The 72,089-nt window shown below is 38.5% G+C and overlaps 1 protein-coding gene and 4 non-coding genes across 5 annotated transcripts; 2 read left to right on the forward strand and 3 right to left on the reverse strand.

Annotated features, from left to right (window-relative positions):
* Nucleotides 1-3,826: 3,826 nt before the first annotated feature.
* On the forward strand, nucleotides 3,827-3,930 carry LOC130977368 (small nucleolar RNA R71). The gene has a single exon (XR_009085061.1). It is a non-coding gene; the product is annotated as a small nucleolar RNA R71 (small nucleolar RNA).
* Nucleotides 3,931-19,288: 15,358 nt separating this feature from the next.
* On the forward strand, nucleotides 19,289-19,392 carry LOC130977369 (small nucleolar RNA R71). Its single transcript, XR_009085062.1, has one exon. It is a non-coding gene; the product is annotated as a small nucleolar RNA R71 (small nucleolar RNA).
* Nucleotides 19,393-33,531: 14,139 nt separating this feature from the next.
* LOC130978173 (small nucleolar RNA R71) lies at nucleotides 33,532-33,639 on the reverse strand. Its single transcript, XR_009085830.1, has one exon. It is a non-coding gene; the product is annotated as a small nucleolar RNA R71 (small nucleolar RNA).
* A 13,245-nt stretch (nucleotides 33,640-46,884) lies between these two features.
* Nucleotides 46,885-46,988, reverse strand: LOC130978702 (small nucleolar RNA R71). The gene has a single exon (XR_009086320.1). It is a non-coding gene; the product is annotated as a small nucleolar RNA R71 (small nucleolar RNA).
* Nucleotides 46,989-54,367: 7,379 nt separating this feature from the next.
* LOC130975328 (uncharacterized) lies at nucleotides 54,368-55,093 on the reverse strand. The gene is made up of 2 exons (XM_057900137.1): nucleotides 54,901-55,093; nucleotides 54,368-54,811 (listed from the first exon to the last, which is right to left on the reverse strand). Exons 1-2 carry the CDS (start codon nucleotides 55,042-55,044, stop codon nucleotides 54,368-54,370), a joined length of 588 nt encoding a protein of 195 aa, XP_057756120.1. The 5' UTR covers nucleotides 55,045-55,093.
* Nucleotides 55,094-72,089: the final 16,996 nt, after the last annotated feature.

Consider the following 72,089-nt stretch of genomic DNA (forward strand, 5'->3'; position numbering starts at 1 on the left):
AAATAATTAATCTGTTATAAAATTCAAAATTCATGCAATTCTTCTCTTTTTCAATTAAGAACATGGTTTGTTTAAGAAAGGTGATGGATTCATAGGACATTCATAACTTTAAGGCATAGACACTAAGACACTAATGATCATCAGACACAAACATAGACAAACATAAGCATGAAAATTTCGAAAAACAAGAAAATAAAGAACAAGGAGATTAAAGAACGGGTCCACCTTAGTGATGGCGGCTTGTTCTTCCTCTTGAAGGTCTTATGGAGTGCTTGAGCTCCTCAATATCTCTTCCTTGTCTTGTTGCTCCTCTCTCATGATTCTTTGATCTTCTTTAATTTCATTGAGGAGGATGGAATGTTCTTGGTGCTCCACCCTTAGTTGTCCCATGTTGGAACTCAATTCTCCTAGGGAGGTGTTAATTTGCTCCCAATAATCTTGTGGAGGAAAGTGCATCCCTTGAGGCATCTCAGGGATCTCATGATGAGAGGGGTCTCTTGTTTGCTCCATCCTTTTCTTAGTGATGGGTTTGTCCTCATCAATGGGGATGTCTCCCTCTATGTCAACTCCAACTGAATAACAGAGGTGACAAATGAGATGAGGGAAGGCTAACCTTGCCAAGGTAGAGGACTTGTCCGCCACCTTATAAAGTTCTTGGGCAATAACCTCATGAACTTCCACTTCTTCTCCAATCATGATGCTATGGATCATGATGGCCCGGTCTAGAGTAACTTCGGACCGGTTGCTAGTGGGAATGATTGAGCGTTGGATAAACTCTAACCATCCTCTAGCCACGGGCTTGAGGTCATGCCTTCTCAATTGAACCGGCTTCCCTCTTGAATCTCTCTTCCATTGGGCGCCCTCTTCACAAATGTCAGTGAGGACTTGGTCCAACCTTTGATCAAAGTTGACCCTTCTTGTGTAAGGATGTTCATCTCCTTGCATCATAGGCAAGTTGAATGCCAACCTTACATTTTCCGGACTAAAATCCAAGTATTTCCCCCGAACCATAGTAAGCCAATTCTTTGGATCCGGGTTCACACTTTGATCATGGCTCTTGGTGATCCATGCATTGGCATAGAACTCTTGAACCATTAAGATTTTGACTTGTTGAATGGGGTTGGTGAGAATTTCCCAACCTCTTCTTCTGTTCTCATGTCGGATCTCCGGATATTCACTCTTTTTGAGTGAAAAAGGGACCTCGGGGATCACCTTCTTCAAGGCCACAACTTCATAGAAGTGGTCTTGATGCACCCTTGAGATGAATCTCTCCATCTCCCATGACTCGGAGGTGGAAGCTTTTGCCTTCCCTTTCCTCTTTCTAGAGGTTTCTCCGGCCTTGGATGCCATAAATGGTTATGGAAAAACAAAAAGCAATGCTTTTACCACATCAAACTTAAAAGGTTTGCTTGTCTTCGAGCAAAAGAAGAAAGAAGAGAGTAGAAGAAGAAGAAAATGGAGGAGATGGAGTAGGCTTATGTTTCGGCCAAAGGGTGGGTTTGGGAGGGAAAGTGGTGTGAATTTGAAGGGTGAGGTAGGTGGGGTTTTATGAAGGATGGATGTGAGTGGTGAAGAGAAAGATGGGATTTGATAGGTGAAGGGTTTTTTGGGGAAGAGGTGTTGAGGTGATTGGTGAATGGGTGAAGAAGATGAGAGAGTGGTGGGGTTGGTTGGGGATCCTGTGGGGCCCACAGATCCTGAGGTGTCAAAGAAAAGTCATCCCTGCACCAAATGGCATGCAAAAACACGTTTTGTGCCAAATCTAGCGTTAAATGCCGGGCTGGTGCCCATTTCTGGCGTTTAACCCCAGGCTCTTGCCCTTTTCTGGCATTTAACGCCAGTCTGGTGCCCCTTTCTGGCGTTAAACGCCCAGAATGGTGCCAGACTGGGCGTTAAACGCCCAACTGCTAGCCTTACTGGCGTTTAAACGCCAGTAGGTTCTTCCTCCAGGGTGTGCTGTTTTTCTTCCTGTCTTTCATTCTATTTTTGCTTTTTCAATTGATTTTGTGACTTCTTATGATCATCAACCTACAAAAAACATAAAATAACAAAAGAAAATAGATAAAATATAACATTGGGTTGCCTCCCAACAAGCGCTTCTTTAATGTCAGTAGCTTGACAGTGGGCTCTCATGGAGCCTCATATTTTCTCAGAGCAATGTTGGTACCTCCCAACACCAAACTTAGAGTTTGAATGTTGGGGTTCAACACCAAACTTAGAGTTTGGTTGTGGCCTCCCAACACCAAACTTAGAGTTTGACTGTGGGGGCTCTGCTTGACTTTAATTTGAGAGAATCTCTTCATGCTTCCTCTCCATGGTGACAGAGGGATATCCTTGAGCCTTAAACACAAAGGATTCTTCATTCACTTGAATGATCAGTTCACCTCTATCAACATCAATCACAGCCTTTGCTGTGGCTAGGAAGGGTCTGCCAAGGATGATGGATTCATCCATGCACTTCCCAGTCTCTAGGACTATGAAATCAGCAGGGATGTAGTGGTCTTCAATCTCCACCAAAACATCCTCTACAAGTCCATAAGCTTGTTTTCTTGAATTGTCTGCCATCTCTAGTGAGATTCTTGCAGCTTGCACCTCAAAGATCCCTAGCTTCTCCATTACAGAGAGAGGCATGAGGTTTACACTTGACCCTAAGTCACACAGAGCCTTCTTGAAGGTCATGGTGCCTATGGTGCAAGGTATTGAGAACTTCCCAGGATCTTGTCTTTTTGAGGTAATTTTGCCTAGACAAGTCATCCAGTTCTTTGGTGAGCAAAGGAGGTTCATTTCCCAAGTCTCATTTCCAAATAACTTGTCATTTAGCTTCATGATTGCTCCAAGGTATTTAGCAACTTGCTCTTCAGTGACATACTCATCCTCTTCAGAGGAAGAATACTCATCAGAGCTCATGAAAGGCAGAAGTAAGTCCAATGGAATCTCTATGGTCTCATTCTGAGCCTCAGATTCCCATGGTTCCTCATTAGGGAACTCATTGGAGGTCAGTGCACGCCCATTGAGGTCTTCCTCAGTGGCGTTCACTGCTTCTCCTTCCTCTCCAAATTCGGCCATGTTGATGGCCTTGCACTCTCCTTTTGGATTTTCTTCCGTATTGCTTGGGAGAGTACTAGGAGGGAGTTCAGTAACTTTCTTGCTCAGCTGTCCCACTCGTGCCTCCAAATTCCTAATGGAGGACCTTGTTTCAGTCATGAAACTTTGAGTGGTTTTGATTAGATCAGAGACCATGGTTGCTAAGTCCGAGGTGTTCTGCTTAGAACTCTCTGTCTGTTGCTGAGAAGATGATGGAAAAGGCTTGCCATTGCTAAACCTGTTTCTTCCACCATTATTGTTGAAACCTTGTTGAGGTCTCTCTTGATTCTTCCATGAGAAATTTGGGTGATTTCTCCATGAAGAATTATAGGTGTTTCCATAGGGTTCTCCTAGGTAATTCACCTCTTCCATTGAAGGATTCTCAGGATCATAAGCTTCTTCCTCAGATGAAGCATCCTTAGTACTGCTTGGTGCATTTTGCATTCCGGACAGACTTTGAGAAATCAAATTGACTTGTTGAGTCAATATCTTGTTCTGAGCCAGTATGGCATTCAGAGTATCAATCTCAAGAACGCCTTTCTTCTGACTTGTCCCATTGTTCACAGGATTCCTTTCAGAAGTGTACATCAATTGGTTATTTGCAACCATTTCAATTAGCTCTTGAGCTTCTGCAGGCGTCTTCTTCAGATGAAGAGATCCTCCAGCAGAGCTATCCAAAGACATCTTGGATAGTTCAGAGAGACCATCATAGAAAATACCTATGATGCTCCATTCAGAAAGCATGTCAGATGGACATTTTCTGATTAATTGTTTGTATCTTTCCCAAGCTTCATAGAGGGATTCTCCATCCTTCTGTCTGAAGGTTTGGACTTCCACTCTAAGCTTACTCAATTTTTGAGGTGGAAAGAACTTTGCCAAGAAGGCATTGACTAGCTTTTCCCATGAGTCCAGGCTTTCTTTAGGTTGTGAGTCCAACCATGTCCTAGCTCTGTCTCTTACAGCAAAAGGGAATAGCATAAGTCTGTAGACCTCAGGGTCAACCCCTTGATAGTGTATTTGCAAGAGCTAAGAAGATGAGGATCTTCCAATGGAAGTCCATGGAAGCAATGCATTAAGAAACTAATTGAGGCTTAAGCTCAAAGTTGTTTGCTCCAATGGCAGGGATAGAGATGCTTCTCCCATAGAAGTCGGGAGTAGGTGCAGTAAAGTCACCCAGCACCTTTCTTGCATTGTTGTTGTTTTCGGCTGCCATGTGTTCTTCTTCTTTGAAGAATTTGGTTAGGTCCTCTACAGTGAGTTGTGCCTTAGCTTCTCTTAGCTTTCGCTTCAAGGTCCTTTCAGGTTCAGGGTCAGCTTCAACAAGAATGCCTTTGTCTTTGCTCCTACTCATGTGAAAGAGAAGAGAACAAGAAAATATGGAATCCTCTATGTCACAGTATAGAGATTCCTTGAGGTGTCAGAAGAAAAGAAAAATAGAACGAAGAAGTAGAGAATTCGAACTTAGTGAGATAGAGTTCGAATTGTGCATTGAGAAGGAGTGGTACTCCGTAAATAGAAGGATGTGGGAAGAGAGGAAGAAATTTTCGAAAATCAGGTGAAATATTTTGAAAACATTTTTTTAAAAAAATTAATTAATTTTCGAAAATCAAGAGTGGGAAAGGAATCAAGTAATTTTTGAAAAAGATTTTTGAAATTAGAAATCAAAAAGATATGATTAAAAACTGTTTTGAAAAAGATGTGATTAAAAAGATATGATAAAAATTATGCTTTTAAAAAGATATGATTGAAAAGATATGATTTGAAAACAATTTTAAAAAGATTTGATTTTAAAAATTAATGACTTGCCTAACAAGAAAAGATATGATTCAAACATTAAACCTTTCTCAACAGAAAAGGCAACATACTTAAAATGTTCAATCAAATCATTAATTGTTAGTAAGTATCTTTGAAAAAGGAAAGAAATTGATTTTGAAAACATTTGATTGAAAAGATATGATTTGAAAAAGATTTGATTTTGAAAAACTTTGAAAACTTGAAAAAATTGATTTGAAAACAAAATCCTCCCCCTTGTGCCATCCTGGCGTTAAACGCCCAGAATGGTGCACATTCTGGCGTTTAACGCCCAATGCACTACCTTTTTGGGCGTTAAACGCCCAACCAGGTACCCTGGCTGGCGTTTAAACGCCAGTCTGTCCTTCTTCACTGGGCGTTTTGAACGCCCAGCTTTTTCTGTGTAATTCCTCTGCTGCATGTTCTGAATCTTCAGTTCCCTGTACTATTGACTTGAAAATAGAACCAAGATCAAATAAACAATGCATGCAAGACACCAAACTTAAAATTAGACACTAGACTCAAACAAGAAACATAAAATATTTTTGGTTTTTTTGATTTTTATAATTTTTTTGTGCTTTTTCGAAAATTATATGAAAATAGAAAATAAAGGTTTCAAAATTCTCAATTTGGATTCCAGGAATCATTGCAATGTTAGTCTAAGACTCCGGTCCAGGAATTAGACATGGCTTCACAGCAAGCCAAGCTTTCAAAGAAAGCTTCGGTCCAAAATACTAGACATGGCCAATGGCTAGCCAAGCCTTAGCAGATCATTGCTCCAATAGCAAGATTGATAGAAATCAACAAGCTCTTGTGATGATAAGTTGAAACCTCGGTCCAATAAGATTAGACATGGCTTCTCAGCCAGCCAGACTTCAACAGATCATCATGAAACACTAGAACTCATTCATAAGAACTCTGAAAAAAAAATACCTAATCTAAGCAACAAGATGAACCGTCAGTTGTCCATACTCAAAACAATCCCCGGCAACGGCGCCAAAAACTTGGTGCGCGAAATTGTGATCACTACACAACTTTGCACAACTAACCAGCAAGTGCACTGGGTCGTCCAAGTAATACCTTACGTGAGTAAGGGTCGATCCCACGGAGATTGTTGGTATGAAGCAAGCTATGGTCACCTTGTAAATCTCAGTCAGGCAGACTCAAATGGGTATAGATAATGAATAAGACATAAAGATAAAGATAGAGATACTTATGTATATCATTGGTGAGAGCTTCAGATAAGCGTATGAAGATGCTTTCCCTTCCGTCTCTCTGCTTTCCTACTGTCTTCATCCAATCCTTCTTACTCCTTTCCATGGCAAGCTTATGCAAGGGTTTCACCGTTGTCAGTGGCTACCTCCCATCCTCTCATTGGAAATGTTTAACGCACCCTGTCACGGCACGGCTATCCATCTGTCGGTTCTCAATCAGGCCGGAATAGAATCCAGTGATTCTTTTGCGTCTATCACTAACGCCCCGCCTTCAGGAGTTTGAAGCACGTCACAGTCATTCAATCATTGAATCCTACTCAGAATACCATAGACAAGGTTAGACCTTCCGGATTCTCTTGAATGCCGCCATCAGTTCTTGCCTATACCACGAAGACTCTGATCTCACGGAATGGCTGGCTCATTTGTCAGGCGAGCACTCAGTTGTCAGGCGATCAACCATGCATCGTGTATCAGGAATCCAAGAGATATTCACTAGAGCCTCGTATGCTTGTAGAACAAGAGTGGTTGTCAGTCACTTTGTTCATGGGTGAGAATGATGATGAGTGTCACGGATCATCACATTCATCAAGTTGAAGAACAAGTGATATCTTGGACAAAGAACAAGCGGAATTGAATAGAAGAACAATAGTAATTGCATTAATACTCGAGGTACAGCAGAGCTCCACACCTTAATCTATGGTGTGTAGAAACTCCACCGTTGAAAATACATAAGAACAAGGTCTAGGCATGGCCGTGAGGGCAGCCCCCAAATGATCTAAGAACTAGATGTCCAAAGATGATCTAGAGATCTAAAGTGATCAAAAGATTCCAAAGATCAGAAGATAAAAATACAATAGTAAAAGGTCCTATTTATAGGGAACTAGTAGCTTAAGAGTTACAAAGATGAGTAAATGACATAAAAAATCCACTTCCGGGCCCACTTGGTATGTGCTTGGGCTGAGCAATGAAGCATTTTCATGTAGAGACTCTTCTTGGAGTTAAACGCCAGCTTTTATGCCAGTTTGGGCTTTTAACTCCCATTTTGGTGCCAGTTCCGGCGTTTAACGCTGGGAATTCTGAGGGTGACTTTGAACGCCGGTTTGGGCCATCAAATCTTGGGCAAAGTATGGAGTATCATATATTGCTGGAAAGCCCAGGATGTCTACTTTCCAACGCCGTTGAGAGCGCGCCAATTGGGCTTCTGTAGCTCCAGAAAATCCACTTCGAGTGCAGGAAGGTCAGAATCCAACAGCATCTGCAGTCCTTTTCAGTCTCTGAATCAGATTTTTGCTCAGGTCCCTCAATTTCAGCCAGAAAATACCTGAAATCACAGAAAAACACACAAACTCATAGTAAAGTCCAGAAAAGTGAATTTTAACTAAAAACTAATAAAAATATACTAAAAACTAACTAGATCATACTAAAAACAATGCCAAAAAGCGTACAAATTATCCGCTCATCACAACACCAAACTTAAATTGTTGCTTGTCCTCAAGCAACTGAAAATCAAATAAGATAAAGAGAAGAGAATATGCAATGAACTCCAAAAACATCTATGAAGATCAGTATCAATTAGATGAGCGGGGCTTTTAACTTTTTGCCTCTGAATAGTTTTGGCATCTCACTCTATCCTTTGAAATTCAGAATGATTGGCTTCTTTAGGAACTCCGAATCCAGATAGTGTTATTGATTCTCCTAGTTAAGTATGATGATTCTTGAACACAGCTACTTATTGAGTCTTGGCCGTGGCCCAAAGCACTCTGTCTTCCAGTATTACCACCGGATACATACATGCCACATACACATAATTGGGTGAACCTTTTCAGATTGTGACTCAGCTTTGCTAAAGTCCCCAATTAGAGGTGTCCAGGGTTCTTAAGCACACTCTTTTTGCCTTGGATCACAACTTTATTTCTTTCTTTTTCTTTCTTTTTCTTTTTTTTTTTTCGTTTTTCTCCTTCCCCTTTTTTTTTCGCTTTTTCTCTCTTTTTTTTTGTATTCACTGCTTTTTCTTGCTTCAAGAATCATTTTTTTTTTTATGATTTTTCAGATCTTCAGTAACATGTCTCCTTTTTCATCATTCTTTCAAGAGCCAACATTCATGAACCACAAATTCAAAAGACATATGCACTGTTTAAGCATACATTCAGAAAACAAAGGTGTTGCCACCACATCAAAATAATTAATCTGTTATAAAATTCAAAATTCATGCAATTCTTCTCTTTTTCAATTAAGAACATGGTTTATTTAAGAAAGGTGATGGATTCATAGGACATTCATAACTTTAAGGCATAGACACTAAGACACTAATGATCATAAGACACAAACATAGACAAACATAAGCATGAAAATTTCGAAAAACAAGAAAATAAAGAACAAGGAGATTAAAGAACGGGTCCACCTTAGTGATGGCGGCTTGTTCTTCCTCTTGAAGGTCTTATGGAGTGCTTGAGCTCCTCAATATCTCTTCCTTGTCTTTGTTGCTCCTCTCTCATGATTCTTTGATCTTCTTTAATTTCATGGAGGAGGATGGAATGTTCTTGGTGCTCCACCCTTAGTTGTCCCATGTTGGAACTCAATTCTCCTAGGGAGGTGTTAATTTGCTCCCAATAATCTTGTGGAGGAAAGTGCATCCCTTGAGGCATCTCAGGGATCTCATGATGAGAGGGGTCTCTTGTTTGCTCCATCCTTTTCTTAGTGATGGGTTTGTCCTCATCAATGGGGATGTCTCCCTCTATGTCAACTCCAACTGAATAACAGAGGTGACAAATGAGATGAGGGAAGGCTAACCTTGCCAAGGTAGAGGACTTGTGATGACAAGTCATCATATACCTATTTTTCTATGCTTTTCATACAATAAATTGATGATTTGTGCTTAAATATTGAATGCTTTTGTACTTAAATGATAGATTTCCTTGATATTTTAATTTTATAAATCTTGTAGGAAATAAGAAGAAAAAGAAGCAAAGAAGCACAAAAAAAGGAGAAAAAAAGAGCTTTGGGACACACTTTGAAGTTGGGGTACACTTTGGAGCCTTAGGCCACCCTTTTAAAAGCGTGGCCCATGACCAAATTAATGAAGATAAGCAATCAGCGCACATTGCCCTGCCCTTGCCAAGGGCAGGGCAGAATCGTGATGCAAAATTGAGATTGGAAGCAAGAATTTGGCTAAGTTAAAATCTGGGCGCTCACAGCATGACCATGCCTACTTCAAAGGGCTATAACTTGAGCTACAGACGTCCGATTGATGTGCTTCCAGTTGCATTGAAAAGCTGACATCTAGAGCTTTCCAACGATATATAGCAATCCATATTTGGCGTACAATTGGGGCAGGAACGAGAGGCATCTTTAAGGGCAAAAAATAAGCGAAAATAAACTAAAGTGCCTCCACCAAGGCTCGAAGCTGGAACCTCACTCCAACACAATGTGGCGCTCAATTTTCTGCCCTGCCCTCTTGGAGAGCAGGGCAATGTCGTGCTCTTCATGGAAAATCAAGAAAAAAATTGATCCTCAAGTGCTTTCACCAAGTTTCGAACCAAGCACCTAAGGGGAGTGAGGAGAGCATCATGGCACGGTCAAGGAAGTGGTGTGCGCACAAGACACACCAAGGCAACATTGCCCTGCCCTCCACAAGGGCAGGGCAGCATCCTCACACACCAAGCTCTCACGCACAAGCACCTTGCGCACCAAGAAGCAAACTCCACGCACCAATGCCGCACCAATTGCTAGCGCCAAGCATCAATTTTCTGCCCTGCCCTCCACAAGGGCAGGGCAGCCTCCTGGGAGCAACATATGGGCCAAAATTCAATTTAATTCAATTCTTCACCAAATTAAATCAAGGCCATCTAAGACCCATTCTCCCTCAAATACAAAGCAAGCAAAGCCCACTCAACAGGACTCAAAGGCACAAGAACAAGCTAGAATTAGGATTTTCATTTTGTTTTAATTTCATTTTCATTTTTCATTTTGTAAAGCCTATATAAGGCATCATTTCCATCTTTGTAAGGAGGCCGGCTCCATTAGGAATAGATAGCTCTTTTCTTTATTTTTCTTCTGTCTTAAATTTGGGATTGAGAGTGAAGGAATTCTGTTTCATTCTTGATCTAAGATTACTCTTTGTTATTTTTCTGCATAATTCAGTGAATTGAGTTTTGGATCCAAGTTTTTCTCTACGGCTTTCATCTTCCTTTCTTCTTCAATTTGTCTTCTACTTTGATCAAGGAAGGGTTTGAGATCTAGACTTGTTTTCTAGTCTCATTGATTCCCTGAGATCAATTTTATTTTGAAATTAAGTTGAGTTCTTGGCTGCTCTTCTATTTTTACTGTTCCATTGGCTTTCAATTTACTTTCAAGCAATTTAATTCTTCTGCACTTGTTCTTCATTTTAGATTTCTGTTCATGATCCCAATCTCCTTTCCTGCATTCTGCACTTTCACATCTTTGTTCACATTGAGCTTGATTTAATTTCCTGCACATCTACATTTTCTGCAATTTAAATTTCTAGTTGCTTAATCTATTGCTCTCTTTAATTTCCTGCACCCAATCCCCTTTACATTTGATGCAATTTACAATTCTTGCAATTTAAGTTTCAGCTCTTTTACTTTCTTGTTCTTTAAGTTTCCTGCGATTTTATTTTCTGCATCTTTTAAATTCCTTGCAATTTACTTTTTGTTGGTCAACTTCACACAATTCACTCAATGTTAGCTTGACTAAACTAATCACCCACTAAAATTGCTTGATCCATCAATCCCTGTGGGATCAACCTCACTCTAAGTGAGTTATTACTACTTGATGCGACCCGGTACACTTGCCGGTTGGATTTGTGTGTTGGAAATTTGTTTTTCCACAAAAATACCATCAAGTTTTTGGCACCGTTGCCGGGGATTGATTAGATCAACAATGATTAAGTGGGTGAGAAGTCTAGATCAAGCATTTTCTTTTTTTTGTTCTCTGTTTTAAAGTGAGACCAAGGTGTTTGAGTTTTTGCCTCACTAAGAAATTCTCATCTCTGATATGAGTAATTTCAATTTCCCTTGGTGTTGTGTTTTCCAAAATTTAAATGGAGTTCAACTCATCTTATGATCAAACAAATTTTATGGGATATTACCCACCATCACCAATCTCTAATGGTAGCTGGGAATATCACCAAGAAAATACAAATTCTAAGCACTCCAATCCATGGAGAATTGCTTCAGAGACACAAGATGAGCAAGAGAATCATATGGGACACTTCCCAGAGACACAATATGATCCAAATTTTGATGAGTCTAACAACTACTCATATTGTGACTGGGAAAGTCAAAATCAAAGAAATCTTAGCAATCCATACTGTGATGAGTTCAACAATTCCTCAAATTGTGATTCAGAGGATCTCCTCCAAAAGTCCAGAGGATTTTTTGAAAGACAAGAACAATCCTGGAAATGGCAAGAAGCTCTCTTCAAAAAATTAAATGGAGATTTAGAGAACATAGAGAAACGCTCAGAACCACTAAGTAAGAAGAATGAAGACCACTTGGTGGATGTGAAGGAGAAAGTGGAAGAGCAAGACGAGGATGCTATTGTTTCAAGTGAAACTCCAATGGAGAACAAGGTGGTTGAAAATGAAATTGCACTTGAGATGACAAGGGAACATGAAGACTCACAACTCTCACAAACTTTCTTGACCCAACAACTCTCAACACTTGAATCCATGATTGAAAGGTATGAAGAGGAGATGAAGAAAGCTTGGGAAGATCAACAAACCTCCTCCATGAAAGAGCTATTAAAGCAAATGTTGAGTGTAAAAGAGGAAGTGGAAGAACAAGCTAGTGAGGAGGATAATCAAGAACGTCCAAACTCAAGGGAAACAGAGAGGCACATGAAGGACAAGCTCATTGAACCACCAATTCAAAAGGCTCTGGATGAAGATCAAACTCCAAAAATCACACAGCAACCAATTCATGAATCCAAAGAAGTGAAGGCAACTAGCAAGAACACCAATTCTGTCCCTAATCCAGCAAGCAAAATCAATCAAGACATTTGCAAAAGAAAGCTTGCTGAGGAAAGGCCAAGACAAGGGACATTAGCTGAAACTTCTCCCCCCTTGAAGTCATTCCTCTTAACCAACTAGAAGAAGAGGAAGAAAGTGAGGAACAACATGTCAAGCTAATGACACTAAAAGAGCACTTGTTGGGAGGTAACCCAACCGTAGGTAACATTTCTTCTCTGCTTTGTTTTCGTTCCTTACTTTGTTTAAATTCAATAAATGGGCATATGGTTACATTCTAAGCTTGGTGTTGCCTTGCAACAAATTGTTTTCAATCTTTTTGGATGATTGCATCAAATCAAAAATGAAAGTGACACACCAAGATTCTAAGTTTGGTGTGCCACTTATTTTCTATGCAATTCATTCAAGCAACACTACTTGTTTGCATAATCATAATGCTTCTGCAATTTTATTTTCCTCTTTCGGTTTAATATTTCAGTTTCCTTTTTGTTTTATTCATTTACTTGTTTTTAATGTTTTCTTTCATTAACTGTTTTTGTTAATACATCACCAAAACATCCTTATTCATGACAGACTCTTCATTTGGTGATTGTATTCAACAAATAACAGTTTCTTTTGTTTAGTTTTATTTTAAATAAAATTGACATATGATTGCATTCTAAGTTTGGTGTTGCTATGCAACAAAATTTGGTTCCAATATCTATTAGATACTTGCATCAATTCCAAGTGAAAGTGTCACACTAAGTTTGGTGTGCCACTTATTCTTTATGCAAAGTATTGTGCACACCTTCTTATGCTTGCAATCAAATGTCGCTGTCTCTTGTGCCTTGATTGTTATTTTTCATTTTTGCTTGCTTAAAACACATGTGCTACTAACATTTCACTGTGTAAGACATTCATGATCCATCTTAGCCCCATAGCCATTGTTCTAATTGTTGCTTGAGGATAAGCAAGCATTCTGAGTTGGTATGGGAAGGAGAAGAATGGGAGGAAAATGACAACAATAGAGAAGATGAATTGCAAGGTTGTAAAGTTCCTTTTCTTCTCATTTATTTCCAGCACTTTAAATTGCATGATTGTCTTTATATTCTCTGTAAGCATGTGTGGTATGAATAAGCATAGCTTGAATGTTGATTTGTAACATGTTGCCATGCCATTATGACTACCAACTTGAGCTTTGTAAGTTCAAAAGCAATAAAGTATCATGATCATAAACAAACATGGCATTAAAGAAGAATTTAGCATGTGCATACAAGTATTGGAAAGCTAGTATGATTGATTGTTGCTCAATTGCATTGGATTTTATTTAATTGAAGTTTTTCATCTAGTACATTTTGTGAAATCTTTTGAAATCAGGAAAACCTTGAAGAAGCAAATACAATTAAAGCAAGAAAAGAAAAAGGGAAAGAATGAGAAAGTTGAAGGCTCTGAGTACCAATGGCAATTTGTTTGCTAAGTGCTTGTGGTGTTTATGTATCAAGCCAAATGCTTGAAAACAAAACACTTAGAAGTCAAGGCTAGGCTCAAGTGCAAAAGCACTCCCTCAAAGCTCAAGGTTCTGAGCATCAATGATTAGAGAGTCAAAGAAAAGAAAAAAAATGTGCTTAATGAAGTCCTCTAATTAAATGCTTGTGGTGCTTATGTATCAAGTGGTAATACTTGAAAACAAAGCATTTAGAAGTCGTAGCTTTGTTATTAACTCATGGGGCAAGGCACCCAAAAGGAGAAGCTAATAAAAAAAAAAAAATCAAATGCTTGTTTTAAGGTTAAATTATAAGGAAAAGATTTCATAAATTGAGCTAGATAGAAGCATCAATCATTTACATTTCTTTTGTGATTGTAGCATGCTTAGAAAACTAGCTTACCATGAACATTGAGTTGGTACTCTTCTTACCTTGGATTGTCAATTTCTATTGCATGATTCTTTTCTTGCTTGGGGACAAGCAAGGTTTAAGTTTGGTGTTGTGATGACAAGTCATCATATACCTATTTTTCTATGCTTTTCATACAATAAATTGATGATTTGTGCTTAAATATTGAATGCTTTTGTACTTAAATGATAGATTTCCTTGATATTTTAATTTTATAAATCTTGTAGGAAATAAGAAGAAAAAGAAGCAAAAAAGCACAAAAAAAAGGAGAAAAAAAGAGCTTTGGGACACACTTTGAAGTTGGGGTACACTTTGGAGCCTTAGGCCACGCTTTTAAAAGCGTGGCCCATGACCAAATTAATGAAGATAAGCAATCAGCACACATTGCCCTGCCCTTGCCAAGGGCAGGGCAGAATCGTGATGCAAAATTGAGATTGGAAGCAAGAATTTGGCTAAGTTAAAATCTGGGCGCTCACAGCATGACCATGCCTACTTCAAAGGGCTATAACTTGAGCTACAGACGTCCGATTGATGTGCTTCCAGTTGCGTTGGAAAGCTGACATCTAGAGCTTTCCAACGATATATAGCAATCCATATTTGGCGTACAATTGGGGCAGGAACGAGAGGCATCTTTAAGGGAAAAAAATAAGCGAAAATAAACTAAAGTGCCTCCACCAAGGCTCGAAGCTGGAACCTCACTCCAACACAATGTGGCGCTCAATTTTCTGCCCTGCCCTCTTGGAGAGCAGGGAAATGTCGTGCTCTTCATGGAAAATCAAGAAAAAAATTGATCCTCAAGTGCTTTCACCAAGTTTCGAACCAAGCACCTAAGGGGAGTGAGGAGAGCATCATGGCACGGTCAAGGAAGTGGTGTGCGCACAAGACACACCAAGGCAACATTGCCCTGCCCTCCACAAGGGCAGGGCAGCATCCTCACACACCAAGCTCTCACGCACAAGCACCTTGCGCACCAAGAAGCAAACTCCACGCACCAATGCCGCACCAATTGCTAGCACCAAGCATCAATTTTCTGCCCTGCCCTCCACAAGGGCAGGGCAGCCTCCTGGGAGCAACATATGGGCCAAAATTCAATTTAATTCAATTCTTCACCAAATTAAATCAAGGCCATCTAAGACCCATTCTCCCTCAAATACAAAGCAAGCAAAGCCCACTCAACAGGACTCAAAGGCACAAGAACAAGCTAGAATTAGGATTTTCATTTTGTTTTAATTTCATTTTCATTTTTCATTTTGTAAAGCCTATATAAGGCATCATTTCCATCTTTGTAAGGAGGCCGGCTCCATTAGGAATAGATAGCTCTTTTCTTTATTTTTCTTCTGTCTTAAATTTGGGATTGAGAGTGAAGGAATTCTGTTTCATTCTTGATCTAAGATTACTCTTTGTTATTTTTCTGCATAATTCAGTGAATTGAGTTTTGGATCCAAGTTTTTCTCTACGGCTTTCATCTTCCTTTCTTCTTCAATTTGTCTTCTACTTGATCAAGGAAGGGTTTGAGATCTAGACTTGTTTTCTAGTCTCATTGATTCCCTGAGATCAATTTTATTTTGAAATTAAGTTGAGTTCTTGGCTGCTCTTCTATTTTTACTGTTCCATTGGCTTTCAATTTACTTTCAAGCAATTTAATTCTTCTGCACTTGTTCTTCATTTTAGATTTCTGTTCATGATCCCAATCTCCTTTCCTGCATTCTGCACTTTCACATCTTTGTTCACATTGAGCTTGATTTAATTTCCTGCACATCTACATTTTCTGCAATTTAAATTTCTAGTTGCTTAATATATTGCTCTCTTTAATTTCCTGCACCCAATCCCCTTTACATTTGATGCAGTTTACAATTCTTGCAATTTAAGTTTCAGCTCTTTTACTTTCTTGTTCTTTAAGTTTCCTGCGATTTTATTTTCTGCATCTTTTAAATTCCTTGCAATTTACTTTTTGTTGATCAACTTCACACAATTCACTCAATGTTAGCTTGACTAAACTAATCACCCACTAAAATTGCTTGATCCATCAATCCCTGTGGGATCGACCTCACTCTAAGTGAGTTATTACTACTTGATGCGACCCGGTACACTTGCCGGTTGAATTTGTGTGTTGGAAATTTGTTTTTCCACAAAAACACCATCAACTTGTCCGCCACCTTATAAAGTTCTTGGGCTATAACCTCATGAACTTCCACTTCTTCTCCAATCATGATGCTATGGATCATGATGGCCCGGTCTAGAGTAACTTCGGACCGGTTGCTAGTGGGAATGATTGAGCGTTGGATAAACTCTAACCATCCTCTAGCCACGGGCTTGAGGTCATGCCTTCTCAGTTGAACCGACTTCCCTCTTGAATCTCTCTTCCATTGGGCGCCCTCTTCACAAATGTCAGTGAGGACTTGGTCCAACCTTTGATCAAAGTTGACCCTTCTTGTGTAAGGATGTTCATCTCCTTGCATCATAGGCAAGTTGAATGCCAACCTTACATTTTCCGGACTAAAATCCAAGTATTTCCCCCGAACCATAGTAAGCCAATTCTTTGGATCCGGGTTCACACTTTGGTCATGGCTCTTGGTGATCCATGCATTGGCATAGAACTCTTGAACCATTATGATTCCGACTTGTTGAATGGGGTTGGTGAGAATTTCCCAACCTCTTCTTCTGTTCTCATGTCGGATCTCCGGATATTCACTCTTTTTGAGTGAAAAAGGGACCTCGGGATCACCTTCTTCAAGGCCACAACTTCATAGAAGTGGTCTTGATGCACCCTTGAGATGAATCTCTCCATCTCCCATGACTCGGAGGTGGAAGCTTTTGCCTTCCCTTTCCTCTTTCTAGAGGTTTCTCTGGCCTTGGATGCCATAAATGGTTATGGAAAAACAAAAAGCAATGCTTTTACCATACCAAACTTAAAAGGTTTGCTCGTCCTCGAGCAAAAGAAGAAAGAAGAGAGTAGAAGAAGAAGAAAATGGAGGAGATGGAGTAGGCTTATGTTTCGGCCAAAGGGTGGGTTTGGGAGGGAAAGTGGTTTGAATTTGAAGGGTGAGGTAGGTGGGGTTTTATGAAGGATGGATGTGAGTGGTGAAGAGAAAGATGGGATTTGATAGGTGAAGGGTTTTTTGGGGAAGAGGTGTTGAGGTGATTGGTGAATGGGTGAAGAAGATGAGAGAGTGGTGGGGTTGGTTGGGGATCCTGTGGGGCCCACAAATCCTGAGGTGTCAAGGAAAAGTCATCCCTGCACCAAATGGTATGCAAAAACACGTTTTGTGCCAAATCTGGCGTTAAACGCCGGGCTGGTGCCCATTTCTGGCGTTTAACGCCAGGCTCTTGCCCTTTTCGGGCGTTTAACGCCAATCTGGTGCCCCTTTCTGGCGTTAAACGCCCAGAATGGTGCCAGACTGGGCGTTAAACGCCCAACTGCTAGCCTTACTGGCGTTTAAACGCCAGTAGGTTCTTCCTCCAGGGTGTGCTGTTTTTCTTCCTGTTTTTCATTCTGTTTTTGCTTTTTCAATTGATTTTGTGACTTCTTATGATCATCAACCTACAAAAAACATAAAATAACAAAAGAAAATAGATAAAATATAACATTGGGTTGCCTCCCAACAAGCGCTTCTTTAATGTCAGTAGCTTGACAGTGGGCTCTCATGGAGCCTCATATTTTCTCAGAGCAATGTTGGAACCTCCCAACACCAAACTTAGAGTTTGAATGTGGGGGTTCAACACCAAACTTAGAGTTTGGTTGTGGCCTCCCAACACCAAACTTAGAGTTTGACTGTGGGGGCTTTGCTTGACTCTAATTTGAGAGAATCTCTTCATGCTTCCTCTCCATGGTGACAGAGGGATATCCTTGAGCCTTAAACACAAAGGATTCTTCATTCACTTGAATGATCAGTTCACCTCTATCAACATCAATCACAGCCTTTGCTGTGGCTAGGAAGGGTCTGCCAAGGATGATGGATTCATCCATGCACTTCCCAGTCTCTAGGACTATGAAATTAGCAGGGATGTAGTGGTCTTCAATCTTCACCAAAACATCCTCTACAAGTCCATAAGCTTGTTTTCTTGAATTGTCTGCTATCTCTAGTGAGATTCTTGCAGCTTGCACCTCAAAGATCCCTAGCTTCTCCATTACAGAGAGAGGCATGAGGTTTACACTTGACCCTAAGTCACACAGAGCCTTCTTGAAGGTCATGGTGCCTATGGTGCAAGGTATTGAGAACTTCCCAGGATCTTGTCTCTTTTGAGGTAATTTCTGCCTAGACAAGTCATCCAGTTCTTTGGTGAGCAAAGGAGGTTCATTCTCCCAAGTCTCATTTCCAAATAACTTGTCATTTAGCTTCATGATTGCTCCAAGGTATTTAGCAACTTGCTCTTCAGTGACATACTCATCCTCTTCAGAGGAAGAATACTCATCAGAGCTCATGAAAGGCAGAAGTAAGTCCTATGGAATCTCTATGGTCTCATTTTAAGCCTCAGATTCCCATGGTTCCTCATTAGGGAACTCATTGGAGGTCAGTGCACGCCCATTGAGGTCTTCCTCAGTGGCGTTCTCTGCTTCTCCTTCCTCTCCAAATTCGGCCATGTTGATGGCCTTGCACTCTCCTTTTGGATTTTCTTCCGTATTGCTTGGGAGAGTACTAGGAGGGAGTTCAGTAACTTTCTTGCTCAGCTGTCCCACTCGTGCCTCCAAATTCCTAATGGAGGACCTTGTTTCAGTCATGAAACTTTGAGTGGTTTTGATTAGATCAGAGACCATGGTTGCTAAGTCCGAGGTGTTCTGCTTAGAACTCTCTGTCTGTTGCTGAGAAGATGATGGAAAAGGCTTGCCATTGCTAAACCTGTTTCTTCCACCATTATTGTTGAAACCTTGTTGAGGTCTCTCTTGATTCTTCCATGAGAAATTTGGGTGATTTCTCCATGAAGAATTATAGGTGTTTCCATAGGGTTCTCCTAGGTAATTCACCTCTTCCATTGAAGGATTCTCAGGATCATAAGCTTCTTCCTCAGATAAAGCATCCTTAGTACTGCTTGGTGCATTTTGCATTCCAAACAGACTTTGAGAAATCAAATTGACTTGTTGAGTCAATATCTTGTTCTGAGCCAGTATGGCATTCAGAGTATCAATCTCAAGAACGCCTTTCTTCTGACTTGTCCCATTGTTCACAGGATTCCTTTCAGAAGTGTACATCAATTGGTTATTTGCAACCATTTCAATTAGCTCTTGAGCTTCTGCAGGCGTCTTCTTCAGATGAAGAGATCCTCCAGCAGAGCTATCCAAAGACATCTTGGATAGTTCAGAGAGACCATCATAGAAAATACCTATGATGCTCCATTCAGAAAGCATGTCAGATGGACATTTTCTGATTAATTGTTTGTATCTTTCCCAAGCTTCATAGAGGGATTCTCCATCCTTCTGTCTGAAGGTTTGGACTTCCACTCTAAGCTTACTCAATTTTTGAGGTGGAAAGAACTTTGCCAAGAAGGCATTGACTAGCTTTTGCCATGAGTCCAGGCTTTCTTTAGGTTGTGAGTCCAACCATGTCCTAGCTCTGTTTCTTACAGCAAAAGGGAATAGCATAAGTCTGTAGACCTCAGGGTCAACCCCATTAGTCTTGATAGTGTCACAGATTTGCAAGAATTCAGCTAAGAACTGATGAGGATCTTCCAATGGAAGTCCATGGAACTTGCAATTCTGTTGCATTAGAGAAACTAATTGAGGCTTAAGCTCAAAGTTGTTTGCTCCAATGGCAGGGATAGAGATGCTTCTCCCATAGAAGTCGGGAGTAGGTGCAGTAAAGTCACCCAGCACCTTTCTTGCATTGTTGTTGTTTTCGGCTGCCATGTGTTCTTCTTCTTTGAAGAATTCGGTTAGGTCCTCTACAGAGAGTTGTGCCTTAGCTTCTCTTAGCTTTCGCTTCAAGGTCCTTTCAGGTTCAGGGTCAGCTTCAACAAGAATGCCTTTGTCTTTGCTCCTACTCATATGAAAGAGAAGAGAACAAGAAAATATGGAATCCTCTATGTCACAGTATAGAGATTCCTTGAGGTGTCAGAAGAAAAGAATAATAGAACGAAGAAGTAGAGAATTCGAACTTAGTGAGATAGAGTTCGAATTGTGCATTGAGAAGGAGTGGTACTCCGTAAATAGAAGGATGTGGGAAGAGAGGAAGAAATTTTCGAAAATCAGGTGAAATATTTTGAAAACATTTTTTAAAAAAAATTAATTAATTTTTGAAAATCAAGAGTGGGAAAGGAATCAAGTAATTTTTGAAAAAGATTTTTGAAATTAGAAATCAAAAAGATATGATTAAAAACTGTTTTGAAAAAGATGTGATTAAAAAGATATGATAAAAATTATGCTTTTAAAAAGATATGATTGAAAAGATATGATTTGAAAACAATTTTAAAAAGATTTGATTTTAAAAATTAATGACTTGCCTAACAAGAAAAGATATGATTCAAATATTAAACCTTTCTCAACAGAAAAGGCAACATACTTAAAATGTTCAATCAAATCATTAATTGTTAGTAAGTATCTTTGAAAAAGGAAAGAAATTGATTTTGAAAACATTTGATTGAAAAGATATGATTTGAAAAAGATTTGATTTTGAAAAACTTTGAAAACTTGAAAAAAATTGATTTTGAAAACAAAATCCTCCCCCTTGTGCCATCCTGGCGTTAAACGCCCAGAATGGTGCACATTCTGGCGTTTAACGCCCAATGCACTACCTTTTTGGGCGTTAAACGCCCAACCAGGTACCCTGGCTGGCGTTTAAACACCAGTCTGTCCTTCTTCACTGGGCGTTTTGAACGCCCAGCTTTTTCTGTGTAATTCCTCTGCTGCATGTTCTGAATCTTCAGTTCCCTGTACTATTGACTTGAAAATAGAACCAAGATCAAATAAACAATGCATGCAAGACACCAAACTTAAAATTAGACACTAGACTCAAACAAGAAACATAAAATATTTTTGGTTTTTTTTTTATTTTTATAATTTTTTTGTGCTTTTTCGAAAATTATATGAAAATAGAAAATAAAGGTTTCAAAATTCTCAATTTGGATTCCAGGAATCATTGCAATGTTAGTCTAAGACTCCGGTCCAGGAATTAGACATGGCTTCACAGCCAGCCAAGCTTTCAAAGAAAGCTTCGGTCCAAAACACTAGACATGGCCAATGGCCAGCCAAGCCTTAGCAGATCATTGCTCCAATAGCAAGATTGATAGAAATCAACAAGCTCTTGTGATGATAAGTTGAAACCTCGGTCCAATAAGATTAGACATGGCTTCTCAGCCAGCTAAACTTCAACAGATCATCATGAAACACTAGAACTCATTCTTAAGAACTCTGAAAAAAAAAATACCTAATCTAAGCAACAAGATGAACCGTCAGTTGTCCATACTCAAAACAATCCCCGGCAATGGCGCCAAAAACTTGGTGCGCGAAATTGTGATCACTACACAACTTTGCACAACTAACCAGCAAGTGCACTGGGTCGTCCAAGTAATACCTTACGTGAGTAAGGGTCGATCCCACGGAGATTGTTGGTATGAAGCAAGCTATGGTCACCTTGTAAATCTCAGTCAGGCAGACTCAAATGGGTATAGATGATGAATAAGACATAAAGATAAAGATAGAGATACTTATGTATATCATTGGTGAGAGCTTCAGATAAGCGTATGAAGATGCTTTCCCTTCCGTCTCTCTGCTTTCCTACTGTCTTCATCCAATCCTTCTTACTCCTTTCCATGGCAAGCTTATGCAAGGGTTTCACCGTTGTCAGTGGCTACCTCCCATCCTCTCATTGGAAATGTTCAACGCACCCTGTCACGGCACGGCTATCCATCTGTCGGTTCTCAATCAGGCCGGAATAGAATCCAGTGATTCTTTTGCGTTTGTCACTAACGCCCCGCCTTCAGGAGTTTGAAGCACGTCACAGTCATTCAATCATTGAATCCTACTCAGAATACCACAGACAAGGTTAGACCTTCCGGATTCTCTTGAATGCCGCCATCAGTTCTTGCCTATACCACGAAGACTCTGATCTCACGGAATGGCTGGCTCGTTTGTCAGGCGAGCACTCGGTTGTCAGGCGATCAACCATGCATCGTGTATCAGGAATCCAAGAGATATTCACTAGAGCCTCGTATGCTTGTAGAACAAGAGTGGTTGTCAGTCACTTTGTTCATGGGTGAGAATGATGATGAGTGTCACGGATCATCACATTCATCAAGTTGAAGAATAAGTGATATCTTGGACAAAGAACAAGCGGAATTGAATAGAAGAACAATAGTAATTGCATTAATACTCGAGGTACAGCAGAGCTCCACACCTTAATCTATGGTGTGTAGAAACTCCACCGTTGAAAATACATAAGAACAAGGTCTAGGCATGGCCGTGAGGCCAGCCCCCAAATGATCTAAGAACTAGATGTCCAAAGATGATCTAGAGATCTAAAGTGATCAAAAGATTCCAAAGATCAGAAGATAAAAATACAATAGTAAAAGGTCCTATTTATAGGGAACTAGTAGCTTAAGAGTTACAAAGATGAGTAAATGACATAAAAAATCCACTTCCGGGCCCACTTGGTGTGTGCTTGGGCTGAGCAATGAAGCATTTTCGTGTAGAGACTCTTCTTGGAGTTAAACGCCAGCTTTTATGCCAGTTTGGGCGTTTAACTCCCATTTTGGTGCCAGTTCCGGCGTTTAACGCTGGGAATTCTGAGGGTGACTTTGAACGCCGGTTTGGGCCATCAAATCTTTGGCAAAGTATAGACTATCATATATTGCTGGAAAGCCCAGGATGTCTACTTTCCAACACCGTTGTGAGCGCGCCAATTGGGCTTCTGTAGCTCCAGAAAATCCACTTCGAGTGCAGGGAGGTCAGAATCCAACAGCATCTGCAGTCCTTTTCATTAATCCTCCATGACCATTTGAATTCGCCTGACTGAGATTTACAAGGTGACCATAGCTTGCTTCATACCAACAATCTCTGTGGGATCGACCCTTACTCGCGTAAGGTTTATTACTTAGACGACCCAGTGCACTTGCTGGTTAGTTGTGCGAAGTTGTGATAAAGAGTTGAGATTGCAATTGAGCGTACCATGTTGATGGCGCCATTGATGATCACAATTTCGTGCACCACTTACTCGGGGTACAACCAAATCCCCATGTACCCACCAGATCAAGAAAAGACCTCGTTCTTAACACGAAAAGCAAACTACTGCTACATTGTGATGCCTTTCGGTCTCAAGAACGCAGGAGCTACTTATCAAAGACTAATGAATAAAGTCTTCTCGGATCACATCGGAAAGGTCATGGAAGTCTACGTGGATGACATGCTAATAAAAACACAAAGCGAAGAGACACTATTGTTCGATCTGGCCCAAGTGTTCGACACCATAAAAAAGCATGACCTGCGACTCAATCCTGTGAAATGCACCTTTGCATTAGAGGAGGGCAAATTCTTAGGTTTCATGCTCACACAAAGAGGAATTGAAGCAAATCCAGACAAGTGTCAGGCCATACTCAACATGAAGAGCCCAACCTGTGTCAAAGAAGTACAGCAACTCAATGGGAGATTGGCCGCCCTATCCCGATTCCTAGCAGGAGCGGCGATAAGATCTCTCCCCTTCTATGCTACTTTAAGAAAGGGAAAATAGTTCGAATGGACAACAGAATGTGAACAAGCCTTCCAAGACTTTAAAAAGTTCTTAGGACGGCCACCTATCCTATCTCGACCACGAGAAGGAGAACCACTCATATTATATCTCGCAGTAGGAAGCCGGGCAACAGCCTCAACACTAGTCAGAGAAGAGGAGAATGGACAACAGCCCGTATACTTCATCAGCAAAGCACTACAGGGATCCGAGCTGAACTACCAGAAAATAGAAAAATTTGCCTATACTCTCATTCTAACATCCCGACGACTCCGTCCTTACTTCCAGGCTCACACCATTAAGGTTCGAACTAACCAGCCCCTAAAAGGAATATTGCAGAAAACAGATTTACCAGGAAGAATTTTACAATGGGCAGTTGAGCTGTCAGAATTTGACCTCCAATATGAAGCTCGGACGGCCATCAAATCACAGTATTTGGCTGACTTTATCGTAGAATTCATAGATGTCCAGGAAACCCTCACAGAATGGAATCTCTATGTGGACAGTTCTTCAAATAAAACTGGAAGCGGCGCATGCATAATAATAGAAAGCAACCAAGGAACCCAAGTCGAGCTCTCCCTCAAGTTCGGGTTCCCGGCCTCAAATAACCAAGAGGAATACGAAGCATTGTTAGCTGGGTTGAAGCTAGCTGAAGAGGTGGGAGCTCAAAAACTCAACATTTACAGCAATTCACTAGTAGTCACATCACAAATAACAGGGAGCTACCAAGCTAAAGATCCCATCATGAAAAAGTATTTGGATAAGACCAAGGAACAGCTCGGACAAATCGGGGAATATAAGATCTGGCACATCTCCCGCGAACAAAATGCCCGAGCTGACGCACTCTCGAAACTAGCCAGCACCAAACCAGGCGGCAACAATAGAAGCCACATCCTGGAAATATTACAGAACCCGTCAATCTCGGAAGAAGAAAAAGTCCTGGCCATAGAAAACCAGGATCAAGGATGGATGACCCCCATAATCAACTACCTCGAAACAGGAACACTCCCCACAGAAGAAAAGGAGGCAAAGAGGTTGAAAAGGGAGGCACAGTACTACACCATCATAAACAACATCCTATACAAAAGAGGGATCTCAGCACCATTATTAAAATGCGTCCGACCTCCCACACAAAGGAAGTGTTAGAAGAAGTTCACGGCGGCATTTGTGGCAATCATATCGGAGCGCGGGCCCTCACCAAAAAAGTACTCCGGGCAGGGTTCTATTGGCCAACATTACAAAAAGAAGCCACAGAATTTGTAAAGACATGTCCACCATGTCAGAAACATGCCAATTTCCACATCGCCCCGCCAGAAGAACTCATCAGCATAACTTCGCCCTGGCCATTTTCAAAATGGAGACTCGATCTTCTCGGCCCCTTTCCCCAGGGATCAGGACAAGTTAAATTTCTAATAGTAGGGGTAGATTACTTTACAAAGTGGATCGAGGCAGAACCCCTAGCCAACGCTACCGCCCAAAGAAGTCGGAAGTTCCTATATAGGAACATCGTTACAAGGTTCGGGGTCCCATACTCCATCACCACAGATAATGGCACCCAATTCACAGATGCAGACTTCAGAAAACTAGTGGTCAACTTGAATATAAAACACCAGTTCACCTCCATCAAACATCCCCAAACCAATGGACAAGCCGAAGCGGCCAACAAAGTCATACTGGCCGGACTGAAACGGAGACTGCAAGAAGCAAAGGGGGTTTGGGCCGAAGAACTTCCACAAGTCCTATGGGCGTATCGAACAACCCTCCATTCTACTACGAACGAATCACCATTTCGATTAGCATACGGAGTGGAGGCAATGATTCCAATAGAAGTCGAGGAAGGGTCTCCCCGAGTAGTCCACTACAATGAACAAACTAATTCTCAACTTCAAAGAGAAGAGCTCGACCTACTTCCAGAAATCCAAGAAAGAGCTCGGATCAGAGAAGAAGCTCTAAAGCGCCGAATGGCTTCCAGATATAATCAAAGGGTAGTACCAAGAAATTTTGCAGAGAACGATCTTGCCCTAATCCGAAATGATATTGGAACAACTCAACCAGGAGAAGGAAAGCTGGCAGCAAACTGGAAAGGACCTTACCGAGTTATAGAAATACTTGGGAAGGGCTACTACAGACTGACCGAACTCGATGGACGAGAGCTTCCCAGATCATGGCACGCCTGCAACCTAAGAAGGTACTACAGTTAGAAAAGGTAAAGGAACTCATTATTGGATGCACTCTTTTTCCTGAAAAGGTTTTTTAATGAGGCACCAGGTTGAGACCTAGACACTATCCGACTTGAAAGGGATGAAAAAATTCCCACATATATATATTTCACACTTTTCTTTCAATAAAACTTATTTAGATATTCTACAAGATTTCAAGACGCATTAATCTGAAGTATTCATCGTCCGATTATAAAGCAACAGATCGGCAGAAAGTGAAAAGCAATTTCACTGCACGATCACGATAAAGATAACCGTCCGATAAAGGTGAAAACGCGATTCACCCCAAAGACGATCTAAAGATGCCAACCACTTTCTACAAATCGGCAAAGATGAACACAGAATAATGTAAGAAGTTATCAAAAGCAATCCAAAAAAGAACCTGACGAGGTCTTACGGATAGCTAAAATAATAACTTAAAGACTGGCTGACGTACAGAAGTCGGACCAAGTCAACCCAAGTTATAAGTAAACCTTGGAAAGAGGTCTGGCCAACCCTATTAAAGAGGATTGCTTTAACTTAAGAAGAGATCGACCTAACGAAGTCGATTTCCTACAAAACGAAGTTATAAAAGTAATCCCTAAAAGAGACCTGAAAAAGGTCCAAAAAAGAGGATTACAAAAATAACTTAAGAAGAGATCGACCTAACGAAGTCGATTTCCTACAAAACGAAGTTATAAAAGTAATCCCTGAAAGAGACCTGACAAAGGTCCAAGAAAGAGGATTACAAAAATAACTTAAGAAGAGATCGACGTAACGAAGTCGATTTCCTACAAAATGAAGTTATAAAAGTAATCCCTGAAAGAGACCTGACAAAGGTCCAAGAAAGAGGATTACAAAAATAACTTAAGAAGAGATCGACGTAACGAAGTCGATTTCCTACAAAATGAAATTATAAAAGTAATCCCTGAAAGAGACCTGACAAAGGTCCAAGAAAGAGGATTACAAAAATAACTTAGAAGGGGACCAACACAAAAGAATCGGTTACGGAGCGCCAAAAGTACGTACGAAAGCGAGAAAACTGAGAAATATGTCGGACCCACATAGACACAAACTCAAAGGATCCAAGCCATGAACAAAGCAATCCCAAGAAGTCGAGCTACAAGGTTCCAGCATTCTCAGAAAGCAGAAGAGAAAACAAGTCAAAAACCTTCATATAATCCGCAAAGTTATCAAAGCCTCGGCGGCCGTCAACACCTGCTAAAGATAGCGAGCTACTTTTTGTTTTTCAAAATAAAGTTGCTAAAACAAGCAACTAGAAACCGTCAACAAAACAAACAAAGTTTTAAAGAGCCCACAAGCCGGGCCAAATACATAAATATATAGAAAGAGATCAACAAGCATCAAGAGCCTTCTTGGCATCATCAGGACAAGGAGAAGGAGGACGAGTCTGAATAGGCACGGCATCTATAGTTTCATCCTCCCGGTTCAGAACCTGGCAATCCGAATCAGGTGCAACCGGAGGAGCAGAAGAAGTCGACACTTTAGCAGAGGACACAGGAGGAGGATCAGCATCATCATCACCATCGTCATCCCGAACTTGCTCCTTCAAGTTCTTGTAAGCAGCAGTCACGCTGCCAACAAGATGACCTTGGAGCTCAGAATAATCCTCCCGGGCATTGTTCAACTCCTCCCTCAGACGCATCACCTCTCGATAAGTCGTAACGTAACTCTCCTTATGCATCAAGGCTGTGTCCTCGGCCAACCTCAAAGAAGCCGCCAGTAAAAGGGAACTTGCCTTCTTATTCTCTAGATCCTTCTCCAACTTGGTCACCTTTAATTCAAGCTCCTCCTTCAGCCCCTTCATCCGGTCAAACTCCTGCTTTGCCTCCTCCATAAATGCCTTGGTAGCATGGAGAGGAAGATTTTGAGCAGTCCGGTATATAGCAGCCGCCATACACGCCATCTGTACGTGATTTCGAGCCATAAATTCCAAGTGATGAAGGATGGACACATCGTCCATTGAGAGGGTACCATAGGGACCGATTTGCTGATCCACAAATTCAATGGCATTAAAATCGGGAGCGTTGAGGTCAAAAGGCTCAACTGTTTTTTGTTTCTTATTGGGAGGAGCAACAGAAGGAGCAGCAGAAGTAGAGTGAGGATCCACCAGACGAACTCAGGGAGTGGGGATCACCTTCTTCACCCCAGGGGAACTCGGCACAGACGGCTTCATGTCCACTTGGGAGGATCCTTCCCCAGCCGCCTTGGCCGAGATGTTTCTAGCAGCAGTCGCCCTCTGCGCCCTATTAAAAGCTTTCATGGCTTCATTATTCTTCATTGCCTCTGCAAATAAAACAGAAATTAAGCCACAAGTCGGAAAGGACAGTCACAAGCAATATAAACAGATAAAAAAGGAAACACAAAATACCCAGCTCAGTTTGAAAAAGAGATGGATTGGTTAGAAATTTCTTTGTATCGAGATGGGGAGGTTGCCCCCAGTGTTCTTCCAAGACAGTCACAAAGGCTCGCTTCGCCTCATCCAACATTTTCCACGTATATCGGGACACCCTCACATCCTTTTGCCATTTCAAGGGAAAAGTAGGCTCGTCATTTTCATCCAGAAAGAAGCGCCGAGCTCCTTCAACAGCTCGTACCTTGAAAAAGTAGTTTTTAAAATCATAGAATGACTCGTCAAACATGGAAAAGACCTTCTTTCCCTGGGTAGAGCAAAAGGAGACCCAAGCTGCCTTCTTTTTTACCACTCCGGGCTTAGTCAAGACAAACAGATAGAAAAAGAGAGATTGGGAAGCAGGGATACCAAAACCATTGCACAACAATTGAAAAATCTTTATGAAACCCCAGGAATTAGGGTGAAGTTGAGAGGGGGCAACATTGCAGGACCATAACAAGTCGGCCTCAAATTTAGTAAAAGGAAGGGTAATACCCAGCGGACCAAAGAAAAAGTCATAAACATAGAAGAAAGGGCGATCGTCAACAACCCGAGTAGAGAAGCAAACTCTCTCTTCGGAGGAGGGAGGGACAAGTTCATAGTTCTTCTCATCACCTGGATTACTACAGACCCTATGAAACTGCCTAAGCTGCGCGCAAAACTCAGAATCAACCAAGGAGACACACATAAGGACCATTGAGTCCACCCAATCAGCCATGCCCTCAGGAACCCGGGAAGGCATATCTACAACGTTATTGCGAGAAGACATGAGGCCAACTAAATCCTACAATAAGAAAAGAAGAGTGGATTTCTAAAAAAGCATCTCGGACAAGGGGCAAAAACAACTCGACGGGTGAACAAAAAAGGAAAGCCCCAAGATTCAAACCAAAATCCTGGGGCATCCTTTGGAGGCAGTAACAACGCAAGGATTCAAGAAATTTCTATAGCTTACGCCCCAGCACTCATCAGAAAGAAAATAAAGTCCCAAAGGAAACAAAGGAAGTAAAAAAAAAAACACAAAGTCACCACCTTTCTACAGTCTATCAGCATTGTCAAACATCAAAAATGCCAAGCAAAAAATCACCAAAGATGCAAACTTTTTCAGAATCAAGCAAAAATCATCATCAAAGATGCAATCAGAAGCGGCGACAACATGCAAAAGCCCTAAGAAAAGATTCAAGCAACGAGAAAAGCAAAAGACTCGCACCAAAAAAACAAAGAAATTCCAGAACACGCAAACAATCAGACATGGTAAAAACAGAAAGATCCCAACTTTCTTTGAGCAAAATTCAAACTTTCTACCGACATATAAAAGGAACAAAGGAAGAAAAATCGAACCTGGAGAAATAGAAGAAAAACCTCGAAAGAAAGCCGAAGAGCAGAAGCAACAAAGCCACCCCTCGAAGCAAAAAGCCGCAAAGATAGAAGGAGAAAATCTGGAAATCACCCCTCTTCCACAGAAGAGCAATGACAGAACAGACGTTGCAGGAAGAACTTACGAAAGAAATAGAAAATGAGAGAGTAAAGGGAGAAGTTATGAAGAAGAGCGAAGAAGAGAAATCGTTTTTGATTAAGAAAATTCAAAATAAAAGCCAGGAGAAAACATGGCAATTAATACCAATTAATGAAGGTATTTGATGAGCGGATAATTTGTACGCTTTTTGGCATTGTTTTTAGTATGTTTTTGGTAGTTTTAGTTGAGTTTTTATTATATTTTTATTAGTTTTTATTTAAAATTCACTTTTCTGGACTTTACTATGAGTTTGTGTGTTTTTCTATGATTTCAGGTATTTTCTGGCTGAAATTGAGGGATCTGAGCAAAAATCTGATTCAGAGACTGAAAAGGACTGCAGATGCTGTTGGATTCTGACCTCCCTGCACTCGAAGTGGATTTTCTGGAGCTACAGAAGCCCAATTGGCGCGCTCTCAACGGCGTTGGAAAGTAGACATCCTGGGCTTTCCAGCAATATATGATAGTCCATACTTTGCCCAAGATTTGATGGCCCAAACCGGCGTTCAAAGTCACCTACAGAAATCCCAGCGTTAAACGCCGGAACTGGCACCTAAATGGGAGTTAAACGCCCAAACTGGCACCAAAATGGGAGTTAAACGCCAAGAAGAGTCTCTATACGAAAATTACTTCATTGCTCAGCCCAAGCACACACCAAGTGGGCCCGGAAGTGGATTTTTATGTCATTTACTCATCTTTGTACACCCTAGGCTACTAGTTTTCTATAAGTAGGACCTTTTACTATTGTATTTAGATATCTTGGTAGCTATCTTCTAATTTTATGCTATCTTAGATCATTTGGGAGGCTGGCCATTCGGCCATGCCTAGACCTTGTTCTTATGTATTTTCAACGGTGGAGTTTCTACACACCATAGATTAAGGTGTGGAGCTCTGCTGTACCTCGAGTATTAATGCAATTACTATTGTTCTTCCATTCAACTCCGCTTGTTCTTGTTCCAAGATATCACTTGTTCTTCAAACTTGATGAAGGTGATGATTGACACTCATCATCATTCTCACTTATGAACAAGGTGACTGACAACCACTCTTGTTCTACAAGCATATGAGGCTTAGTGAATATCTCTTGGATTCTTTAATCGGAATCTTCGTGGTATAGGCAGGACCTGATGGCGGCATTCAAGAGAATCCGGAAGGTCTAAACCTTGTCTGTGGTATTCTGAGTAGGATTCAATGATTGAATGACTGTGACGTGCTTCAAACCTGTAACCTACTGGGCGTTAGTGACAGACGCAAAAGAGGGATTCTATTCCGGTAAGGGAGGGAACCAAACCGGTGATTGGCAGTACTGTGACAGAGTGCGTGCATTAGCTTTCACTGCGAGGATGGGAGGTAGCCATTGACAAGGGTGAAACCCTACACGAGCTTGCCATGGAAAGGAGTAAGAAGGATTGGATGAAGACAGTAGGAAAGCACAGAGACGGAAGGGAAGGCATCTTCATATGCTTGTCTGAAGCTCTTACACCAATGATATACATAAGTATCTCTATCTTTATCTTTATGTTATTTTCGTTCATCATCTATACCCATTTGAGTCTGCCTGACTGAGATTTACAAGATGACCATAGCTTGCTTCATACCAACAATCTCCGTGGGATCGACCCTTACTCGCGTAAGGTATTACTTGGACGACCCAGTGCACTTGCTGGTTAGTTGTGCGAAGTTGTAGTGATCACAATTTCGCGCACCAAGTTTTTGGCGCCGTTGCCGGGGATTGTTTGTGTATGGACAACTGACGGTTCATCTTGTTGCTTAGATTAGGTATTTTTCTTCAGAGTTCTTAAGAATGAATTCTAGTGTTTCAAGGTGATGTTCTTATCATCACCAAGGCTGATTGATTCTCATCAATTTAGCTCTTGAATGCAGTGTCCTGCTGAAGCTTGGTCGGCCATGTCTAATTTCTTTAGACTAAAGCTTTAGACTAACATTGCATGATTCCTGGAATTCTCATTAAGAATTTTGATACCTTTATTTTCCTTTTCACTTAATTTTCGAAAAAGCACAAAAAAAAAATTACAAAATCATAAAATCCAAAAATATGTCTTGTTTGAGTCTAGAGTCTCATCTTAAGTTTAGTGTCAATTGCATGTTTCTGTTCTTATTGCATTCATGCATGTGTCTTCACTAATCTTCAAGTTGTTCTTGATGATTTCCTTGTTTTGATCTTTGAATTCTATTGACTTGAGTGTTTTGTTGTTTCTCATATGCATTCTCATTTTGTTAGTATCAGTAGTATACAAACTGCTAAGTTTGGTGTCTTGCATGCATTATCATTTGATTTTATTTGCATTTTGATTATTCCTTATTATTAAAAATCCAAAAATATTTTTAATTTGTGTCTTTTCAAGTCAATAATATAGAGAATTGAAGATTCACAACATACTGCAGAGGAATCACACAGAAAAAGCTGGGCATTCAAAAATGCCCAGTGAAGAAGACAGACTGGCGTTTAAACGCCAGCCAGGGTGCCTGGCTGGGCGTTTAACGCCCAAAAAGGTATAGGTTTGGGCGTTAAACGCCAGAATGTGCACCATTCTGGGCGTTTAACGCCAGGATGGCTAAGGGGGAAGATTTTGTTTTCAAAATCAATTTTTTTTTTCAAGTTTTCAAAGTTTTTCAAAATCAAATCTTTTTCAAATCATATCTTTTCAATCAAATGTTTTCAAAATCAATTTCTTTCCTTTTTCAAAGATACTTACTAACAATTAATGATTTGATTGAACATTTTTTGCCTTTTCTGTTGAGGAAGGTTTTATGTTTGAATCATATCTTTTCTTGTTAGGCAAGTCATTAATTTTTAAAATCATATCTTTTCAAATTGTTTTCAAATCATATCTTTTAAAATTGTTTTCAAATCATATTTTCTCAATCACATTTTTTTTAACCAATCATATCTTCTTAATCACATCTTTTTCAAAATAGTTTTCAATCAAATCTTTTTAATTTCTAATTTCAAAATCTTTTTCAAAAATCACTTGATTTCTTTTTCACTTTTGATTTTCGAAAATTAATTAGTATTTTTCAAAATGTTTTTAAAATCTTTTACTTAAATTTTCGAAAATTACTTCCCTTCTTCTTACATCCTTCTATTTATGGACTAACACTATTCCTTAATGCAAAATTCGAACTCCATTTTCTTTGATAAGTTCGAATTTTCTATCTCTGTCTTCCATTTTTCTTCCTCTGACACCTTAAGGAATCTCTATACTGTAACATAGAGGATTCCATATTTTCTTGTTCTCTTCTCTTTCATATGAGCAGGAACAAAGACAAAGGCATTGTTGTTGAAGCTGACCCTGAACCTGAAAGGACCTTGAAGCGGAAGCTAAGAAAAGCTAAGGCACAACTCTCTATTGAGGACCTGACCGAATTCTTCAAAGAAGAAGACATGGCAGCCGAGAACAACAACAATGCCAACAATGCAAGGAAGGTGCTGGGTGACTTTACTGCACCTACTCCCGACTTCTATGGGAGAAGCATCTCTATCCCTGCCATTGGAGCAAACAACTTTGAGCTTAAGCCTCAATTAGTTTCTCTAATACAACAGAATTGCAAGTTCCATGGACTTCCAATGGAAGATCCTCATCAGTTCTTAGCTGAATTCTTGCAAATCTGTGACACAGTCAAGACTAATGGGGTAGACCCTGAGGTCTATAGACTGATGCTATTCCCTTTTGCTGTAAGAGACAGAGCTAGAATATGGTTGGATTCTCAACCTAAAGAAAGCCTGGACTCTTGGGAAAAGCTAGTCAATGCCTTCTTGGCAAAGTTCTTTCCACCACAAAGATGGAGTAAGCTTAGAGTGGAAGTCCAAACCTTCAGACAGAAGGATGGAGAATCCCTCTATGAAGCTTGGGAAAGATACAAACAATTAATCAGAAGATGTCCCTCAGACATGCTTTCTGAATGGAGCATCATAGGTATTTTCTATGATGGTCTCTCTGAACTATCTAAGATGTCCCTGGATAGCTCTGCTGGAGGATCTCTTCATCTGAAGAAGACACCTGCAGAAGCTCAAGAATTGATTGAAATGGTTGCAAATAACCAATTCATGTACACTTCTGAAAGAAATCCTGTGAACAATGGGACTAGTCAGAAGAAAGGAGTTCTTGAGATTGACACTCTGAATGCCATATTGGCTCAGAACAAGATATTGACTCAACAAGTCAATTTGATTTCTCAAAGTCTGTCTGGAATGCAAAATGCACCAAACAGTACTAAGGAGGCTTCATCTGAGGAAGAAGCTTATGATCCTGAGAACCCTTCCATGGAAGATGTGAATTACCTAGGAGAACCCTATGGAAACACCTATAATTCTTCATGGAGAAATCACCCAAATTTCTCATGGAAGAATCAAGAGAGACCTCAACAAGGGTTCAATAACAATAATGGTGGAAGAAACAGGTTTAGCAATGGCAAGCCTTTTCCATCATCTTCTCAGCAACAGACAGAGAGTTCTAAGCAGAATACTTCTGACTTAGCAACAATGGTCTCTGATCTAATAAAGACCACTCAAAGTTTCATGAATGAAACAAGGTCCTCCATCAGAAATTTGGAAGGACAAGTGGGACAGCTGAGCAAGAAAATTACTGAACTCCCTCCTAGTACTTTCCCAAGTAATACAGAAGAAAATCCAAAAGGAGAGTGCAAAGCCATAGACATGGCCGAATATGGAGAGGAAAGAGAGGAGGAGGACACCACTGAGGAAGACCTCAGTGGGCGTGTACCAATCTCCTCTGAGTCCCTCAATGAGGAACAATGGGAATCTGAGGCTCAAAATGAGACCATAGAGATTCCATTGGACTTACTTCTGCCTTTCATGAGCTCTGATGAGTATTCTTCCTCTGAAGAGGATGAGTATGTCACTGAAGAGCAAGTTGCTAAATACCTTGGAGCAATCATGAAGCTAAATGACAAGTTATTTGGAAATGAGACTTGGGAAGATGAACTTCCCTTGCTCACTAAAGAACTGGATGACTTGTCTAGGCAGAAACTGCCTCAAAAGAGGCAAGATCCTGGGAAGTTTTCTATACCTTGTACCATAGGCACCATGACCTTCAAAAAGGCCTTGTGTGACTTAGGGTCAAGTGTAAACCTCATGCCCCTCTCTGTAATGGAGAAATTAGGGATCCTTGAGGTGCAAGCTGCAAGAATCTCATTAGAGATGGCAGACAATTCAAGAAAACAAGCTCATGGACTTGTAGAGAATGTTTTGGTGAAGATTGAAGACCATTACATCCCTACTGATTTCATAGTCCTAGAGACTGGGAAGTGCATGGATGAATCCATCATCCTTGGCAGACCCTTCCTAGCCACAGCAAAGGCTGTGATTGATGTTGATAGAGGAGAGTTGATCATTCAAGTGAATGAAGAATCCTTGGTGTTTAAGGCCCAAGGACATCCCTCTATCATCATGGAGAGGAAGCATGAAGAGCTTCTCTCAAAACAGAGCCATGCAGAGCCCCCAAAGTCAAACTCTAAGTTTGGTGTTGGGAGGCCACAACCAAACTCTAAGTTTGGTGTTGAACCCCCACATTCAAACTCTAAGTTTGGTGTTGGGAGGTTCCAACACGGTTCTGAGTATTTCTGAGGCTCCATGAGAGTCCTCTGTCAAGCTAATGACATTAAAGAAGCGCTTGTTGGGAGGCAACCCAATGTTTTATGGTTAACTATTTTCTTTTGTTATTTTATCTTTTTTGTAGGTTGATGATCATAAGAAGTCACAAAAACAATGAAAAAAGCAAAAACAGAATGAAAAACAGGAAGAAAAACAGCACACCCTGGAGGAAGAAGCTGCTGGCGTTTAAACGCCAGTAAGCCTAGCAGTTGGGCGTTTAACGCCCAGTCTGGCACCATTCTGGGCGTTTAACGCCAGAAAGGGGCACCAGACTGGCGTTAAACGCCAGAAAAGGGCAACAACCTGGCGTTAAACGCCAGGAATGGGCACCAGCCCGGCGTTTAACGCCAGAAATGGCTCAAAACGTGATTTTGAGCAACTTTTGGTGCAGGGATGACTTTTCCTTGACACCACAGGATCTGTGGACCCCACAGGACCCCACCATCACTCTCTCTCTTCTTCCCCCATTCACCAATCACCTCAATACCTCTTCCCCAAAAAACCCTTCACCTATCAAATCCCATCTTTCTCTTCACCACTTTCCCTCCCAAACCCACCCTTTTGGCCGAACCACAAAGCCATCTCCCTCTCCTCCATTTCTTCTTCTTCTACTCTTCTTTCTTCTTTTGCTCGAGGACGAGCAAACCTTCTAAGTTTGGTGTGGTAAAAGCATTGCTTTTTGTTTTTCCATAACCATTTATGGCATCCAAAGCCGGTTCAACTGAGAAGGCATGACCTCAAGCCCATCACTAAGAAAAAGATGGAGCAAACAAGAGACCCCTCTCATCATGAGATCCCTGAGATACCTCAAGGGATGCACTTTCCTCCACAAGACTATTTGGGAGCAACTAAACACCTCCCTAGGAGAGTTGAGTTCCAACATGGGACAACTAAGGGTGGAGCACCAAGAACATGCCATCCTCCTCCATGAAATTAGAGAAGATTAAAGAATCATGAGAGAGGAGCAACAAAGACAAGGAAGAGACATTGAGGAGCTCAAGCACTCCATAGGACCTTCAAGAGGAAGGAAGAGCCGCCATCACTAAGGTGGACCCGTTCCTTGATTTCCTTGTTCTTTATTCTTCTGTTTTTCAAATTTTTATGCTTATGTTTATCCATGTTTGTGTCTTATGATCATTAGTGTCTTAGTGTCTATGCCTTAAAGCTGTGAATATGAATCCATCACCTTTCTTAAATGAAAACTATTTTTATCACAAAAGAACAAGAAGTACAGGATTTCAAATTCATCTTTAAAACTAGCTTAATTAGTTTGATGTGGTGACAATACTTGTTGTTTTCTGAATGTATGCTTAAACAGTGCATATGTCTTTTGAATTTGTGGTTCATGAATGTTAAAATTGTTGGCTCTTGAAAGAATGATGAAAAAGGAGACATGTTACTGAGGATCTGAAAAATCATAAAAATGATTCTTGAAGCAAGAAAAAGCAGTGAATACAAAAAAAAAAAGAGAAAAAGAAGGAGAAAAACGAAAAAAAAGGGAGAAAGAAAAAGAAAAGAAAAAGAAAGAAATAAAGTTGTGATCCAAGGCAAAAAGAGTGTGCTTAAGAACCCTGGACACCTCTAATTGGGGACTTTAGCAAAGCTGAGTCACAATCTGAAAAGGTTCACCCAATTATGTGTCTGTGGCATGTATGTATCCGGTGGTAATACTGGAAGACAGAGTGCTTTGGGCCACAGCCAAGACTCAATAAGTAGCTGTGTTCAAGAATCATCATACTTAACTAGGAGAATCAATAACACTATCTGGATTCTAAGTTCCTAAAGAAGCCAATCATTCTGAACCTCAGAGGATAAAGTGAGATGCCAAAACTGTTTGGAGGCAAAAAGCTACTAGTCCCGCTCATCTAATTTGGAGCTATGTTTCATTGATAATTTGGAGTCTATAGTATATTCTCTTCTTTTTATCTTATTTGATTTTCAGTTGCTTGAGGACAAGCAACAATTTAAGTTTGGTGTTGTGATGAGCGGATAATTTGTACGCTTTTTGGCATTGTTTTTGGTATGTTTTTGGTAGTTTTAGTTGAGTTTTTATTATATTTTTATTAGTTTTTATTTAAAATTCACTTTTCTGGACTTTACTATGAGTTTGTGTGTTTTTCTGTGATTTCAGGTATTTTCTGGCTGAAATTGAGGGATCTGAGCAAAAATCTGATTCAGAGACTGAAAAGGACTGCAGATGCTGTTGGATTCTGACCTCCCTGCACTCGAAGTGGATTTTCTGGAGCTACAGAAGCCCAATTGGCGCGCTCTCAACGGCGTTGGAAAGTAGACATCCTGGGCTTTCCAGCAATATATGATAGTCCATACTTTGCCCAAGATTTGATGGCCCAAACCGGCGTTCAAAGTCACCTACAGAAATCCCAGCGTTAAACGCCGGAACTGGCACCTAAATGGGAGTTAAACGCCCAAACTGGCACCAAAATGGGAGTTAAACGCCAAGAAGAGTCTCTACACGAAAATTACTTCATTGCTCAGCCCAAGCACACACCAAGTGGGCCCGGAAGTGGATTTTTATGTCATTTACTCATCTTTGTACACCCTAGGCTACTAGTTTTCTATAAGTAGGACCTTTTACTATTGTATTTAGATATCTTGGTAGCTATCTTCTAATTTTATGCTATCTTAGATCATTTGGGAGGCTGACCATTCGGCCATGCCTAGACCTTGTTCTTATGTATTTTCAACGGTGGAGTTTCAACACACCATAGATTAAGGTGTGGAGCTCTGCTGTACCTCGAGTATTAATGCAATTACTATTGTTCTTCCATTCAACTCCGCTTGTTCTTGTTCCAAGATATCACTTGTTCTTCAAAATTGATGAAGGTGATGATTGACACTCATCATCATTCTCACCTATGAACAAGGTGACTGACAACCACTCTTGTTCTACAAGCATATGAGGCTTAGTGAATATCTCTTGGATTCTTTAATCGGAATCTTCGTGGTATAGGCAGGACCTGATGGCGGCATTCAAGAGAATCCGGAAGGTCTAAACCTTGTCTGTGGTATTCTGAGTAGGATTCAATGATTGAATGACTGTGACGTGCTTCAAACCTGTAACCTACTGGGCGTTAGTGACAGACGCAAAAGAGGGATTCTATTCCGGTAGGGGAGGGAACCAAACCGGTGATTGGCAGTACTGTGACAGAGTGCGTGCATTAGCTTTCACTGCGAGGATGGGAGGTAGCCATTGACAACGGTGAAACCCTACACGAGCTTGCCATGGAAAGGAGTAAGAAGGATTGGATGAAGACAGTAGGAAAGCAGAGAGACGGAAGGGAAGGCATCTTCATATGCTTGTCTGAAGCTCTTACACCAATGATATACATAAGTATCTCTATCTTTATCTTTATGTTATTTTCGTTCATCATCTATACCCATTTGAGTCTGCCTGACTGAGATTTACAAGATGACCATAGCTTGCTTCATACCAACAATCTCCGTGGGATCGACCCTTACTCGCGTAAGGTATTACTTGGACGACCCAGTGCACTTGCTGGTTAGTTGTGCGAAGTTGTAGTGATCACAATTTCGCGCACCAATATTAAACCCTTTCACGTTCCCAAAAGCAAAGCGCTGATATAAAAGCGCGCACCTTTAGAGGAAAACGTTCTACATTTCAAAAGATTTTACAAAAAGAAGAAATCGACAAAATGCTTGAGTTCGGCTTCGTCATGAAAGGACCGAAGTCAAAAACTCGACCTCAACAGAAAGACCGAGCTCAAGCAGGGGCATTGTTCATACCCTAGGTCGAGCTGTCCGACCCGGGATGTTCAACAGACAAAGCGACTGACCTCTTCAGGTCAGGACAACCCGACCTCTTTTCAAAGAGCTCGGCTACGCCACCAGGAAAGCCCAAAGAAGGGCCCAAATAGAAGAACACGCCCCAAATCCTAAGGCGGCCCAAGTCTACAGAGAGAAGGGCGGTTCCCTTGAAGATAAGATGACCTCACTTGAAGATAAGATAAGATAAGATAACTAACTTATCTTATCCACAGAAGGTCACATCTCACCATTATAAATACACTGGAGCACCCAGGTATAACTCATACTCTGATTCTACTCAATACCTGCTTAATACCCTTGCTAACTTAAGCATCGGAGTCCTTTGCAGGTACCCCTTACCCTCCGGGGACGAAGGATCAGCACCATCACCAAGTCCAACAAGTCGGACACAACAACTCCGACCAGCACAGAAGATCTCGCCCGAGATCCACCTACAGTTTCAGGTAACCCTCGGAACAGTTACCATACTGAGAACCTCTGGTTCTCATTCCAGACTTTGTTGTTATTTTTCAGATGCTGGTCATAACCCACCTTGATTGAGTTGCATGAGAGCGGAGGATCTTGATTATCCTTTGGAGTCTTTTATATATTTTGTTTAGTACTCTCCCTTTTGTATTCTATTTTGCCTTAGAGGCTAACTTTGAGAAGAATATTGTATATGCTATTTTAGTTTTTAAAACTCTGTATTTCTGTATAACACTAGTCGGCCTAAACTCTGCAGGCTGAGACTAATTCCTTATGATTATTATATCCTCTTATATACTTATATTTTTGTTATCTTATATCCTTATCTTGTGCCTTAAGTTTGCAGCTTCATATGAATATTTTGCGCTTTTGTAATTCCGTATTTGAGTTTATTTATTTATTGAGCTTCTAAAATTATTATTCCTTTATATATATATATATATATATATATATATATATATATATATATATATATATATATATATATAAGCCTTAGGATTGTCGTGACCTCTGATTAACCTTTGTTTTACAGTATGAAATAAGACTTAAGGTAATTAGCACGTCACAAACAGCAGAAGAGAGGCGAGGATATTGAGTTGTAATGAACGTGGGTAAGGATCTCATTCTTACAACTTAGGAAACAATATAAGCCGATCAAGTATCTTGGCATCCTGCCATTTAAGCTGCAAAGATTTTAAGTCAAGAAGCAGGAAGAATTTTTAGCTTACCAATTGAGTAATTTAAAATCAATTTCAGAAGCTAATATAGTCTTTCAACACTTCACTACAACATAAATATAAAATTGAAAAACTAAAAGTACATGACACACTAAAATATCAATAAAATACACAGGCATACTTGAAAGGCTTCCAGAATTTTATACCATATATATTCCTTTTAGTATGTGAATTTTCACTGTGTGTAGTACTATGAAACTTATTCTCGGTTCTTGCTTAAAATTATATATCACTTTAAATACTTTAATATGATAAAGTCCTTTCTTTTAAATTTTAAACTACTAATCTATATAACTTACCTTCTATATGTTTACCTTCGTTTATCCCGCTGAGCCACTTAATGGTTGTTTTATGTGTTGAGAAGAAACAATGATGATTCCTTATTTTTTAGCTTTTGAGATATATATATATATATATATATATATATATATATATATATATATATATTAAATTCTCTGCGTGTGTTATATTAAATCCTATTATGTTTGGATTTTAATTATCTATTAAGCATGTGAATTTTAATTGTGTTATGTCATTATATTGGATTATGTTATTTTTTTATGTTAATTTTTTTCAAGGGTAATAACCATGGATATTTGAGGGTATCTACCTTTTCTATCAAAATAATTAAATGGAGATCCATGATAGTTATGAGGTGGAAATAGAGTTTTTTGTTTAAAAGGTGATGGATATAGGAAGAGATACTTATCTCCCGAATATTCATTATTATCCTTGAAAAATTCAGACATATTGATTTGATTATTTTTCTACCTACCTACACTTTATCCTCATTACAATTTCAATAAAATCTTCTTAATTTTTGCATATACAAGATGTATGATTTAGAAGAAGTCCAATTTCAAGCTTATGATAATGCATTTCACATGAGATGATATGAGAGTAAAATCATAAACACTTTGTGAGACTCAAGTGCAAAATACAATTTTGGTAAGAATTTCATACTTGATCCATGCATTTCAGTCAATCTCATATGAGTATGTTAGAAATGATTATCAAATCTCATGTATCATGTCATGAATAATTGGTTATATTTGCTTATGTCACTTGTGTCATTATAACTTTTGAGTTTTAAATTATTGAATGTTGAATAAAATGAGTTGTGTTCTTACGTTTATTACGCAAAATTTAGTTTTGTATGCGAACATGCAAAATTTAGTTTTGTGTGGGGAGAATAATTATCAAGCCTAAGGATTTGGTTTTACGTTATAGTTAATTTAAGGTAAAAACTTAGGTGAAGTCGACTTCACGTGAAGTTGATATCTGAGAGTCGTTAAATAAAAATTTAGTCAAATTAATCAAATAATCTAACAGCTCTTAAATATCAACTTCACACAAAATCGACTGCACATGAATTTTTACTTTAATTTAAATATCCCTAAAAATTCTAGTTCAATCATTCACAATAAAACCCACTAAGTTTATTTTCTTACACTTAGATTTTTGCATGTCCTCGTACAAAACCAAACCCTATAGATAAAGTTAACAATTCATCTCATTTTATTCAACATACAATAATTTAAAACTCAACCAATGACACAAGAGAAGAAAGCAAATATGACCAATTATTCACGACACGATAAATGAGTTCGATAATCATTTTTAACATATTCATACGAAATTCAATTATGAAATAAAAGGATCAAATATATGAAATGCGTACCAGAATTGTTGTGTTTATTGTTTCACTCTCATATAATCTCATGTAAGATGATTATTATAAGCTTACCTATTGGTCTCACTTCTTCTAAATCATACATCGTATACATGAAAAAACAAGAGGACTTTATTCAAGTTATAATGGAGTCAAGACGTAGGTAGATAGAAAAATATTGGTTAAATCACACCGTTGCTCTCTATAATCTTCCTGAAATTGTAAATTGGTCTTTATACTTTAAAAGTTTGTAATTAGATTCCTGTACAAAATATACTTTTGTAATTAGGTCCTCGATGACGTTTACCGTAAAAAAAAAATGCACATTTACTATAATGTCCTCTTCCTCCTCTTCTCCCTTTTCTTCCTCCTACTCTTTTCAACGTTTCTATTCTTTTTCTTCCATTACCACACTGAGAAGCCACCACCACCAAAGCCCGCCTCCGTTCCGTTCTTTCATTATCCCTTTTCTTTCCCTCTTCTCCTCCCTTTTTCTATTTGTTCCACAAATCAACATAAAAATAGTAGCCTAATTTACCATAATCATATAAAAACAGTAACAAATCAACATATTATAATTCAATAACCGAATAGCTAAAAAAAGAAAATTAAATTTTTTTTCTAATAATGTAAAAGCAGAACAAAGGAGGAGGAGAGGGACTCGTGAGCATAGATACGGTAGATCTGGCACGGCGATGGTGAACCGAGTTGAGAGACAGAGAACATTGAGGTGGGGTGCTGTTTTGGAAAGTAAACCGGACAACTTGGATAAGACCCATCCCCAATACAACCATCACAACCCAGTTCATCGTCTTCGTCGCACCTCTTCTGCTATGTGCCATGGTTGCCGCTTGTGAGGCGCCGTATTCTTCAGATTGCAGAGCAATTCGTTGATGGTTTCTTAGATGGATTAAATCCATTAGAGAATTTGACGAATGAGATGATAAAGACGAAGAAGGATAGTGGACGTTCTCTCAAGGAATAAAAGAAGGTTTTCATGGCCAAGAACGCCGTTAACTATTACAACTACGATGCAGTTTTCCAGCCCCTCCACAGTAGCATCTCCGATCGTGTCTCTCTGTCTTCCATTGTCACTAATTTCTGTTTCTGACTAAATACAAAAATTCCTAACGTCATATGTTTTCCAGAAGAGTTCTTGTTCTATGGCGAGCCCTGCTGATGAGCGGATAATTTATACGCTTTTTGGCATTGTTTTTAGGTAGTTTTTAGTATGATCTAGTTACTTTTAGGGATGTTTTCATTAGTTTTTATGCTAAATTCACATTTCTGGACTTTACTATGTGTTTGTGTATTTTTCTGTGATTTCAGGTATTTTCTGGCTGAAATTGAAGGACCTGAGCAAAACTCTGATAGGAGGCTGACAAAGGACTCCTGATGCTGCTGGAATCTGACCTCCCTGCACTCAAAATATATTTTCTGGAGTTACAGAACTCTAAATGGCGCGCTCTTAACAGCGTTGGAAAGTAGACATCCAGAGCTTTCCAGAAATATATAATAGTCCATACTTTATTCGGGAATTGACGATGTAAACTGGCGCTCAACGCCAGTTCCATGCTGCATTCTGGAGTCAAATGCCAGAAACAGGTCACGAACCGGAGTTGAATGCCCAAAACACGTTACAACTTGGCGTTCAACTCCAAAAGAAGCCTCAGCTCGTGGATAGATCAAGCTCAGCCCAAACATACACCAAGTGGGCCCTGGAAGTGGATTTATGCATCAATTACTTAGATCTTGGGACGATTAGTTCTTAGATCTTGGGGGCTGGCCATTCGGCCATGCCTGGACCTATCACTTATGTATTTTCAACGGTGGAGTTTCTACACACCATAGATTAAGGGTGTGGAGCTCTGCTGTACCTCAAGTTTTAATGCAATTACTATTATTTTCCTTCCAATTCGATTTATTCCTGTTCTAAGATATTCGTTGCACTTCGACTTGATAAATGTGATGATCCGTGATACTCATCATCATTCTCACCTATGAACGCGCGTGATTGACAACCACTTCTGTTCTACCTTAGGCCGGGCGCATATCTCTTGGATTCCTTAATCATAATCTTCGTGGTATAAGCTAGAATTGATGGCGGCATTCATGGGAGTCCGAAAAGTCTAACCTTGTCTGTGGTATTCCGAGTAGGATTCCGGGATTGAATGACTGTGACAAGCTTCAAACTCCTGAAGGCTGGGCGTTAGTGACAGACGCAAAAGAATCACTGGATTCTACTCCAACCTGATTGAGAACCGACAGATGATTAGTCGTGTTGTGACAGAGCATTTGGACCTTTTTCACTGAGAGGATGGGATGTAGCCATTGACAACGGTGATACACTACATACAGCTTGCCATGGAAGGAGTAAGAAGGCTTGGATGAATGTAATAAGAAAGTAGAGATTCGGAAGGAACACAGCACCTCCATGCACCTATCTGAAATTCCCACCATTGGATTACATGAGTAACTTTATCTTTATTTCCAGGTTATTTTATTTATCTTTTAATTATCTAATCCAATCACATTTGAATCCGCCTGACTGAGATTTACAAGGTGACCATAGCTTGCTTCATACCAACAATCTTTGTGGGATCGACCCTTACTCACATAAGGTTTATTACTTGGACGACCCAGTACACTTGCTAGTTAGTTGTGCGGAGTTGTGACAAAGTGTGATTCACGTTTGAGAGCACCAAACCTTTGGAGCCATTAATGATGATCACAATTTCGTCCACCAAGCTTTTGGCGCCGTTGCTGGGGATTGTTCGAGTATGGACAACTAACGGTTCGTCCTGTTACTCAGATTAGGTAATTTTCTTTTCAAAAAGTTTTCAAAAAAAATTCAAAAAAAAATTCTTTATTTTCATTTTTCTAAAGAATATTTTCGAAAAAAATAATAAAAATACAAAAAAATCATAAAATCATAAAAATCAAAAATATTTTGTGTTTCTTGTTTGAGTCTTGAGTCAACTTTTAAGTTTGGTGTCAATTGCATGCTTTAAAAATTTTTCTTGCATTTTTCGAAAATTCATGCATTCATGGTGTTCTTCATGATCTTTGAGTTGTTCTTGACAAGTCTTCTTGTTTGATCTTGATGTTTTCTTGTTTTGTGTTGTTTGTTGTTTTTCATATGCATTTTTTGTTTGTTAGAGTCCATGCATTAAAGATTTCTAAGTTTGGTGTCTTGCATGTTTTCTTTGCATAAAAAATTTTTCAAAATTATGTTCTTGATGTTCATCATGATCTTCAAAGTGTTCTTGGTGTTCATCTTGACATTCATAGTGTTCTTGCATGCATCATGAGTTTTGATTCATAATTTTCATGTTGTGAGTCATTTTTATGTTTTTCTCTCTCATCATCAAAAATTCAAAAATCAAAAAAATATCTTTTCCTTATTTCTCTCCAAATTTTCAAAATTTTGGGTTGACTTGGTCAAAAAATTTTAAAAATTAGTTGTTTCTTACAAGTCAAGTCAAATTTTCAATTTTAAAAATCTTATCTTTTCAAAACTTTTTCAAATCAAATCTTTTTCATTTTTATCTTATTAATTTCAAAAATTTCAAAATACTTTTTCAAAAATCTTTTTCTTAATTTTATTTCAAATTTTCGAAATTACACTAACAATTAATGTGATTGATTCAAAAATTTGAAGTTTGTTACTTTCTTGTTAAGAAAGGTTCAATCTTTAAATTCTAGAATCATATCTTTTAGTTTCTTGTTAGTTAAATAATTAATTTTTAATTTTAAAAATTAAAATCTTTTTCAACCATATCTTTTTATCATATCTTTTTATCTTATCTTTTATCATATCTTTTTCAAAAAAAAATTTGATTTCAAAATATCTTACCTAACTTCTTATCTTCTTATCTTTTCAAATTTGACTTTAATATCTTTTTCAACTAACTATTTGACTTTTTGTTTGTTTCTTATCTTTTTCAAAACCACCTAACTACTTCTCTTTCTCTAATTTTCGAAAATATCTCATCCTTTTTCAAAAAAATTTTTTAATTAATTAATTGTTTTAAATTTTAATTTTAATTATATCTTATCTTTAATTTTCGAAAATCACTAACTACTTTTTCAAAATTATTTTCGAAATTCTCTATCTCTCCTCTTCTTCTATTTATTTATTTATTTACTAACACTTCTCTTCACCTCTCTTCATCTCCAATCACTGCCTCTATCCTCACTCTTGTGATTGGATTCTCCACTTTTATTCCTTTCTTCTTCTACTAAGAATAAGGATCCTCTTTATCCAGATATAGAAGATTCCTCTTCCTTTTTTTTTTCTCTTCTCTTTCATATGAGCAGGAACAAGGAAAAAGACACTCTTGTTGAAGCTGATCCAGAACCTGAAAGGACTCTGAAGAGGAAACTAAGAGAAGCCAAATTACAACAATCCAGAGACAACCTTTCTGAAATTTTCGAACAAGAGAAGGAGATGGCAGCCGAACCCAACAAAAATAATGCAAGGAGGATGCTTGGTGATTTCACTAAACCAACGTCCAAATTTGATGGAAGAAACATCTCCATTCCTGCCATTGGAGCAAATAATTTTGAGCTGAAACCTCAATAGTTGCTTTGATGCAGCAGAACTGCAAGTTTCATGGACTTCCATCTGAAGATCCTTATCAGTTTTTAACTGAGTTCTTGCAAATTTGTGAGACTGTTAAGACAAATAGAGTAGATCCTGAAGTCTACAGGCTCATGCTTTTCCCTTTTGCTGTAAGAGACAGAGCTAGAACATGGTTGGACTCACAACCTAAAGATAGCCTGGACTCCTGGGATAAGCTAGTCACGACCTTCTTGGATAAATTCTTTCCTCCTCAAAAGTTGAGCAAGCTCAGAGTGGATGTTCAGACCTTCAAGCAAAAAGATGGTGAATCCCTCTATGAAGCTTGGGAAAGATACAAGCAGATGACCAAAAAGTGTCCTTCTGACATGTTTTCAAAATGAACCATATTAGATGTATTCTATTATGGTCTATCTGAGTTTTCCAGGATGTCATTGGACCATTCTGCAGGTGGATCCATTCACCTAAAAAAAATGCTTGCAGAAGCTCAAGAACTTATTGACATGGTTGCAAATAACCAATTCATGTACACTTCTGAGAGGAATTCCGTGAATAGTGGGACGCCTCAGAGGAAGGGAGTTCTTGAAATTGATGTTGTGAATGCCATATTGGCTCAGAACAAAGTGTTGACTCAGCAAGCCAACATGATCTCTCAAAGTCTAAATGGATGGCAAAATGCATCCAACAGTACTAAAGAGGCAGCTTCTGAAGAAGCTTATGATCCTGAAAACCCTGCAATGGCAGAGGTAAATTACATGGGTGAACCTTATGGGAACACCTATAATTCATCATGGAGAAATCATCCAAATTTCTCATGGAAGGATCAACAAAAGCCTCAATAAGGCTTTAATAATGGTGGAAGAAACAGGCTAAGCAATAACAAGCCTTTTCCATCATCTTCTCAGTAACAGACAGAGAATTCTGAACAGAACTCCTCTAACTTATCAAACATAGTCTCTGATCTGTCTAAGACCACTTTAAGTTTCATGAGTGAAACAAAATCCTCCATTAGAAATTTGGAGGCACAAGTGGGCCAGCTGAGTAAGAAAATTATTGAAACTCCTCCCAATATTCTCCCAAGCAATACAGAAGAGAATCCAAAAGGAGAGTGCAAGTCCATTGATGTAATCAATATGGCCGAATGCACAAGGGAGGAGAAAGATGAAAATCCTAGTGAGGAAGACCTCCTGGGACGTCTCTCAAGCAAGAAGGAGTTCCCTATTGAGGACCTAAAGGAATCTGAGGCTCATATAGAGACCATAGAGATTCCACTAAATCTCCTTCTGCCATTCATGAGCTCTGAAGACTATTCTTCCTCAGAAGAGGATAAAGATATGACTGGAGAGCAAATTGCTCAATATCTAGGAGCCATCATGAAGCTGAATGCCAAGTTGTTTGGTAATGAGACTTGGGAAGGTGAATCTCCCTTGCTCATTAGTGAACTAGATACATGGGTTCAGAAAATCTTACCTCAAAAGAGACAAGATCCTGGCAAATTCTCAATACCCTGTACCATAGGCACCATGACCTTTAACAAGGCTCTGTGTGACCTGGGGTCAGGCATAAATCTTATGCCACTCTCTGTAATGGAGAAATTAGGGATAATTGAGGTACAACCTGTCTTATTCTCATTACAATTAGCAGACTAGTCAGTAAGACAAGCTTATGGATTAGTAGAGGACATGTTAGTAAAGGTTGAAGGCCTTTACATCCCTGCTGATTTCATAATCTTAGACACTAGGAAGGAAGAGGATGAACATCATCCTTGTAAGACCTTTCTTAGCCACAGCAGGTGCTGTAATAGATGTTAACAGAGGAGAATTAGTCCTTCAATTGAATGGGGACTACCTTGTGTTTAAGGCACACGGCCATCCCTCTGTAACAAAAGAGAGTAAGCATGCAGAGCTTCTCTCAGTACAGAGTCAAAAAGAGCCCCCACAATCAAACTCTAAGTTTGGTGTTGGGAGGCCACAACCAAACTCTAAGTTTGGTGTTGAGAAGACCCCACATTCAAACTCTAAGTTTGGTGTTGGGAAACTTTCATCATGCTCTGAACTTCTCTAAGGCTCCATGAGAGCCCACTGTCAAGCTAGTGACATTAAAGGAGCGCTTCTTGGGAGGCAACCCAATTTTTATTTATCTAATTTTATTCTATTGTTCTTTTATGTTTTATTAGGTACATGATCATGTGGAGTCACGAAAAAAATATTAAAATTAAAAACAGAATAAAAAATAGCGGAAAAAAAATCACACCCTGGAGGAAGGACTTACTGGCGTTCAAACGTCAGTAAGGTGCATCTGGCTGGCGTTCAACGCCAGAACAGAGCATGGATCTGGCGCTAAATGCCAGAAACAAGCAACATCCTGGCGTTTAGATGCCAGGAATATGCCCTGAGGAAAGCTGGCGCTGAATGCCAGTAACAAGCATGGAACTGGCGTTCAACGCAAGAAACATGCTGCACATGGGCGTTGAACGCCCAGAACGTGCATCACTTCGGCGTTTAAATGCCAGAATGGTATGCTAAGGCATTTTACATGCCTAATTGGTGCAAGGATGTAAATCCTTGACACCTCAGGATCTGTGGACCCCACAGGATCATTTCAAGATCTGTGGACCCCACAGGATCTCCACCTAACATATTCCCACCTTCCCTCCTAATAATCCTATAACACACTTTTCCCAAAAACCCTTCACCAATCACCTCAATCTCTCTTCCCAATTACCCCTTCACCACTCACATCCATCCACTCTTCCCCATAAACCCCACCTACCTTCAAAATTCAAATATCTTTCCCACCCAAACCCACCCTAAATGGCTGAACCTACCCTCTCTTCTTTCCTTATATAAACCCCTCCATTCTACTTTATTTTCACACAACACAATCCCCTCTTCTATACCTTGGCCGAATACACCTACCCCTCACTCTCCTGCATTTTTCTCTTCTTCTTCTTCTTCTCTTCTTTCTTCTCATGCTCGAGGGCGAGCAATATTTTAAGTTTGGTGTGGTAAAAGCATAAGCTTTTTATTTTTCCATTACCATTAATGGCACCTAAGGCCGAAGAATCCTCTAGAAAAGGGAAAGGGAAGACAAAAGCTTCCACCTCTGAGTCATGGGAGATGGAAAGATTCATCTCCAAAGCCCATCAAGACCACTTCTATGATGTTGTGGCAAAGAAGAAGGTGATCCCTGAGGTCCCTTTCAAGCTCAAGAAAAATGAGTATCCGGAGATGCACGCCCCTACACTAGAAGGGTCAACTTTAATCAAAGGTTGGACCAAGTCCTTATGGACATATGTGTGGAAGGAGCTCAATGGAAAAGAGACTCCAAAAGCAAGCCGGTTCAACTAAGAAGACTGGACCTCAAGCCTGTGGCTAGAGGATGGTTAGAGTTCATTCAACGCTCCATCATCCCCACTAGCAACCGATCTAAATTTACTGTGGATCGGGCCATCATGATTCATAGCATCATGATTGGAGAGGAAGTAGAAGTTCATGAAGTCATCTCCCATGAATTCTACAAAATAGCCGATAAGTCCTCTACTTTGCCAAGGCTAGCTTTTTCTCATCTTATTTGCCATCTATGTTACTCAGTTGGAGTTATCATAGAAGGAGACATCCTAATTGAGGAGGACAAGCCCATCACTAAGAAAAGGATGGAGCAAACAAGAGAGCCCACTCATGGAACCCAAGAAACGCATGAGGAAGCTCATCACCAAGAAATCCCGGAGATGCCTCAAGGGATGCACTTTCCTCCCAACAACTATTGGGAACAACTCAACACTTCCTTAGACGATTTGAGTTACAATGTGGAACAATTAAGGGTGGAACATCAAGAGCACTCCATCATTCTCCATGAAATAAGAGAAGATTAAAGAGCAATGAGGGAGGAGCAACAAAGGCAAGGAAGGGACATAGAAGAGCTTAAGGACATCATTGGTCCTTCAAGAAGAAGACGCCACTAAGGTGGATTCATTCCTTGTTCTTATTTTTTCTGCTTTTTGGTTTTTATGTTATATGTTCATCTATGTTTGGTGTCTCTACTTCATGATCATTAGTAGTTAGTAACTATGTCTTAAAGTTATGAATAATTCCATTAATCCTTCACCTCTCTTAAATGAAAAATGTTTTAATTCAAAAGAACAAGAAGTACATGAATTTCGAGTTTATCCTTGAATTTAGTTTAATTATATTGATGTGGTGACAATACTTTTTGTTTTCTGAATGAATGATTGAACAGTGCATATTTTTGATCTTGTTGTTTATGAATGTTAAAATTGTTGGCTCTTGAAAGAATGATGAACAAAGAGAAATGTTATTGACAATCTGAAAAATCATGAAATTGATTCTTGAAGCAAGAAAAAGCAGTGAATAGCGAAAAAAATAGAAAGAAAGAAAGAAAAAGCAAGCAGAAAAAGTCAATAGCCCTTAAAACCAAAAGGCAATGGTAAAAAGGATCCAAGGCTTTGAGCATCAATGGATAGGAGGGCCCAAGGAAATAAAATTCCAGGCCTAAGCAGCTAAATCAAGCTGTCCCTAACCATGTGCTTGTGGCATGAAGGTCTAAGTGAAAAGCTTGAGACTGAGTGGTTAAAGTCGTGATCCAAAGCAAAAATAGTGTGCTTAAGAGCTCTGGACACCTCTAACTGGGGACTCTAGCAAAGCTGAGTCACAATCTGAAAAGGTTCACCCAGTCATGTGTCTGTGGCATTTATGTATCCGGTGGTAATACTGGAAAACAAAATGCTTAGGGCCATGGCCAAGACTCATAAAAGTAGCTGTGTTCAAGAATCAACATACTTAACTAGGAGAATCAATAACACTATCCGAAATTCTAAGTTCCTAGAGAAGCCAATCATTCTAAACTTCAAAGGAAAAAGTGAGATGCCAAAACTGTTCAGAAGCAAAAAGCTACAAGTCCCGCTCATCTAATTAGAATTAATATTCATTATTATTTTGGAATTTATAGTATATTCTCTTCTTTTTATCCTAATTGATTTTCAGTTGCTTGGGGACAAGCAACAATTTAAGTTTGGTGTTGTGATGAGCGGATAATTTATACGCTTTTTGGCATTGTTTTTAGGTAGTTTTTAGTATGATCTAGTTACTTTTAGGGATGTTTTCATTAGTTTTTATGCTAAATTCACATTTCTGGACTTTACTATGAGTTTGTGTATTTTTCTGTGATTTCAGGTATTTTCTGGCTGAAATTGAGGGACCTGAGCAAAACACTGATAGGAGGCTGACAAAGGACTGCTGATGCTGTTGGAATCTGACCTCCCTGGACTCAAAATAGATTTTCTGGAGCTACAGAACTCCAAATGGCGCGCTCTCAACAGCGTTGGAAAGTAGACATCCAGAGCTTTCCGGCAATATATAATAGTTCATACTTTATTCGGGAATTGATGACGTAAACTGGCACTCAACGCCAGTTCCATGCTGCATTCTGGAGTCAAACGCTAGAAATACGTCACGAACCGGAGTTGAACGCCCAAAACACGTTACAACTTGGCGTTCAACTCCAAAAGAAGCCTCAGCTCGTGGATAGATCAAGCTCAGCCCAAACATACACCAAGTGGGCCTTGGAAGTGGATTTATGCATCAATTACTTACTTCTGTAAACCCTAGTAGCTAGTCTAGTATAAATAGGATAGTTTACTATTGTATTAGACATCTTTGGAGGATTAGTTCTTAGATCTTGGGGGTTGGCCATTCGGCCATGCCTGGACCTATCACTTATGTATTTTCAACGGTGGAGTTTCTACACACCATAGATTAAGGGTGTGGAGCTCTGCTGTACCTCAAGTTTTAATGCAATTACTATTATTTTCCTTCCAATTCGATTTATTCCTGTTCTAATATATTCGTTGCACTTCGACTTGATGAATGTGATGATCCGTGACACTCATCATCATTATCACTTATGAACGCGCGTGATTGACAACCACTTCCGTTCTACCTTAGGCCGGGCGCATATCTCTTGGATTCCTTAATCAGAATCTTCGTGGTATAAGCTAGAATTGATGGCGGCATTCATGGGAATCCGGAAAGTCTAACATTGTCTGTGGTATTCTGAGTAGGATTTTGGGATTGAATGACTGTGACAAGCTTCAAACTCCTGAAGGCTGGCGTTAGTGACAGACGCAAAAGAATCACTGGATTCTACTCCAACCTGATTGAGAATTGACAGATGATTAGCCGTGCTGTGACAGAGCATTTGGACCTTTTTCACTGAGAGGATGGGATGTAGCCATTGACAACGGTGATACCCTATATACAGCTTGCCATGGAAAGAAGTAAGAAGGCTTGGATAAATGTAATAAGAAAGTAGAGATTCGGAAGGAACACAGCACCTCCATGCACCTATCTGAAATTCCCACCATTGGATTACATGAGTAACTTTATCTTTATTTCCAGTTTATTTTATTTATCTTTTAATTATCTAATCCAATCACATTTGAATTCGCCTGACTGAGATTTACAAGGTGACCATAGCTTGCTTCATACCAACAATCTTTGTGGGATCGACCCTTACTCACGTAAGGTTTATTACTTGGACGACCCAGTACACTTGCTGGTTAGTTGTGCGGAGTTATGACAAAGTGTGATTCACGTTTGAGAGCACCAAGCCTTTGGAGCCATTATTGATGATCACAATTTCGCCTACCACCTGCGTAGTCGCAAATATCTTTTGACGAAGCCATCTGCAGCCGTTCGAGCTGCGAGGAGGAGGAGCATGTCAACCAGCAGATCAATGAAGAGGAGGAGGAGGAACTTGAGGTGATGGCAGGTGGACGGTGAAGGGGTGGAGGGTTGAGTTCGGTGATAATGTAAAGGCAGAACGCAGGACAGTGGATGGTGGGGGTGGGGTGGAGGGTGGGGTGATGTTTTGAAAAGTGAAAAAGTGAGAGTGAAAAAGTTGGGGAGGGGTGGGGTGGGTTTAGATAGCCTAGAGAGTTTTTGGTTATTTTTAAATGGTTAAATTATACAGTTGATTTCTATACTTTTACTAAAATTACAAATTAGTCCTTACTCTCAAACACGTACAACTCACATGTTTAAAATAACAAATATGCTGACGAATATTTTATTAAATTAAACGTTATTTGAATAGTGGGGACTAAATTACAAAATTTAATTTTCTTTAGAGACTTAATTACAAATTTTTAAAATGTCAGGATCAATTTATAATTTTAATGAAAATATAGAGACGAACTATGTAATTTAACCTTTCTTGATTATATGATTCTAAATGTACAATTCCAAAAGTACATATATATATATATATATATAGAGCAATGCTTGGGGGCCAGCAATATTTGTGATTGGTAGCCATCAACTAGCCATCAATGATGATTTGATGGTGTGAGATTGGTGTGAGATTTCATCCAATGGCTCACATTTTTCTGCTAGTTACATGCTGGCCAAAATACAATAAAATTGCTGGCCCCCTAGACTTTTCCATATATATATATATATATATATATATATATATATATATATATATATATATATATATATATATATATATATATATATATATATATATTATGTAAAGAACTTCATCAGCATCACATAGTAACTCTGTTACTCTGGGTTTGGTGATTATAGTTGTATCACTGAAATCAGCTATTGTTGATGCCAAATCAAAGCCGTGTGATTTTATCAGTCCCAAGTTGTAAGCCCTCACTTGGGTTTATTGCATCACACACAATGCATCAATGGTATTTTCTCACAGTAAAATTGAACTTCAGTTATTTTGCTCATTGTTAGTCTTTGTCGTTCTCCCAGTCTCCAATGACATGTTTTGTTCGTAGATGAACTGAGAAGTTAAAGCCACAAGAATAGAAAAAAGAACTGCAACCTTTCTCCAATCAGTGGAGGATGAAGCAGCAATAGCCTTGACTATTCCGATGCTCAACAAGCCAATGAAGAAAAGGTAAACATATCGCCTGGCTTTGCCACCAGCTTTTTCTCTGGTTAAATCTTTGATCTTTTGTGCTTCCGCCATGGCTTGTGCAACATCAACAGGGGCCTTCTTTCTAAGGTTCTTGAAGAACAAGCCTTCGTTTCTGTTGTCCTCCATTTGAACTTCAAACTCCTCGAGCTCATTTTCACGGTTTGAAATCTCTTGTCTGTTAAGTTCTGTAGATTCTTCGAATTCTAGCATTTGGCGCTCTATGTTTGCTGTTATCTGATAACCACAAAAGAACAGTGTAAGCGGATAGTTACTAAAGTTCTTTTCTAATGGCATGATTTATGTGGTTTAACTAAATATCATACTCTGGCATCAGCTTCATCTAATCCTTTGAGGGCCTCTTCTCCAATTTTCTCAAACTCAACTATGGCTTCTTTGCTAAATTGGGTCAAATATGCGGACCTCTCGTCCACATAATCCATTAGGCGGATCTTTTGAGCTTCAAGCATGGCAATTTGTGCTAGCAACTCTTGTTGGCGAGTATCACCAGGTTGGGAATCAGACTCGTTAGACTTGCAGCGGCCGAAGATGGAACTTCTTTTGTTTTGGAGGATCCCTGTGCAGTGGATATCATTCTTGCTATTGGTAGGACTCAAAGAAGGATGAATGGCTTTGAGTGCAATCATCCTTTCGTTACCGTGAAGGTATGTATTCTTAACTCATAAGGTTGAAATAGAGAAATGGGGGTGCAAAGTATTTTGAACCTCTTGTTCTCTGTACATTATCCATTGAAATAATGATGGTGATGTTTTTGTACAATATAAAAAGGATAAGGATACTTTGTTTTATGCTCTAAGCCTCTAACACTATGTTTGGTTTGATGGAAAATGAAGGAAAAAAAAATGGATGGAAAGAAAATGAATAGAAAATAATATTTTCTTTTGTTTGGTTATCAAAGAAAATAAGAAGGGAAGAAAATTTTTGTGTGGATCTTACTAAAAAAATTTTCTTTCCATCACAAGCAAGAAAACAAGAAGAAAAGTGTTATGATTTTGTATTTCCAATACTACCTTTAGTTATAATAAATAAAAATATTTATACTTTATTTTATAATAAGGGTATTAATATAATTTTATACTATTATGATTTTCTTTCTTCTCACTTTTCTTTCCATCCAAACAAAAGAAATTTTTTTTTTCTATTTTCTTTCCATTTATTTTCTATTCATCCAAACAACATATAAATAACTCAACTTTTCCTTTCATTTTTCTTTCTCTTATTTTCTTTCCTTTTATTTTCTTTCTTCCTATTTTTTTTGCAACATCCAAACAAAGTGTAAATGCCTTTTAGTTTGGTACGATCTTGGAAAATTCTAATTTGGTCGAGGAAATTTCATTTTGGTTGTGCATGGGGATTTTAATTTCTAACTGTTCCGAGGGTAACCTGAAACTGTAGATCGATCTCGGACGAGATCTTCTGTACTGGTCGGAGCTGTTGTGTCCGACTTGTTGATGGTGGTCGGAGCCGCCGCGTCCGACTTGTAGATGGTGGCCAGAGCTGCCGCGTCCGACTTGTTGGACTGGTTGCACTGCTGATCCTTCGTCACCGGAGGGTGGGGGGTACCTGCAAAAGACTCCGATGCTTAAGTTAGCATGGGTATTAAACAGGTTTTATGTAGAATCAGAGTATGAGTTATACCTGGGTGCTCCAGTGTATTTATAATGGTGAGAAGTGACCTTCTTAGATAAGATAAGTTAGTTATCTTATCTTATCTTATCTTATCTTTGGGTGAGGTCAGCTTATCTTCAACGGAACCGCCTTTATCTTTCGGCTGCCTTTGGATTGGGCTGTGTTCCTTCGTTTGGGCCTTCTTGGGCCTCTGTGGCGTTTTGGCCAAGCTCTTTGAGAAGAGGTCGGATATTGGCCGAGCTCTTTGAGAAGAGGTCGGATATTTGGCCGAGCTCTTTAAGAAGAGGTCGGATATTGGCCGAGCTCTTTAAGAAGAGGTCGGATAGCCTGACCTGAAGAGGTCGGTTGGCTTGTTGCTAAACATCCCAGGTCGGACATCTTGACCCAGGGTATGAACACTAACCTAGTCCTAGATTATTATTTTTATTTTCTTTAATGTTTGTATTTCTAGTATAATAAGTTAAAAATTTTTAAAAAAAATTTGTGTTTCATTTTTTTTTTAAATACAATCAAGCACAAACTTGACCTATTCCTAGCGTTTTTTAGTTTTTAACTAACATCTGTTAACTGATAAACAAGTTAATCATTTAATGATCTTGCAGTAACATTTTTACCAAGATAACAAAGAAGCCGGCACCACTTTCATAGTTACAAAGTAACGGCACTTTGCTAAGTTATTGGTTTGACATGTCGGATATATTTTAGATATAATAGTTATTCGATATTTGTTTAACCTAAAAATATTATCATATGTTAGCGAATCTAATTTTACTTTTAAGATTTGTTCTTAAAATGAGTTTTGAAATAATATATATTATTATTTATTTAAATTTTTGTTTAAATATTTTATATAACTAAAAAATATTAAACATAATTAAAAGATTAAGGGTAAAGTACTAAATTGGTCCCCTAGGTTTGGGCGTAATTCTGTTTTGGTCCTTGAGGTTTAAAGTGTTCTATTTGAATCCAAAAAAGTTTCATTTAGCATCAATTTAGTCCCACAGTGAGATCAAAATTAAATAATTAATAAAATGTCCTACATAACAACAGTACAAGAACAAAATCGATAATTTGGAGAACAAGTACAAGCACTAGAGGCATAAAATCAACCATTGATACATCAATACATTTATTTATTATTTTTTTATAATATAAATAAAATATTTTCTATAAAACTAAAGAAAATGATAAATAAATGTATTGATGCATCAATGGTTGATTTTGTGCCTCTGGAGCTTGTACTTGTTCTCCAGATTATCGATTTTGTTCTTGAATTTTTGTTATGTAGGATATTTTGTTAATTATTTCATTTTGACCTCACTGTGGGACTAAATTGATGCTAAATGAAACTTTTTTGGATTCAAATAGAACACTTTAAACCTTAAGGAAACAGAATTACGCCCAAACCTAGGGGACCAATTTAGTACTTTACCCAAAGATTAATTTATATTTTAGTTATTGTTTTGAAAATCAAATTAGATTGACCGGTTCAATCAGTTAATCGAGAATCGAACACTTGGACGCTTCAATTAGGCTAAAAAACGGTTTGGCAAAAATTGGTCAAAAAATTAGTCAAACAGATAGTTAACCAATGAACTGACAGAACCTATCAATTTTTTAGTGTTCCGTCGGTTTGAGAACCCCCTTTAAAACGGCGCCGTTTTGGCCTTAAAAAAAACCTAAATTTTCTACCCGAAGCCCAGCCCCAATCCCACTCATCTCCTCTCCTTTCTCAAAAAATCAAAATTAAAACTTAAAAGAACAAACAAAAGAGGAAACGAAGAACCCTAGCGGACTAGCCCCCAGACCCGTAGCACGCCGCCGCCGCACCCACCGCAACACCCGCACCCATCGTAACCCCCGCAGCCTCACAGCCATGCGGAACCCATAGCCACTGCATCTCGTCTCCTCTGCTCGAGCACGCTCTCTCTCTGTTTGTCAATGTTGCGCCGTCTCCTCTATCGTCGCCGTCACTTGTCTTCCTCTTCATTGCCTGTAAACACTGTGATAGTAGTTAATTAGTTATGCTATGTTGTTTGCTGAGTTAATTCATCTTCTCTGTGTCTGGTGTTTCCTTTCTTTGAATTATTTTTTATATTTTTGCTAATTTAGTTTTATTGTGGAGTTTACTAAGTTTGCTTATTTAGTTATGCTATGGAGTTTCCTAATATTTCTATATCAGTATAATTTGTTAACAGAAAATGAGACAAAAATATAGAAAAGCAGAAGCAAGAGCTAAGAAAGTATGATAGTCACTTGTATAGCTTCTTTGGAACTTATTGAAGGAATGGTACTAATTTGGTATTATATTTTTTTAGGAGGCCAGGTAGAAGAAAAGAATGAAGAGTTGAATGTTAGCGGGGCTTCAAAGTCTGGGAAATGACATGTAAAACCTGTTGATCCTGATTCACATGGGGAAAAGTTGTTGCAGGTTGAATTGTTTCCTTTATATCTATTAGAATTCTTATTTGGTTGTTTTAAAGTTGATTCATTATACAAAACACAATTTGCTCTCTTGTTTCCATGTAAAAAATGAGTCAAACATAGGCACCATTCTGATAGTTGCCACCATGTATTTAGGTATTTTGGATTTTCGCATAAAATCCTAACTATTGGAAATCATGATGAATGAGTGAATAGACCAGGAGTACCAGGAGTGCAAATCTAGTTCTTTTGTTCATTAGCCTTTTTCTTTTGAGTACAAATATATCAAATTAATAAGTTAAAGAGTAAAGTATTGTTTTTATTCCCAACGTTTATGATACGTCCTAAAGTTGTCTCTAACATTTAAATCATCATATTTAAGTCTCTAATAATATTTTAAAATTGGCTCAATGTTGTCCTTCCGTTAGAGATCTGTTAACAAAATCGACGGCAGGACAAAATTGTGACGATTTTAAAAAGTTAGGGATTTAAATAGGATGAAAACATTGGGGACAAAAATGATACATAGAAATAAATTTTAATTTTATCCTTTAATAATATCAATTTTTTATGGTACATAGTTATTCAATTATTTTTTAATTACATCTAAGTAAATTACACTTAATTACATTACTTTCATTTTAATAAATTTATTTTTTTTTAATTTTACATTTAAAGATTTTTACTCATCATAAAATATTTGTAGAATGACTAGTACATAATTTTGTGGAAAGAAAAAAATAATTTCAATTTTTTTACGACAAATAATTACTTAATTTATTTTTTAATTTGCTTTTAAAAAAATAAATTCACTTAGAAAAAATAATGTGATTAAGAATAAAATTAAAAAAAATAATTGAATAATTATCTACCATAAAAATTTGATATTATTGAAGAATAAAATTAAAAATAAAATTTAACTAAATTAAATATTAAAGAATTTCGATATATTAGAGACAAAAGGTACAATTTATACTTTATTATATATGTATCATTTTTTTCTTTTTCGTAAGTTTATGTACTAATTATTCTACAAATATTTTATGATGAGTAAAAATCTTTAAGAGTAAAATTATAAAAAAATATATTTATTTAGAATAAAAGTAATATAATTAAGTGCAATTTACTTATATGTGATTAAAAAATAATGGTTATCAGTGGCTAAGTGATAAACCCCATTTGTAGGGTTTATCTTGTATTGATTTTTGGGGATTTTATCACCTTTTACCCACATTTATTCAATGAAATAGCATGGTTTTACAACTTCTCCCTTAATTGTGCTTAAGAGTGAAAAAATGCTATTTAGGTCTTAAAATAGCTAAATTTAATTCACATTGATTCCATTAGATGCCTTGAAATGTTTGTTAAGTGATTTCAGATTTAGGAGGCAAGGATTGGATCAAGGGAATGAAGGAAAAGCATATAGAAATGGAGAACTCATGAAGAAATGAATGAATCGCAAAAGCTGTGATAAGCAACGGGAATTGTGTCGGAAGAGAATTTCTCAATGGAGTTGCGTTGCAAGTATAGCTCTACCAACAACAATCCTCAAGGATCAAATTTAGAAAGGAATTGGTTGTCACAAGTTCAACCCCAATAAAGTAACCGAAGTATTCAAACATCGGGTCGTCTCACCAGGAATGGGTAAACATGTGCTTCAACATTGGTTAGAAATCCGGGGTTGTAAGTCATGAGCAACAAAGTAAACTAGGAATCTTAGCAAACAAGTAATCTAAGGTGCAAGGAACTAATTCAAATAACTAAGCAAGATGTGAGCAATTTCAAACTAAGAAGACAACATTCAATTTAATTCTACTCTCAACTAAACAATAACTATAAAACAGGCAAGGCAATAAAGATTTTTGGTTTTCCAAATGCGAATGATAAAAACAACTCTTGGCTAGACATGGGAATTGGGGTCACTATCCTTGTTTAATAACCATATCTTGACAATTATGAGGAGCCAAACTCATTAAATCTACTTCTATACTTGAAGTAAGTTAAATAGTTTGGTCAACATCTACCCATAAGGTCTAACCTCACTACTAATTAACCTAGTAGTAGGCTAGTGTCAATGGCTATCAAATTAACCACTAAGGGTTCCCAAATCATCAAATCCATTAGACCTAATGACTCAAGTTTACCCAATTTTCTTGGCCTAAGCCAAGAGTAAAAAGAACTACTCCATAATCAAGGTAAACAATTCATCAAACACATGGTAAGCATTAACAAATGACATGTTCAAATTGCAATTGGATTGAAATTAACAAATACCCACTAACAAATATCAGCTTACAATCACTCAAACAACACAATTAAGCATAGAAATGATCAATGTAACATCAACAAGTTAAGATTCACAACATTCATGCAATGGGTATAAAGTGACAATTGACAAGAATCCATAAACTAACACAAGATCTAAGCAAAATTATACTAAGGAATTCAAATTAAACAATCAAAACTAGTAATTAACAAAATTCAATTCAGAGTTCAACAAGGGAAGATCAAATTAAAGCTAGATCTAGAGCAGAACAAGGGTTTCTCTCTCTAGAAGAACAAAGAACCCAAAAAAAAAACTAGAAAATGTGTCTTAGTGTAAAATGATTGATCCCCCCTTCTCCCTAGCATCCTTGGGTCTTTTTCCATGCAGAAACAGCTTGAAATTGGGCCTATGACCCTCAGAAATCGCCAGGCACGATTTTCTTTAATGAGGTCACATGCAGCTTCCCGCGCATGCGCGCCATGCGTGCGTGCGTGCCGATTGCTTTTGTGATCCACGCGTGTGCGCCAAGTGCGTGTGCGCGTCGGTTGGAATTCTCTGGCCTGCACGGATGCGTCCATCCTTGCGCGCTGCTTCCAGCTATCCTCATCCACGCGTGCGCGTGCACGTCGGTGCTGTAGTTCCCAAAATCTAAATCTTCATGTTCCTTCCTCTTATGCATGCTTTCTTTCTCTCTTCTAGGCCATTCTTACCCTATTAATTCTGAAATCACTCAACAAATATGTCACAGCATCGAATGGTAATAAAGAGGATCAAAATATAGCAATTCTAAGGCAAAATAAGCATGTTTTCTATCATTGAGCAATATTAGGAAGTGAACACAAAACCATGCATTTCTTGTGAATAAGTGCGAGAAATATTGACAAAAACCCCCAAATTAAGCACAAGATAAACCACAAAATTGGGGTTTATCAAGCTGTCAAGCCGACCTCTTCGTGCTTAATCGACCAAAACTTGAGCTACAAAGGTCCAAATGATGCGGTTCCAGTTGCGTTGGAAAGCTAACATCCGAGGCTTCGAAATTATATAAGATTTTCCATAGTTGCATCGCGCATATAGGCGTGCACGTGCACTGTACGCATATGCACCGATGGTTGCACATGATCCACTTGATGTAACTCGTGGCCAGCGATTTTAGAAGCCTTGTGGGCCGAATCCAACTCATTTCTGATACTTTTTAAGCTAAGGATTAAAGGGGAATCAACATACTTTTACACAGTTAGTCATCATTAGTTTAGTTTAGATTAGTTTTAAAGGGAAAGTTAATTTCTAAAGAGAGAAGCTATCTCTTCTCTCTAGAATTAGGATTAGGTTAGATCTAGATTAGAATTCTTAGATTTTGGTTAATTTCATGTTTTGATTTACTTTTCCTTTTGTAATTCTTCTTCTTCTACATCTCTTCTCTCTAGTTTAGCATTTAGTTCTTGTAATTCTCTACTTTTGTGTTGATGCACTTTTGTTCTTCTATTTCTCTTTAGTGCAATTCATGTTTTCATGTTCCTTTATTGTTCATTTGATTTGTTGTTGTTTAATTCCTTGCAATTGAGTAGTGTGGATTTACTTTCCTTGCAATTTTACTATGCTTTCCTTTTATGCCTTCCAAGTGTTTGATAAAATGCTTGGTTGGATTTTAGAGTAGAATTTTATGTTCTTGGCTTAGGAAGGTAACTTAGGAACTCTTGAGTTACTAATGTCCAAGTAATTGATGATTGGGAGCCATTGACTCTAGTTCTCACCAATTGAATTGGTGGAGAGTTAGGACTTATGGACTTGGATTGATATAGCTCATTTGACTTTCCTTTACTAGTTACTAGTTAGAGGATGATTTAATGGGATTGATCCTTGCCGATTCTCATATTGTGGTTAGTGATTAGGATAGAGATCCTTGAGGACCAACCCTTGCCAAGACCTTTTTAGCCATTAGTTTACTTCCTTGCCATTTATCTTTCATGTCTCTTATCAAAACCCCAAAACATACTCCATAACCAATAACAAGACACTTTATTGCAATTCCTAGGGAGAACGACTTGAGGTTTAAATACTTCGGTTTATAGATTTTAGGGGTTTGTACTTGTGACAAAAAAATTTTTGTATGAAAAGATTATTGTTGGTTTAGCAACTATACTTGCAACGAGATTTCATTAGTGGAATTATAAACCACACAAAAATCCAATCATCAAAATGGTGCCATTGCCAGGGAATTGCAATGGTATTATATTATTGGTTATTGTATATATGTGAATATTGTGAATAGCTTGATTTTTGGATTGCTTGTTAATTTTTGCTAGTTTTAGGACTTTGTTTCTTATTTTCTCTTTTCATCATGAATTCTCACTTTGGCTATGAGTGTGATTACAACTATGTTGTAGGAAGTGGAGATTACAATGAAGAGATGTATCAAGGATGGGACAACCAAAGGTGGGAGGAGCCATATGCATATGACCAATCCTCTTGGCAATAACCTCCACCAACCAACATGAACAAGAGCCATTCCATGATGCATACCGATCCAATGGCTATGGTGAATCTCCTTGTGACTTTCAAGAACCACCACCATATGCCTATGAGCCATGTCCTCAATATAGCCCTCAACCATACTCACAAGCTCCTTTTCACCAACCACCGCCATATGACCCTAATCCATATCCATCATACCAACCACCTTTTGAGCCATATGAGCCACACATAGAACCACCACCATTTCAACCTTAATACTTCCAACAACCACCTTTAATGTATGAGAAATTTTAACCACAAGATGAATTCCAACTTCCACTACAACCTCACATGGAAGAATATTCATGTCTATTGATCCAATATCCATATGATCCTAATCATGATATCCAAGCGGAACAAGAGTCAAGGGATCGTCTCAAGGAAGCATTGGATCAATTTCAAGCAACCATGGAGCATGTTGTGCAACAAGTGAAAAAAGTGGAGAATGTTGAACTACCACACCCTAATTATGATGAACCACCCTATTATTTTGAACCCTTCCTCCAAAACAATGAACCCTCCTATCCACTCCAACCTCCAATGGATGACATCCTTGATGTTCTTGTGCAAGGACAAGAGGAGATGACAAGGGATGTGCAATAATTCATGACCGCCTTGGACGAGGTGGTAAACCGGCTAGCATCTCAACTTTTGGACACTCAAAGAACTCCCATGGCTACATGTGGAGAATCAAAAAAAGAGCATAGCATGAAGGAGAGATTGAAAACTTCGGTGGAAAATGAAGAATGCTACTTTGTGTTAGAATAATTGGAGGAACCTATGATTATTGAGGAAGAGGAAGAAGTGGTTGAAGACTTAGGAGATGCGGAACCTCCATGGGAACCTAAAGTTATAGAAAGTTCCTCCAAGAAGATTGAAGTTGATGTTAAGGAGGAATATGCACAACCTCCAAGGCAAATTCTATACGAAGACTTGGATGGGATAGAGCAAGAATTGAGTTTCCATGGAATTGAAGATCAAACATCAAATCCTAGTGGTGGTGAATCCTTTGAAATTGAAGAACCTTCTCCCGATGAAGAAGAGAGCGATGTGGATGTAGATTTCTCTCAACCTCCCATTTATAATTTGAGTGATGGAGAAGAGTTAGATGAAATTGATGAACAAAGAATTGAATTCAAAAAATCTTGTGAAGAGGTGGAAATCCTTAGAAAAAGAAGGATGGGAGTTGAATACGCTTTGTCAGGATCTTTGGAACCTTCTATGCCTAGGTTGTCATATATTCCTTTACTTGAGTGGGTGAAACTCATTACTATTAGCTTTATTATCCCACTTGAGTATGGTTTGCTTGAAATGGATGGCCAAGTTAGGATGATTTGTGGGATAAAGCATAAGCGAAGAATTTTTAGTGGTTGGCGTTGCAAATCAAGGCTCATTTTGGTTGATACTTCAAGGCTTAGATGAAAAGTTTGGGCTAGTGCTCACTTGAATGGGTCTAAAAGGAGAGTTTGGTATCACATTGAGAATTCATCTTGCTTACCACCTGAATAGATTAATGATGATCAACCTCAAGACAGGTGTGAAAATAAAGTGTGGGATCCCAGCTTACAAGAAGAGGATCAACTTTGGGAGCCCATGGTTTGTGAAGAGCTCCATCAAAGCTTGGAGATAGTGGCCTTGAATGATGGAGCCTATTGGAAGTTCAAGCATTGGTGAAAGTTCCAAGATGAGTACAAGCACAAGCCACCTTGATGAGGAGCTCCCCGTAAGTCCAACTTAAGGACAATAAATAAAAGTGCTAGGTGGGAGACACCCCACCATGGTAAACTCTTTCCACTCTCTTCTAGATTTTATTAATTAGTGATTTGAGTTACCATTGTAGGTAGTTTCATCTTCATATAGTTGTTTTAGTAATTGGTTGCTAGTTGCTTGTGGAGCAAACTTTCCTTGCTTATAGTTGAAAACCCTTCAAAAACCAAAAAGATGTTGGTAATTTTGGATTTTTGGTTATTTTTGAGTTGTAGCTAGTGTTAGGGAGACTTTTAGCCATATTTAGTATTTCTGAAAAAAAAATTCGAAAAAAATTTAAAAAAAAAAGAGGGGGGAGCGCGCATACGCGCACAGTGTGCGTATGCGTCGATGGCACTGCATGACTCCTAGTACATTTTCCAGATAGTCGTGCTAATTCTGCGCAAACATTAAGCTCCTGGCACAACCTAATGCACGCGTATGCACACGTGCCGCATGCGCGCCGATGGCATAATCCGCAATGCGCGCGCCCGCGCACTGCTGCGTACGCACCCATGATCCCAACTGCGCAAGGCGCGCATAAGCACGCATGGCGCTTACGCGCGGATTTGTCCCTATTTTTCTCCTTTCTCCTTTCTTCTTCTTTCTTCTTTTCTTCTTCTTTCTTTCTACCTTTCTTCTTCTTCCTCTCTTGAAAAAAAATTTTTAGAATATATATATATATAATGCTAACAATAAATAAATAAATAAATGAATAAAATACTAAAAAATTTTTTCTTTTCTTCCATTTTCTTTTATTGCGTTTGCTTATTTTCATTCATTGCATTTTAATTTTGTTTTTATAGCTTGTTTTTATTTTAGTTTCTAAGTTTCTCATTTTAATAATGGTGTTGAATTCTCTTACTCAATTGTTGAGAATTTGTTGCATTGTTTTGGTGCTTCATGACTTGTTGCATTAATTGTAATATTTGTTCTACACACAAGATTAGTGCCTTAGTCCGTCCTAATTCATTATCCTTTGCTTTTGTGCTTCATTATCAATGAGTTAGGATGGGACCAAATGCTCTCATGCTTATCACTAATCTTGTTTGTGTCAACTCTTATTTGAATTTGATGCTCAACATGTTCTTCATGCTTTAACTTTACCCTTGCATTAAGTTTAATGATATGCCTTGGCTTATTTTGCTTTCTCATCTACATGTTGTAGCTACCATGTAGTTGAGAGCCCTACTTTTGTTTGGCATTAGCCCCCGCCTATGTTCTATTTGCTTTGATATCTTTGTTATAGGCTTAATTTTATTTCTTTTTTCTTTCATTTTAGGTTGGCCACCAAGAAGGAAGAAAGGAAAAACTTTTAAGTGGGGCAACAAACAAGTCATCCACGCAGCCTTTTGAAGAAGCTCATCAATTGTTTTAACCCGTCCACCTTGCTCTTCTTTGCATGCACCGAGGACGGTGCAATCTTCAAGTGTGGGGAGGTCGTCCGATCGATCTCCATGAGTAACAATTTCCTTTTCAACACCAACTCTTAGTTTTCCTTGTTAGATTAGTTGTTGCATCTTATGGTAGGTTGCATGTTAGTTAGAATTTGTACATATTTTACCACTTATTTTTACTTTTTATGTTAGGACTACTTGGTTAGGGTGATGATTTCTTTTCACTACAAGAAAAATACCCATTCAGCCACACTTTTTTAAGCTACATTTGAAAAGTGTAGCCTATTCATAGAATAGGCTACGCTTTTCTCCGTGTTGCCTTTTTATAAGAGAAAAGGATACACAAATGCGGCATCATTTAAAAAAGCATAGCCTTAGGTATTATAGAAATCACTTATAAAGCGTAGCCGTAGGTTGATATCTATAGCTTCACTTTTCGTATCAAAGGAGATGCTTTTAAAAGGTAGCCTATTTTTTAAGTTTTGGGTGCACTTAAAAAGCGATGCCTAATGTATCTAAAGTAAAAAATTGACACTTAGTGAAATTTTTTCCTCTTTCCTGAAAGCAAACTCATCACACTTAGTAAAATTTTTGTGATTTAATTCCCTCCAAGTGTCACTCAATCACTCTCGTCCTCTTTCGTAAACCCTCAGTCTCACTTTTTCCTGAAAGCTCACTCATCACCTTCATTACCTTCATCGCGAAGTAGAAGCCCTCGCCATCGTTGCCCTACAAGAAGAAACCCTGTAACTCTCACCATTGACCGTCGTCGCCTCCCACTCCCCACTACTGACCGACACTCCTATTTGCCATCGCTTGCACTGATCATCGTTGTGCCACCCTCACCATCGTCACTGAGCCGCTCTCACCATCGTCGCTGCGCTGCTCTCGCCATCGTCATCTCCGTGCTTCTCATCTTCGCTGTGCTCACATCATTGAATAGGTATGTATTGATTTCTATTTGCTTCTGAAATTGATCAGAGGCTTAGGGTTCCTATTTTAGGGGTTTTAATTTGGGGGTTTTAATCTGTGAAATATGGGTTTGTGAACTGTAATTTGATAACATGCATGCTATTGTTGATGAAGATTTGTGGTATTTTAGGGTTTGTTTCTGAGACTGAATCCAAATGCAGCGTTAATAAGTTTTTGTTTCTGTGATTTCTCAATGAATAAGTTGGCTTCTCCTTCTCTGTTTTCAGCTTCCGTTTCTGTTTTCTCAATGAATAAGTTGGCAGCAACTCACCAATGAATTGTATCATATTGCTTTCCTGGTGGGTGCCGACTCTGAACAAAATTTTCAAGTTTAAATGTAACAATAGCAAATAGATCACTTTGCTCTGCAGACGACATATCTTTCAAAATTCGTTTTGCATCTTCATTTGATGAAACAGTAGCACTGTTCTCCGAATTATCTGCAGGGTCCTTGTCCTTTGAATTATCTGCATGATCCTTGTCCTCAAGTTTGGAAGGCTTTGCACGCTTATTTCCAGTAGATTTCAATCTAACAGCTTTTCTCAGATTCCAATATGCATGACATCATTTTAGATGCATGACAATCATTAGTATTAGGGTAGTTGTTTTGGATTATTTATGTTAAACTATTTTGACATATATTATGTATTAAATATAAATACTTAACTCAACAGTAATGTGGAATTTTCTTATTAGGCACATATAGTGGAATTGTGGAACATTATTGTTTGAAAATATATATGGACAAACATAAAGTTTTTTGTTGCTAACTAAGCAATAAGAATGGTTTTTGTTTTGCCCTAATACAAATGAGCTTGGTGCTTGTAATGGATTAGTTATACTTTGGGTTTTGTAAAAAGGATTAGGATGAAGTATTGAAGTTACCTCCTTCTCTCTTTATATTTGACTATATGTTAATCAATTATTGTCAGGATTCTAAGGAGTGCTTTTATTTATTCTTTTTGCTTGTTTTGGCTAAAGTTTTTCTGACTCAAGAGCTGTAATCTTGTAGAACTTGATAGGAAGGAATTTGATTCAAGAGCTGTAATCTTGCATGTTTCTAAATTCTAAGTGGTCAGTTCAGTCCCCTATTGCAGCTCTTTTCCATTTCTTGAAGATAAGTATTGTTCATAAGTATAGCAATGGTCGTACTAATCAGGTGAGTTGCAGAAGGATCTAAATGTGGGTGTAGATGGTGAATTAGTGAACTAGTGAAGTCAAAGTTTATCAAGTGATTGCCCTAATATTGAATATTGAATGGCAGGGTCAACAAGATTTCATGTTCAGAAATCAGAGGAGGAATGGAAGGCCATTCTCTGTCTGTCTCTGTCTGTCTCACTCATGAATTCACAGACAGTAGAGAGAGGGCAAGGAACAGAGGAATAGCCAAAGCACCAGGGAGTAAAAATAGGAGTGTTCTTCAAGTTTTTGGCTCTTCATCAACCATAGCACCAAGAGAAAGAGAATGATGGCCAAGGAGGGAGCTGACTGAAGCTTAAGAGGGAGCTGCGTTCCACTCACCCAACTGTTCTTCGAGTTTCTTTGCTAGGTGAGGAGAGCGACTTCATCTTCTTTCTTTTCTCCTCTAATTCAAAATCTGATAATTCTCTTGCTCTATTTTTTTCAGTTTATTCAATTTCTGTTAACACAACTACCACCACAAGCAAAGAGAGGTGAGTGATTTTCTCTCCTTTGTGTTTAATTTGGTCGAATGGCCTTGTGAAATGTAACCAAAATTCTGGTTCATGGAACGGTTAAGGTTTGGGCTCAAGAGAAAAATAGGGACAAGTCTTGTGTATTTGATCAACAAAGAGGTAAGGGTTAGAATAGTTTGATATTGATTTTAGTTGTATTTGGTGATTAAATGGCAGAAACCTTTCCATTGAGTATGCTTATTGACCAGTCAGCTGCTTGATTCTTGGATCTGCATGTGAATGATTGTTGCTTTCTTAATCAGCACAGTTTACTTTGTAGTGGTAAATGGTAATGTTCTAATAAACAAAAATCAAGTACTAATGGGGACTATTATTCATTTGTCTAGAGTAGTTTATTGATTTCATGTTAATTATTTTTGTTTCATGTGGATTATATATACTGCAGTATTTTCGTGGCCCATTGCAATTTGTCAACTATTGTAATAACCAATTAGATTGGAAGATGGCGCATCATTAGAATTCCTAGGTTTAAATAAAGGAAGGCATTCAGTTACACAATGAGAAATTACATACTAAATGTGGTGTCCCTTGATGATCCGTTTTAGTCGTTTCAGGATACTTTCTTGAGCTAATTCATTCTAAATGTGGTGGTTAGAGTAGTCTTTTTAACATGGTATTTTTAAATTCAATATTCTAACTTAAAAAACTGCTCTGTTTCATTAGTGCTTCTGATCACTCTTGCTGGTTTCATTAGTGAATTTAGTTTATTATGCATATTATTTTTTATTATAAGGCATATTATTAGTGCTTTTGATTACTCTTGCTTATTTAATTTTTATTAGTGCTTCTGATCACTTTTGATTCCGAAGGATATGTGTGTGTGTGTGGCTTTTGATTTTAGGCAAGGTTGGAGTTCCCCGCAATTGTTTGTAACAAAAAATCCATCTACTATCCCTTATGAAATCACTAAGGCTGGGATGAAGTTACCATTAGATACCTATCTTTATTTTCTCATTGAGGTCTGTACTTTCTTTTGATTAGGGTGATGATTATTTAGAACGTGATATGTTTTATTAACTGAGATATATGTAGCATTTCAGAAACAAGCCAATCAACCAGGGTAAACAGAATCTATACATAGACATTTTTTTATTGCTGTTATGCTCCCATATAATTCTCATATAGTTTTTTTTATTATGGTTATGAAATCTGGGTTCTGATTTTCTGGTCTTCTGAAGGATATGTGTGTGTGTGTGGCTTTTTTCCCTTTTTTCTGAATTACTTAAAATGCACAAGTGTTAGCTTGGATCTGTCTTTTGGTTGGTCATCCTAATAAATAGGGTTGCTTGGTGGTTTAGTATTGAGGGTTGTTCTACCTACTCTGTTTAACTGTTTTAAGGGTATGGTTTATAATATTAGGAGTATGTACGGTCTATTCCGAAGAAATTTCCTTATTATGATTTTGCCCATGAAATTTTCTAACTCCAGTTTCTTTTCACTGGTTTAGGTGGATACCTTTTTGGATTATGATAATTTATCAAAGGGAATTGTCTTTACTACAGATCGGCCATATCAACCAGGTGAGCAGGTAAACATAGATTGAAAGATTAGAATTTGTTATCTAGGATAAAGTTAGCACAAAGCAAACAAGTTCCAAACAAGTTCCATTTTTGAACTGTGGAACACTAATGAAAAATAACTAAATGTACTACCATTTTTTTAAGTAAATTCGTTATTTTTTAGAATTTTATTTATTTACTGATATAGCTTCTGTTTTCATAATGGCCATAAGCCCATAACCTTTCGTTTCTTACTCTCTCTTGACGACTTTATATTATCTGATATGCCTTTAAGATATCATTCCGATGAATACTTTTAACTTTAATTGTTACCAACTTATTTTGTTCTATTTTTGGTCAGATCTCAATGTTTTCCAATATAGATTACTGGTTGGCCATTGGACTTAATGGCTTATGCTTATTTAGCTGTTAGTCCTCCAAGCATGATAGTGCGATCTGAAGAGGTATGAACTAAACTAACTTTTCTGATATTGTTGTTGTAGAACTCAACTAGTGATTCTTTTGACAGATGGCTGCAGCAGCATCAAATAAAAGTACCGCCAAGAAAGATTCGAGATATCCTGAAATAAAGGAGCAAGCATTGTGCGAATCCAGTATATCAAAATACAACAATAATTTGTAATCCTCTTTATATTCATTGATACATGGAAAGTAGTAGTTTAGACATGTTTCATTTTTTTACTCTATTGTTGAGTGATTGTTCAATTGGATAGTTGGATCCATTGTTTTATGTACTAATATATTGTAACATTACAGTGCTTATGAATCTTTAGAATGTATTTGCTGTCTTTTGCTAGAATATTTTTTAGTTTAATATAATTGTGTATTTATTTTTATTTTATAATATTTAATTTATTTAATTAAAAATACATAATTATATATATAATCATATTATTAAATATTATGTTGTACAAAAAATATTAGAATTTTATATATATATATATAGAAAATAAAAAAAAATAATGAGGGACCTAGGGCTACACTTATATAGAGTAGCTATAGTGTACAAAAAAAAAAGAGGGACCTAAGGCTACACTTATAAAAAGTAGCTATGGTATACAATATGGCTACGCTTTACAAGTGATGCAGTAGTGTTAAAAAGCGTAGCCTATTCTAGAAAAATGAAAGTTAAAAAGCGTAGCCTTTGGTCCTGGACAACATCACTTGAAAAGCGTAGCCTATTCTCAAAAGTCAAAAGCGTAGCCCTTGGTGCAGAAAGGCGTAGCCTTTGAGAATAGGCAACGGCCGAATAGAAATCACTCTAAAAAGCGTAGCCGTAGCCCAAAAAGCGTAGCCGTAGCCTAAGACATC

The sequence above is a fragment of the Arachis stenosperma genome, chromosome 4 (assembly GCF_014773155.1).
Source record: "Arachis stenosperma cultivar V10309 chromosome 4, arast.V10309.gnm1.PFL2, whole genome shotgun sequence".
In the NCBI taxonomy this organism is placed as follows: domain Eukaryota; kingdom Viridiplantae; phylum Streptophyta; class Magnoliopsida; order Fabales; family Fabaceae; genus Arachis; species Arachis stenosperma.

Coding starts and splice junctions, on each gene's coding strand:
- LOC130975328 (XM_057900137.1), bottom strand. CDS start 55,044: ATGCTTGAAGCTCAAAAGATCCGCCTAATGGATTATGTGGACGAGAGG. Junction 54,812..54,900: donor TAGATGAAGCTGATGCCAGA/GTATGATATTTA, acceptor TGTGGTTATCAG/ATAACAGCAAACATAGAGCG.